General features: G+C 47.4%; 4 protein-coding genes and 1 pseudogene across 4 annotated transcripts; 1 reads left to right on the top strand and 4 right to left on the bottom strand.

Annotated features, from left to right (window-relative positions):
* Positions 1-45487: 45487 nt before the first annotated feature.
* Positions 45488-47156, bottom strand: LOC109758633 (serine carboxypeptidase-like 50; annotated as a pseudogene).
* Positions 47072-56814, bottom strand: LOC141040693 (uncharacterized). The gene is made up of 5 exons (XM_073506808.1): positions 56714-56814; positions 51476-51793; positions 51172-51391; positions 50914-51088; positions 47072-47190 (listed from the first exon to the last, which is right to left on the bottom strand). The coding sequence occupies exons 1-5, from the start codon at positions 56812-56814 to the stop codon at positions 47072-47074; spliced, it is 933 nt and encodes a 310-aa protein (XP_073362909.1).
* Positions 56815-57269: 455 nt separating this feature from the next.
* LOC109743201 (anthocyanidin 5,3-O-glucosyltransferase) lies at positions 57270-59242 on the bottom strand. The gene has a single exon (XM_020302277.4). The coding sequence runs from the start codon at positions 58902-58904 to the stop codon at positions 57444-57446; it is 1461 nt and encodes a 486-aa protein (XP_020157866.1). The 5' UTR covers positions 58905-59242; the 3' UTR covers positions 57270-57443.
* A 1260-nt stretch (positions 59243-60502) lies between these two features.
* LOC109743197 (pre-mRNA-splicing factor CWC22-like) lies at positions 60503-62984 on the top strand. The gene is made up of 2 exons (XM_020302272.1): positions 60503-60541; positions 62028-62984. Exons 1-2 carry the CDS (start codon positions 60503-60505, stop codon positions 62982-62984), a joined length of 996 nt encoding a protein of 331 aa, XP_020157861.1.
* Positions 62985-64994: 2010 nt separating this feature from the next.
* Positions 64995-66591, bottom strand: LOC141040692 (uncharacterized). Its single transcript, XM_073506807.1, has 2 exons — positions 65463-66591; positions 64995-65125 (listed from the first exon to the last, which is right to left on the bottom strand). Exons 1-2 carry the CDS (start codon positions 66589-66591, stop codon positions 64995-64997), a joined length of 1260 nt encoding a protein of 419 aa, XP_073362908.1.
* Between the last annotated feature and the right edge of the window lie 5163 nt (positions 66592-71754).

Here is a 71754-nt window from a genome sequence, read left to right as displayed (position 1 = left end):
AGAAGCCTGTATTTACAAGAAAGTGAGTGGGAGCTCTGTAGCATTTCTAATATTATATGTGGATGACATATTGCTGATTGGAAATGATATAGAATTTCTGAATAGCATAAAGGGATACTTGAATAAGAGTTTTTCAATGAAAGACCTCGGTGAAGCTGCGTATATATTGGGCATCAAGATCTATAGAGATAGATCAAGACGCTTAATTGGACTTTCACATAGCACATACCTTGACATAGTTTTGAAGAAGTTCAAAATGGATCAAGCAAAGAAAGGTTCTTGCCTGTGTTACAAGGTGTGAAGTTGAGTAAGACTCAATGCCCGACCACTACAGAAGATAGAGAGAAGATGAAAGATGTTCCCTATGCTTCAACCATAGGCTCTATCATGTATGCAATGCTGTGTACCGGACCTGATGTGTGCCTTGCTATAAGTTTAGCAGGGAGGTACCAAAGTAATCCAGGAGTGGATCACTGGACAACGGTCAAGAACATCCTGAAATACCTGAAAAGGACTAAGGATATGTTTCTCATTTATGGAGGTGACAAAGAGCTCATCGTAAATGGTTACGTTGATGCAAGCTTTGACACTGATCCGGACGATTCTAAATCGCAAACCGGATACGTGTTTACATTGAATGGTGGAGCTGTCAGTTGGTGCAGTTCTAAACAAAGCATCGTGGCGGGATCTACGTGTGAAGCGGAGTACATAGCTGCTTCAGAAGCAGCAAATGAAGGAGTCTGGATGAAGGAGTTCATATCCGATCTAGGTGTCATACCTAGTGCATCGAGTCCAATGAATATCTTTTGTGACAATACTGGTGCAATTGCCTTGGCGAAGGAATCCAGATTTCACAAGAGAACCAAGCACATCAAGAGACGCTTCAATTCCATCTGGGATTTAGTCCAGGTGGGAGACATAGAAATTTGCAAGATACATACGGATCTGAATGTTTCAGACCCGTTGACTAAGCCTCTTCCACGAGCAAAACATGATCAGCACCAAGGCTCCATGGGTGTTAGAATCATTACTGTGTAATCTAGATTATTGACTCTAGTGCAAGTGGGAGACTGAAGGAAATATGCCCTAGAGGCAATAATAAAGTTATTATTTATTTCCTTATATCATGATAAATGTTTATTATTCATGCTAGAATTGTAGTAATTGGAAACATAATACTTGTGTGAATACATAGACAAACAGAGTGTCACTAGTATGCCTCTACTTGACTAGCTCGTTGATCAAAGATGGTTATGTTTCCTAGCCATAGACATGAGTTGTCATTTGATTAACGGGATCACATCATTAGGAGAATGATGTGATTGACTTGACCCATTCCGTTAGCTTAGCACTCGATCGTTTAGTATGTTGCCATTGCTTTCTTCATGACTTATACATGTTCCTATGACTATGAGATTATGCAACTCCCGTTTACCGGAGGAACACTTTGTGTGCTACCAAACGTCACAATGTAACTGGGTGATTATAAGGGTGCTCTACAGGTGTCTCCGAAGGTACTTGTTGGGTTGGCGTATTTCGAGATTAGGATTTGTCACTCTGATTGTCGGAGAGGTATCTCTGGGCCCTCTCGGTAATGCACATCACTTAAGCCTTGCAAGCATTGCAACTAATGAGTTACTTGTGGGATGATGTATTACGGGACGAGTAAAGAGACTTGCCGGTAACGAGATTGAACTAGGTATTGAGATACCAACGATCGAATCTCAGGCAAGTAATATACCGATGACAAAGGGAACAACGTATGTTGTTATGCGGTCTGGCCGATAAACATCTTCGTAGAATATGTGGGAGCCAATATGAGCATCCATGTTCCGCTATTGGTTATTGACCGGAGACGTGTCTCGGTCATGTCTACATAGTTCTCGAACCCGTAGGGTCCGCACGCTTAACGTTTCGATGACAGTTATATTATGAGTTTATATGTTTGGATGTACTGAAGGTTGTTCGGAGTCCCGGATGTGATCACAGACATGACGAGGAGTCTCGAAATGGTCGAGAAATGAAGATTGATATATTGGAAGCCTATATTTGGATATCGGAAGTGTTCCGGGTGAAATCGGGATTTTACCGGAGTATCGAGGGGTTACCGGAACCCCCCGGGGGCTTAATGGGCCATAGTGGTCCTTTGTGGAGAAGAGGAGAGGCTGCCAGGGCAGGGCCGCGCGCCCCTCCCCCTAGTCCGAATAGGACAAGGAGAGGGGGGCGGCGCCCCCCCTTTCCTTCCTCTCTCCCTCCTCTTTCCCCTCCACTCCTAATCCAACTAGGAAAAGGGAGGGAGTCCTACTCCCGGTGGGTGTAGGACTCCACCTGGCACGCCCCTCCTGGCCGGCCGCACCTCCTGGCCGGCCGCACCTTCCCCCTTGCTCCTTTATATACGAGGGCAGGGGGCACCCTAGAGACACAACAATTGATCGTTTGATCTTTTAGCCGTGTGCGGTGCCCTCCTCCACCATAGTCCACCTCGATAATACTGTAGCGGTGCTTAGGCGAAGCCCTGCGTCGGTAGAACATCATCATCGTCACCACACCGTCATGCTGACGAAACTCTCCCTCAACACTCGGCTGGATCGGAGTTCGAGGGACGTCATCGGGCTGAACGTGTGCTGAACTCGGAGGTGACGTGCGTTCGGTGCTTGATCTGTCGGATCGTGAAGACGTACGACTACATCAACCGCGTTGTGCTAACGCTTCCGCTTTCGGTCTACGAGGGTACGTGGACAACACTCTCCCCTCTCGTTGCTATGCATCACCATGATCCTGCGTGTGCGTAGGAATTTTTTGAAATTACTGCGTTATCAACAGTGGCATCCGAGTCAGGTTTTATGCGTTGATGTTATATGCACGAGTAGAACACAAGTGAGTTGTGGGCGATATAAGTCATACTGCTTACCAGCATGTCATACTTTGGTTCGGCGGTATTGTTGGATGAAGCGGCCCGGACCGACATTACGCGTACGCTTACGCGAGACTGGTTCTACTGACGTGCTTTGCACACAGGTGGCTGGCGGGTGTCAGTTTCTCCAACTTTAGTTGAACTGACTGTGGCTACGCCCGGTCCTTGCGAAGGTTAAAACAGCACCAACTTGACAAACTATCGTTGTGGTTTTGATGCGTAGGTAAGAATGGTTCTTGCTAAGCCCGTAGCAGCCGCGTAAAATTTGCAACAACAAAGTAGAGGACGTCTCACTTGTTTTTGCAGGGCATGTTGTGATGTGATATGGTCAAGACATGATGCCAAATTTTATTGTATGAGATGATCATGTTTTGTAACCGAGTTATCGGCAACTGGCAGGAGCCATATGGTTGTCGCTTTATTGTATGCAATGCAATCGCCCTATAATGCTTTACTTTATCACTAAGCGGTAGCGATAGTCGTAGAAGCATAAGATTGGTGAGACGACGACGATGCTACGATGTAGATCAAGGTGTCGCGCCGGTGACGATGGTGATCATGACGGTGCTTCGGAGATGGAGATCACAAGCACAAGATGATGATGGCCATATCATATCACTTATATTGATTGCATGTGATGTTTATCTTTTATGCATCTTATCTTGTTTTGATTGACGGTAGCATTATAAGATGATCCCTCACCAAATTATCAAAGTATAAGTGTTCTCCCTGAGTATGTACCGTTGCAAAAGTTCTTTGTGCTGAGGAACCACGTGATGATCGGGTGTGATAGGCTCTACGTTCAAATACAACGGGTGCAAAACAGTTGCACACGCGGAATACTCAGGTTAAGCTTGACGAGCCTAGCATATAACAGATATGGCCTCGGAACACGGAGACCGAAAGGTCGAGCGTGAATCATATAGTAGATATGATCAACATAGTGATGTTCACCGTTGAAACTACTCCATCCCACGTGATGATCGGACATGGTTTAGTTGATATGGATCACGTGATCACTTAGAGGATTAGAGCGATGTCTATCTAAGTGGGAGTTCTTAAGTAATATGATTAATTGAACTTAAATTTATCATGAACTTAGTACCTGATAGTATCTTGCTTGTCTATGTTGATTGTAGATAGATGTCCCGTGCTGTTGTTCCGTATAATTTTAATGCGTTCCTTGAGAAAGCAAAGTTGAAAGATGATGGTAGCAATTGATGATGGTAGCAATTACACGGACTGGGTCCGTAACTTGAGGATTATCCTCATTGCTGCACAGAAGAATTACGTCCTGGAAGCACCGCTGGGTGCCAGGCCTGCTGCTGATGAAACTGACGACGTTAAGAACATCTGGCAAAGCAAAGCTGATGACTACTCGATAGTTCAATGTGCCATGCTTTACGGCTTAGAACCGGGACTTCAACGGCGTTTTGAACGTCATGGAGCATATGAGATGTTCTAGGAGTTGAAGTTAATATTTCAAGAAAATTCCCGGATTGAGAGATATGAAGTCTCCAATAAGTTCTACAGCTGCAAGATGGAGGAGAATAGTTCTGTCAGTGAGCATATACTCAAAATGTCTGGGTATAATAATCACTTGATTCAACTGGGAGTTAATCTTCCGGATGATAGCGTCATTGACAGAATTCTCCAATCACTGCCACCAAGCTACAAGAGCTTCGTGATGAACTATAACATGCAAGGGATGGATAAGACAATTCCCGAGCTCTTCGCAATGCTAAAGGCTGCGGTGGTAGAAATCAAAAAGGAGCATCAAGTGTTGATGGTCAATAAGACCACCAGTTTCAAGAAAAAGGGCAAAGGGAAGAAGAAGGGGAACTTCAAGAAGAACAACAAGCAAGTTGCTGTTCAGGAGAAGAAACCCAAGTCTGGACCTAAGCCTGAGACTGAGTGCTTCTACTGCAAGCAGACTGGTGACTGGAAGCGGAACTGCCCCAAGTATTTGGCAGATAAGAAGGATGGCAAGGTGAACAAAGGTATATGTGATATACATGTTATTGATGTGTACCTTACTAATGTTCGCAGTAGCACCTGGGTATTTGATACTGGTTCTGTTGCTAATATTTGCAACTCAAAACAGGGGCTACGGATTAAGCGAAGATTGGCTAAGGACGAGATGACGATGCGCGTGGGAACTGGTTCCAAAGTCGATGTGATCACGGTCGGCACGCTACCTCTACATCTACCTTCGGGATTAGTTTTAGACCTAAATAATTGTTATTTGGTGCCAGCGTTAAGCATGAGCATTATATCTGGATCTTGTTTGATGCGAGACGGTTATTTATTTAAATCAGAGAATAATGGTTGTTCCATTTATATGAGTAATATCTTTTATGGTCATGCACCCTTGAAGAGTGGTCTATTTTTGTTGAATCTCGATAGTAGTGATACCCATATTCATAATATTGAAGCCAAAAGATGCAGAGTTGATAATGATAGTGCAACCTATTTGTGGCACTGCCGTTTAGGTCATATCGGTGTAAAGCGCATGAAGAAACTCCATACTGATGGACTTTTGGAACCACTTGATTATGAATCCCTTGGTACTTGCGAACCGTGCCTCATGGGCAAGATGACTAAAACGCCGTTCTCCGGAACTATGGAGAGAGCAACAGATTTGTTGGAAATCATACATACAGATGTATGTGGTCCGATGAATATTGAGGCTCGTGGCGGATATCGTTATTTTCTCACCTTCACAGATGATTTGAGCAGATATGGGTATATCTACTTAATGAAACATAAGTCTGAAACATTTGAAAAGTTCAAAGATTTTCAGAGTGAAGTTGAAAATCATCGTAACAAGAAAATAAAGTTTCTACGATCTGATCGCGGAGGAGAATATTTGAGTTATGAGTTTGGTCTTCATTTGAAACAATGTGGAATAGTTTCGCAACTCACGCCACCCGGAACACCGCAGCGTAATGGTGTGTCCGAACGTCGTAATCGTACTCTACTAGATATGGTGCGATCTATGATGTCTCTTACTGATTTACCGCTATCGTTTTGGGGTTATGCTTTAGAGACGGCCACATTCACGTTAAATAGGGCACCATCAAAATCCGTTGAGACGACGCCTTATGAACTGTGGTTTGGCAAGAAACCAAAGTTGTCGTTCTTAAAGTTTGGGGCTGCGATGCTTATGTGAAAAAGCTTCAACCTGATAAGCTCGAACCCAAATCGGAGAAATGTGTCTTCATAGGATACCCAAAGGAGACTGTTGGGTACACCTTCTATCACAGATCCGAAGGCAAGACTTTTGTTGCTAAATTCGGAATCTTTCTGGAGAAGGAGTTTCTCTCGAAAGAAGTGAGTGGGAGGAAAGTAGAACTTGATGAGGTAACTATACCTGCTCCCTTATTGGAAAGTAGTTCATCGCAGAAACCGGTTTCTGCGACACCTACACCAATTAGTGAGGAAGTTAATGATGATGATCATGAAACTTCAGATCAAGTTATTACTGAACCTCGTAGGTCAACCAGAGTAAGATCCGCACCAGAGTGGTACGGTAATCCTGTTCTGGAAGTTATGTTACTAGACCATTACGAACCTACGAACTATGAAGAAGCAATGGTGAGCCCAGATTCCGCGAAATGGCTTGAGGCCATGAAATCTGAGATGGGATCCATGTATGAGAACAAAGTGTGGACTTTGGTTGACTTGCCCGATGATCGGCAAGCAATTGAGAATAAATGGATCTTCAAGAAGAAGACTGACGCTGATGGTAATGTTACTGTTTATAAAGCTAGACTTGTTGCAAAAGGTTTTCGACAAGTTCAAGGGATTGACTACGATGAGACCTTCTCACCCGTAGCGATGCTTAAGTCTGTCCGAATCATGTTAGCAATTGCCGCATTTTATGATTATGAAATTTGGCAAATGGATGTCAAAACTGCATTCCGGAATGGATTTCTGGAAGAAGAGTTGATATATGATGCAACCGGAAGGTTTTGTCGATCCAAAGGGAGCTAACAAAGTGTGCAAGCTCCAGCGATCTTTTTATGGACTGGTGCAAGCCTCTCAGAGTTGGAATAAACGCTTTGATAGTGTGATCAAAGCATTTGGTTTTGTATAGACTTTTGGAGAAGCCTGTATTTACAAGAAAGTGAGTGGGAGCTCTGTAGCATTTCTAATATTATATGTGGATGACATATTGCTGATTGGAAATGATATAGAATTTCTGAATAGCATAAAGGGATACTTGAATAAGAGTTTTTCAATGAAAGACCTCGGTGAAGCTGCGTATATATTGGGCATCAAGATCTATAGAGATAGATCAAGACGCTTAATTGGACTTTCACATAGCACATACCTTGACATAGTTTTGAAGAAGTTCAAAATGGATCAAGCAAAGAAAGGTTCTTGCCTGTGTTACAAGGTGTGAAGTTGAGTAAGACTCAATGCCCGACCACTGCAGAAGATAGAGAGAAGATGAAAGATGTTCCCTATGCTTCAACCATAGGCTCTATCATGTATGCAATGCTGTGTACCGGACCTGATGTGTGCCTTGCTATAAGTTTAGCAGGGAGGTACCAAAGTAATCCAGGAGTGGATCACTGGACAACGGTCAAGAACATCCTGAAATACCTGAAAAGGACTAAGGATATGTTTCTCATTTATGGAGGTGACAAAGAGCTCATCGTAAATGGTTACGTTGATGCAAGCTTTGACACTGATCCGGACGATTCTAAATCGCAAACCGGATACGTGTTTACATTGAATGGTGGAGCTGTCAGTTGGTGCAGTTCTAAACAAAGCATCGTGGCGGGATCTACGTGTGAAGCGGAGTACATAGCTGCTTCAGAAGCAGCAAATGAAGGAGTCTGGATGAAGGAGTTCATATCCGATCTAGGTGTCATACCTAGTGCATCGAGTCCAATGAATATATTTTGTGACAATACTGGTGCAATTGCCTTGGCGAAGGAATCCAGATTTCACAAGAGAACCAAGCACATCAAGAGACGCTTCAATTCCATCTGGGATTTAGTCCAGGTGGGAGACATAGAAATTTGCAAGATACATACGGATCTGAATGTTTCAGACCCGTTGACTAAGCCTCTTCCACGAGCAAAACATGATCAGCACCAAGGCTCCATGGGTGTTAGAATCATTACTGTAAAATCTAGATTATTGACTCTAGTGCAAGTGGGAGACTGAAGGAAATATGCCCTAGAGGCAATAATAAAGTTATTATTTATTTCCTTATATCATGATAAATGTTTATTATTCATGCTAGAATTGTAGTAACCGGAAACATAATACTTGTGTGAATACATAGACAAACAGAGTGTCACTAGTATGCCTCTACTTGACTAGCTCGTTGATCAAAGATGGTTATGTTTCCTAGCCATAGACATGAGTTGTCATTTGATTAACGGGATCACATCATTAGGAGAATGATGTGATTGACTTGACCCATTCCGTTAGCTTAGCACTCGATCGTTTAGTATGTTGCCATTGCTTTCTTCATGACTTATACATGTTCCTATGACTATGAGATTATGCAACTCCCGTTTACTGGAGGAACACTTTGTGTGCAACTAAACGTCACAACGTAACTGGGTGATTATAAAGGTGCTCTACAGGTGTCTCCGAAGGTATTTGTTGGGTTGGCGTATTTCGAGATTGGGATTTGTCACTCCGATTGTCGGAGAGGTATCTCTGGGCCCTCCTGGTAATGCACATCACTTAAGCCTTGCAAGCATTGCAACTAATGAGTTAGTTGTGGGATGATGTATTACGGAACGAGTAAAGAGACTTGCCGGTAACGAGATTGAACTAGGTATTGAGATACCGATGATCGAATCTCGGGCAAGTAACATACCGATGACAAAGGGAACAATGTATGTTGTTATGCGGTCTGACCGATAAAGATCTTCGTAGAATATGTGGGAGCCAATATGAGCATCCAGGTTCCTCTATTGGTTATTGACCGAGACGTGTCTCGGTCATGTCTACATAGTTCTCGAACCCGTAGGGTCCGCACGCTTAATGTTTCGATGACAGTTATATTATGATTTTATATGTTTTGATGTACCGAAGGTTGTTCGGAGTCCCGGATGTGATCACGGACATGACGAGGACTCTCGAAATGGTCGAGACATGAAGATTGATATATTGGAAGCCTATATTTGGATATGGAAGTGTTCCGGGTGAAATCGGGATTTTACCGGAGTACCGAGGGGTTACCGGAACCCCCCGGGGGCTTAATGGGCCATAGTGGGCCTTTGTGGAGAAGAGGAGAGGCGGCCAGGGCAGGGCCGCGCGCCCCTCCCCCTAGTCTGAATAGGACAAGGAGAGGGGGGCAGCGCCCCCCTTTCCTTCCTCTCTCCCTCCTCTTTCCCCTCCACTCCTAATCCAACTAGGAAAAGGGAGGGAGTCCTACTCCCGGTGGGTGTAGGACTCCACCTGGCACGCCCCTCCTGGCCGGCCCCGCACCTCCCCCCTTGCTCCTTTATATACGGGTGCAGGGGGGCACCCTAGAGACACAACAATTGATCGTTTGATCTTCTAGCCGTGTGCGGTGCCCCCCTCCACCATAGTCCACCTCGATAATACTGTAGCGGTGCTTAGGCGAAGCCCTGCGTCGGTAGAACATCATCATCGTCACCACACCGTCGTGCTGACGAAACACTCCCTCAACACTCGGCTGGATCGGAGTTCGAGGGACGTCATCGGGCTGAACGTGTGCTGAACTCGGAGGTGTCGTGCGTTCGGTACTTGATCGGTCGGATCGTGAAGACGTACGACTACATCAACCGCGTTGTGCTAACGCTTCCACTTTCGGTCTACGAGGGTACGTGGACAACACTCTCCCCTCTCGTTGCTATGCATCACCATGATCCTGCGTGTGCATAGGATATTTTTTGAAATTACTGCGTTCCCCAACAGGAGCTACCATCACCGAAGGTCGCAAATGTTAGAGACGAATCAATGAGGGAGAGTCTCCACCATATATGAGAGGACGAAGAATCCCGACTGTTGTCATGGGGGTAGCTTCTCCTTCGTTCCCGTGTGCTAGACAATTTGGTGTAATGCACTCGGGAACGAATGGAGGAGCTACCATCATCGACGGTCGAATATATACACCACGTGAGCTGAGATTTTCAAGAAAAGACTCGACAGACCGTTAGTCAACCCGTGATGAATAATAATGTTCTAATTTAGTTTTTGTAGTACATATATTTAATTGTACAAGTTTAATCTTTGAATTATGAACATAGGAAATGTCGTACTTGGACGACCAAAGTCTCCCGAGGGAGTGCTCCTGGTGCAACGACGACCGGGGTCTGTGCGGTAGGTGCCCTCAACTGGACGAAGATCGGCGCTTCAGCATTAAGCTCCAGGAGACCTTCGATGTTGAAACGGTATGCAACGACGACAAGTGTTTTTCGTAATTAAGCACGACTTCAACTATTTCAACGTGTAATTTTCATCTTTTACAATTCGACTAGCTTATCCCATGCCATGCAAGACGCTATGTCTTGGAGAGGATGGGTTTTGAAGACCATGAAAGTTTTGAAAGAAAGAAAATTCACGTAAGGACCCATCATGGTATGGATTTTGAAGTAAATCTGTACCATTCTCAGAGCGTAACCCATTTTGGTTGCCCAAATTGGGAAGCACTTTGCAAGATGTATGGTTTCTATGAGGATATGCTTGTCACCATGGATCTTGGTGATCCTGACATCGAGCAAGACAATATGGACATTTGGGTCCTTGTTTATACGCTTCCAATTCTACCGCTATGTGAGTTTCTCAAACATAGTTATTAGCTAATTTATATTGTTTATTTCAAAATAGTTGACGGCTTATTTCCATTGACAGCTTATTTTCATTCTTCAAACAATGTGCGGAAGATGGTAGACAAAACCCACTACACCGATGGCTCCGAATTAACTTACCAGGAGAAAAATCATCTGATCGCATTTTGTACTAACCTTGAGAATTACAATACCTATTATGATACTCCTCCAAATTATGGTCAATACGTGCCACTAGTGCGCGTGTTGAACCACGGTAACTTCTATGGAGATACCTTGGTAAGATGTTTTACTATTACGACATCCATGCATCTTTTGCATACTTCTAAAACTAGTACATGATTGCTAACTACGAAGTTATTACTATGTTTGTCAACAGAAAATCCCAATGGATTGTGTGCCTCATTTGATGTATCTGAAGGGTCGCCTTGATGTTTTGAACATACAGCCAGGTCATCCTACGAATCTCACCTGTCCATACCGGATTTCTAAAACCGGTGAACACATGCTAATGAAAGAATGGAAAAATGTATGGACAGTCGTAAGGAGGTTCTTGGAAGCAAAAGGAAGCGAAGCGCAAGAATTGGAGACAGGATGATCTCCATTCTCCATAATGGAGAGTCAGGGCCTATATTGTTTTATGCTATTTTACCTTAAAGAGGGTATTTAGGTCCTAACTAATACTGATGATCATGTGCTAAGAACAATTAAGTTGGGTTGGTTCGATGACTATGAGGATGATGATCGTATGACTTGTTATTAATAACGAGTAGAAGTTGTATGATGATGATTAGTAGGACTTGTTATTATGATGATGCATGATGCGAGCATGAAGAGTTTTTATATATCAGTGGGTGAAATGAACATGGATTGGATTGAAGTGAAGGCAACATGTGGTGCATGTCGAAAGTTGTACTAATCCAAACTTGATCAAGTTAGGATTAGTATTACTTTCGACATGCACCACATGTTGCCTTCACTTCAATCTAAGCCATGTTTAGGTATAGCAGTAGCGTTGGTAAACCAAGCACGGAGATAAGAGAGGACACTTCTCTCTATTAGCTAGCTAACACCCTAAATTAACCCCCCAAAACCCCCTAAACCACCCCTTAAAAAAACAAAAACCTCAGCTCCTGCCAGCTGCTGAAGCGTGGATGCCTTTTGGTCCCAGTTGGTGCTACTAACCGGGACCAAAGGCCCTCCTGCCTGGGCTCGCCGCAGCGGCCACGTGGGGGCCCATCTGTCCCGGTTGGTGTAAGAACCAGGACTAAAGGTATAGGGCTTTAGTACCGACCCTTTAGTCCCGGTTCCCCAACCGGGACAAATGGGCCTTACGAACCGGGACAAATGGCCCTTTTTCTACTAGTGGCGGCGGCTTCTTGATGATGGAATAAGATTCCTCCCATCTAGCTCCCGGCCCGATGATGTGTCTAACATCATCGGAGGGTGTGTGAAGATGTTCTCTGGCGGATGTCGTGGGATTCGGTCGGTGGATGTCATTGGTGGATCCGCTCGGATCCGGTCTTTGTTCTTCTTTGTTAACGTGTCTTCAGCACGACGACTTCCCTTCTGTCTAGTATAACAAGTTGTGTCCGACTCTGACAAGGGAGGGGCGATGACAGTGGCACGCCTTCGGCTCGCTTCAGTGCTTGTAGTCGTCGCTACGTGGTCTATGAATCTGGATGTAATTTTCACTATTTCAGGTGTTCATTGTACTGTCACGATTGAAGATGAATAGATCGATAGTTTCTCGCAAAAAAATAGTTGTCTTAATTATATATGGAATTTATTATAGAAAATTATAAATAAGTTTAACACATCAATTAAGCAATCACATGCCGGGCCTTAAACTGTAGCGCGTCACAATTATTTCCATGTCATCATACACTGGGATGTATTTCTCATAACATTGTTGGTTGCAAATGCTTTGGACATCGAGCTGATGAATGGTAAAATTAGTGGTTGGGGCGCCACCCTGTGGCGCCGCTTGAGAGGAACTTGTACGCACGTTTTCATTTAAAAAAATACATAGAGTCCTCGCTCCCGTCTAAAAAAAACATCTCAGAAAAAAAATCCTCACTTTCATCTAAAAAAGAAGTAAAAAGAATTACCACCGCAACCAACCAGCGAGTGCCACTTTGCATAACCCTTCATTTAAAAAATACCAGAGGTCCTCACCTTCATCTAAAAAGAAAAAATATATTTAAAAAATAATAGACACCTTTATCTAAAAAAATTCAAAAAAATTTATCACCGCGGCCAACCAGCTTGCTGAAGAAATATGCCCTAGAGGCAATAATAAAGTTATTATTTATTTCCTTATATCATGATAAATGTTTATTATTCATGCTAGAATTGTATTAACCGGAAACATGATACATGTGTGAATACATAGACAAACAGAATGTCACTAGTATGCCTCTACTTGACTAGCTCGTTAATCAAAGATGGTTATGTTTCCTAACCATGGACAAAGAGTTGTTATTTGATTAACGGGATCACATCATTAGGAGAATGATGTGATTGACTTGACCCATTCCGTTAGCTTAGCACTCGATCGTTTAGTATGTTGCTACTGCTTTCTTCATGACTTATACATGTTCCTATGACTATGAGATTATGCAACTCCCGTTTACCGGAGGAACACTTTGTGTGCTACCAAATGTCACAACGTACCTGGGTGATTATAAAGGTGCTCTACAGGTGCTTCCAAAGGTACTTGTTGGGTTGGCGTATTTCAAGATTAGGATTTGCCACTCCGATTGTCGGAGAGGTATCTCAGGGCCCACTCAGTAATGCACATCACTATAAGCCTTGCAAGCATTGTAACTAATGAGTTAGTTGCGGGATGATGTATTACGGAACGAGTAAACAGACTTGCCGGTAACGAGATTGAACTAGGTATTGAGATACCGACGATCGAATCTCGGGCAACTAACATACCGATGACAAAGGGAACAACGTATGTTGTTATGCGGTTTGACCGATAAAGATCTTCGTAGAATATGTGGGAGCCAATATGAGCATCCAGGTTCCGCTATTGGTTATTGACCGGAGACGTGTCTCGGTCATGTCTACATTGTTCTCGAACCCGTAGGGTCCGCACGCTTAAAGTTCGATGACGGTTATATTATGAGTTTATGTGTTTTGATGTACCGAAGGTAGTTCGGAGTCCCGGATGAGATCGGGGACATGACGAGGAGTCTCGAAATGGTCGAGACGTAAAGATCGATATATTGGACGACTATATTCAGACATTGGAAAGGTTCCGAGTGGTCCGGGTATTTTTCGGAGTACCAGGGAGTTACGGGAATACGGGGGAAGAAGTATATGGGCCTTGTTGGGCTTTAGGGGAGAGGGAGAGGCAGGCCGCACGCCCCCCATTGACTAGTCCAAATTGGACTAGGGGAGGGGCGGCGCCCCCTCGTTCCTTCTCTTCCCTCTTCCCTTTCCTTGACTCCTACTCCTACTACTTGGAAGGGGGAATCCTACTCCCGGTGGGAGTAGGACTCCTCCTAGGGCGCGCCAGAGAGAGGGCCGGCCCTCCCCCTCCTCCACTCCTTTATATACGGGGAAGGGGGCACCCCTTGGAGACACAACAATTGATCTCTTGATCTCTTAGCCGTGTGCGGTGCCCCCCTCCACCATAATCCACCTCGATTATATCGTAGCGGTGCTTAGGCGAAGCCCTGCGTCGGTAGAACATCATCATCGTCACCACGCCGTCGTGCTGACGGAACTCTCCCTCAAAGCTCGGCTGGATCGGAGGTCGAGGGACATCATCGAGTTGAACGTGTGCAGAACTCGGAGGTGCCGTGCGTTCGGTACTTGATCGGTCGGATCGTGAAGACGTACGACAACATCAACCGCGTTGTGCTAACGCTTCCGCTTTCGGTCTACGAGGGTACGTGGACACACTCTCCCCTCTCATTGCTATGCATCACCATGATCTTGCGTGTGCGTAGGAATTTTTTTGAAATTACTACGTTCCCCAACAGTGGCATCCGAGCATGGTTTTATGCGTTGATGTTATATGCACGAGTAGAACACAAGTGAGTTGTGGGCGATATAAGTCATACTGCTTACCGGCATGTCATACTTTGGTTCGGCGGTATTATTGGATGAAGCGGCCCAGACCGACATTACGCGTACGCTTACGCGAGACTGGTTCTTCCGACGTGCTTTGCACAGAGGTGGCTGGCGGGTGTCAGTTTCTCCAACTTTAGTTGAACCGAGTGTGGCTACGCCCGGTCCTTGAGAAGGTTAAAACAACACTAACTTGACAAACTATCGTTGTGGTTTTGATGCGTAGGTGAGAACGGTTCTTGCTAAGCCCGTAGCAGCCACGTAAAACTTGCAACAACAAAGTAGACGACGTCTAACTTGTTTTTGCAGGGCATGTTGTGATGTGATATGGTCAAGACGTGATGAGATATAAGTTGTTGTATGAGATGATCATGTTTTGTTGAAGTTATCGGCAACTGGCAAAAGCTTTATGGTTGTCTCTTTATTGCATAAGATGCAAGCGCCAAATAATTGCTTTACTTTATCGCTATGCGATAGCAATAGTTGCAAGAGCAATAGTTGGCGAGACGACCATGTGACGACACATTGATATAGATCAAGATGATGTAGATCATGGTGTCATGCCGGTGACGATGGAGATCATGACCATGCTTTGGAGATGGAGATCAAAGGCACAAGATGATGATGGCCATATCATGTCACATATTATGATTGCATGTGATGTTTATCTTTTATACATCTTATTTTGCTTAGTTTGGCGGTAGCTTTATAAGATGATCTCTCACTAAATTTCAAGGTATAAGTGTTCTCCCTGAGTATGCACCGTTGCGAATGTTCTTCGTGCTGAGACACCACGTGATGATCGGGTGTGATAGGCTCTACGTTCAAATACAACGGGTGCAAAACAGTTGCACATGCGGAATACTCAGGTTAAACTTGACGAGCCTAGCATATAATAGATATGGCCTCGGAACACTGAGACCGAAAGGTCGAGCGTGAATCATATAGTAGATATGATCAACATAAATGATTTTCACCATTGAAACTACTGCATCTCACGTGATGATCGGACATGGTTTAGTTGATATGGATCACGTGATCACTTAGAGGATTAGAGGGATGTCTATCTAAGTGGGAGTTCTTAAGTAATATGATTAATTGAACTTAAATTTATCATGAACTTAGTACCTGATAGTATCTTGCTTGTCTATGTTGATTGTAGATAGATGTCCCGTGTTGTTGTTCCGTTGAATTTTAATGCATTCCTTGAGAAAGCAAAGTTCAAAGATGATGGTAGCAATTGATGATGGTAGCAATTACACGGACTGGGTCCGTAACTTGAGGATTATCCTCATTGCTGCACAGAAGAATTACGTCCTGGAAGCACCGCTGGGTGCCAGGCCTGCTGCTAATGAAACTGACGACGTTAAGAACATCTGGCAAAACCACGACAGTCGGCGCCCACCGTGGGGCTATTGCACGATGGTTTCAAGTTCTTGGAGGGCAGCTTTGAAGGACTCAAGGGTTACGCTGTGGGCCGGATGACCAAGAGTCGTTGCGGCAAACTCTACATCGACGATGCAGGCTGGCTGCCCGAGGCCGGCTCAATCGAGTACGGGTACCGGGTCCCCTTTAGTGGCATACACGTTTTAATTGGCAAGATCGGCGAACCGGGCCCTGAGCCGGACATCTGCACCGACCACGTCGAAACGGCCCAGCGTGCGAGATCTGCCCGGGTCAAGCCTGTCATGAAGCGTGCCTTCGTGGGAGTTATCCATGGAGGTGAATCTGAGGATAGATCGGAATCTGGTGGTGAGACCGTCGTTTATTCCGGTGACGAGTCATCGACTGGAGAGACCGAGTCGTTATATCAATTACAAGATGGCCGGATTGGGGGCTGTTCCGATGGCGACAGTATTCCGGACCCCTTTGATCTGCCAAACCGGGTGGCGATCTTCATGGCCGACACGCAACCGGCGCTCCACTCTTCGACCGCAGCGGCGGTGATTTCCGGATCAGCAGCGGCGGCAGCGGCTGGGGCAGGAGGCCATGTGCGACCGCCAGCTCAGGTTCTATCTGATTTGTTTGATGTCTTGGCAACGCTGATGACGAAGGTTAACCCGACGGATCAGGATGCACACAATGCGGAAGTCGCGAAAGTGAAAGATCAGATCACCCAGGCAAAAGCCGACTTAGCAGCTGAGGATACCAGGATAGCCGCGGAGCGGGCCGCTTTGGATGCACAAGCTTACCGGATTATGCTGGATCAGAGTGCGTCGAACGAAGTCCTGAAGAGGAGGCACCGATCTCGCCTGCCGCTGGTTTATGAAGCTAGAAATCTCTTTAACACCCCAGGAGCAGGAACCAGCAATCCGCCGGTGGTAAACCGGGCAGAGGCACCCGAAGCAGGGGCGCCGGTTCAGCCACGTTTGGTGGATCCGCCTCGTCAGAACAACGTTGTGGTACCTCATGCCCCCACACCACCGGGTCATTACTCTAACCCAATGGACAACATTGTTTCTGCCGCTTCACGGCTGGCGGCAATCCCGATCGAAGGCGATTCTCCAGCAGCGGTCGAGACGCGTCGGGTTAAGGAGCTTCTTCAGACAGCCTTGATTCAACAGGAGGCTTATTCATATAGTCGTGATCGGGTTCATTCCATTCCCCGTCCAAGCCGGAGTTACAGCAGGCGTATGGATGAACCGGCAGTGTCAAGCAATGCGCGGAACCGTGATCCGCCCCGTGGCCATAACCCGGCGGGTGGTGCCGGTGATGCTCAGGATGTGGTGGACCGGGCTCGGGCACGCAGAGAGGCCGAGTTAGCGGCGCAGCATGAGGCCCGTCAGCTTACTCCGGTTCGTCCAACCACATCGGTGGAACCAGGAGTTACCAATAGTTCCTTCGGAGTGCCATGTCTTGTCCCAGCGTTGCGCAATGTGCGCCTGCCCAAGGATTTCAAGAGCCCGCGCAAGGTGCCGAATTACACCGCCGGTTTGTCCCCTGAAACATGGGTTGAAAGCTACGAGATGGCCATGGAGATCCTGGACGTGGATGATGCGGCATGTGCGAAGTACTTCACCATGATGCTAGAAGGAACGGCCCGCACTTGGCTAAAGAGTTTACCGGCTAATTCTATCAAGTCATGGGCTGAGTTGAGAGCCCGGTTTGTTCAGAATTTCAAGGATACATGCAAGCAGCCCATGTCAATTGTGGACTTAGCTGCCTGTGTCCAAGAGGAAGGAGAGTCAACAACCCATTGGGTGCGCCGGGTTTCGGAGATTTTGCATTATCAGACCGCATCAACGCTGACACCGCAGTTTTAACATTGGAAGGCAATTGCCGCTTTCAACCCTTGAAGTTGAAGTTGGGACGGCTCAAACGTCATTGTAATGACATGGGAACCCTCATGGCTGCACTGGTGAAGTATGCTGACTCTGATAGTACCAAGGATCCCGAGTCTGACGATGATAAGACAGGGAAGGGAAAGAAGAGCGGCACCGCCAAGGGGTAGCACCACAACCCGGCGGGTCATGGAAACGGCGGCAAGCGTAAAGCATACCATAGTTTAGACTTTGTGGCTAACATTAATACGCACGACAAGGGCCAGCGGCGTAAGGGTAAACCGCCCCGGCGGAATGGAATGCCGAATCCTAATCCGGACCGTTTGTCGTATCTATTGAACCAGCCCTGTCCAAAGCATGGGACGAAGGAGGAACCATCTAAACACCTCTGGAAAGATTGTTATATCATGCAAGAGTTCAAAAATTCTGATTCTTTCTGATATGATCATGGATCAGGAGGCGGTTCGGGCTCTGGCTCTCATGGGCCGGGTTATGGCGGAGGAAATTCCGGTTCGGGACTCCATGGCAATCAGGGTGGACATAACAATCAAAGTAATCAAGGTAACCAAGGTGGCTATAATCATCAGGGCAATCAGCAGCAGCAGCAGTCGGGTTAGCAGAGCAACCCGAAGCAGTTGAATAGCGGACAGTATCATGTCTTCACCACTAGCTTGGACAAGCGCGATCAGAAGCTTCATAAAAGGATGGTGAATGCCGTTGAACCGGCGGTGCCCCGTTATTTGCGCTGGTCCGAGCAGCCCATTGTGTGGAGTAGAGACGATCATCCACCCCGGGTTGACAATCCGGGTCATCTGGCTCTGGTGGTGGCACCTCAGGTGGGAGGTTATAAGTTCACTAAGGTACTCATGGATGGAGGGAGTAGTATCAATATCCTTTATTATGAAACTTTCCGTCGCATGGGGCTAACAGATAAAAATCTTAAACCATCCAATACGGTGTTCCATGGTGTGGTGCCTGGTAAGTCGGCATATCCTGTTGGTAAGATAGCTCTGGAGGTGGCTTTTGGAGATGAGCATGACTCGAGATCAGAAACCTTGACCTTTGAAGTGGTGAAAATCAGAAGCCCGTATCATGCCCTATTTGGACGGCCAGCTTATGCTAAGTTTATGGCACGGCCTTGTTATGTCTATCTACATCTCAAGATGCCGGGTCACAAGGGAACTATAACCGTGCATGGAAGCCACAAGATTGCTCTGGAGTGTGAGGAAGGTGATGCGGCTTATGCTGAGTCGGTTTGTGCAACAAAGGAGTTGAAGTTTTACAAAGACAATGTTGATCCAGCAGATATGACTTCATTGAAGAAACCAACTACGGAGCATGATTCGGCCCTGAAGTTTAAATCGGCTGATGAGACAAAACTTGTTGACTTCGTGCCTGGCGATTCGTCCAAGCAGTTTAGCATCAGCGCTAACTTGGATCCGAAATAGGAAAGCGCGCTCATCGAGTTCATCCGTGAGAATCGGGACATCTTTGCATGGAAGCCTTCTGACATGCCTGGTGTACCGAGAGAACTCGCTGAGCACACTCTCAATGTTGATCCTAAGTATAAACCCGTCAAGCAGTTTCTCCGTCGGTTCAATGAAGAAAGACGCAAAGCTATTGGAGAAGAAGTAGCCAGGCTCTTGGCGGCTGGATTTATCGTTGAAGTATTCCATCCTGAGTGGTTGGCTAATCTGGTGCTGGTCCTCAAGAAGAATGGCACTTGGCATGTGTGTGTGGACTACACAGATATCAACAAAGCTTGTCCAGCAGATCCTTTTGCCCTCCCCCGTATTGATCAGATTATTGATGCTACGGCGGGTTGTGAGCGGTTAAGTTTTTTGGATGCATATTCTAGTCATCAGATCAAAATGGCAGTTAAGGACCAGGAGAAGACGGCCTTCATAACTCCCTTTGGAGCCTTCTGCTATGTGTCCATGCCCTTTGGGCTCAAGAGTGCACAGACTACTTATCAACGGTGTGTGCAGAATTGTCTTCATAGACAGATCGGCCGCAATGTTCACGCCTATGTGGATGATATTGTGGTGAAATCAAAAGAAAAAGGAGACATTGATTGATGACTTGAAGGAAACCTTTGATAACCTGCGGGTTTATAAAATGATGCTTAATCCGGCCAAGTGCGTCTTTGGTGTACCTGTAGGCAAGCCTTGGGTTTTTTGGTGTCTAACAGGGGCATTGAAGCTAATCCGGAAAAAATCAAAGCCATCACCTCCTTGGCTAAACCGAAGTGTATCAATGATGTTCAACGCCTGGCAGGCTGGATTGCCGCGTTGAGCCGTTTCGTCAGTCGCCTCGGCGAGAAGGCCACCTTTGTATCAGATGCTGAAGAAAACGGATAACTTCGTCTGGAGTGACGCCTCTAATGAAGCATTTGAGGACTTAAAGCGGCAGCTAGCTAATCCGCCGGTTCTCGCTGCTCCGGTTGACAAAGAGCCATTGTTGCTATATGTGGCAGCTAACGCTCGGGCTGTTAGTGTGGCTATTGTAGTGGAGCGCAAGGAGGCAGGAAAGGAATATCCGGTTTAGCGGCCGGTTTACTATATTAGTGAAGTACTCATTGAATCCAAGCAGAGGTACCCGCATTGGCAAAAATTGGTGTATGGGGTTTTCATGGCAAGACGGAAGCTTAAGCAGTATTTCCAAGGTCATCCCATCACGGTGGTCAGCTCTGCTCCTTTGGGGGATATAATCCAGAATAGCGAAGCAACTGGTCGGATTGCTAAGTGGGCTATCGAGCTCGGGCCTCACGGTTTGAAATACATACCCCGAACGGCGATCAAATCTCAGGCACTTGTGGATTTCATCAATGATTGGACAGAATTACAAGCACCAGAAGAGAAGCCGGATCACACTTATTGGACTATTCATTTTGATGGGTCCAGGTAATTGGAGGGCTCAGGGGCTGGAGTTGTGTTAACTTCCCCGCGATGTGATAAGTTTTGTTATGTTCTCCGTTTAATGTTCCCTTGCACTAATAATGCAGCTGAATATGAGGCCTTACTCCATGGTCTTCGGATGGCTAAGGAGATGAATCTCAGCCGAGTTAAATGCTTCGATGACTCGGATCTGGTGTCTCAACAAGTGTCTGGCACTTGGGATTCCAAGGACCCACTAATGGCAGCATATCGTCGTGAGGTGGATATTGTTGCAGATCACTTCAAAGGTTATCAGGTGGATCATGTGGACCGGCGGAAGAATGAAGCAGCAGACGCTTTAAGCCGCCTGGGCTCCCAACGTAAACCGGTTCCACCTAATGTCTTCCTGGATGTTTTGCATAATCCGTCCGTCAAGCTCCCTGGTGAAGAGGATTTGGCTGTTCCTGATCCGGAGGCTCAGTTGGTGGCGGCTTTACATGTTATCCCGGATTGGACGGTTCCGTATCTGGCGTATATAAACCGGGGCGAGTTACCAGAGGATGAAACTTTGGCCACGCAGATAACCCGGCGTTCCAAGTCCATGACTATTATCAATGGAGAGTTGCATCATTGCAGTGTGACAAAGGCGTTTCAACGCTGTGTATCTCCTGATGAAGGCCGTGAAATTTTGCGTGAGATTCACGAAGGAGATTGTGGACACCACGCCGATTCAAAATCTTTGGTGGCCAAGGCGTTTCGTCACGGTTTCTATTGGTTGACAGCTCATCCTGATGCCGAGGACCTGGTTAAAAGATGTGATGGCTGTCAGAAATTCTCACGGCGTGCTCATGTACCAGCTCAAGAATTGAGGATGATTCCAATCACCTGGCCGTTTGCAACATGGGGGCTGGATATGGTTGGGCCTTTCAAGAGGTCCAAGGATAAGAAGACCCACCTTTTGGTGGCGGTTGATAAGTTCACGAAGTGGGTGGAGGCAGAGCCAGTTAGTAAGTGGGATGCAGCCACGGCAGTTCAATTCATCAAAAAGGTGATCTTCCGATTTGGCTTTCCACACAGCATTATAAAAGACAATGCTACCAATCTGTCAAAAGGTGCCATGAAGGAGTTCTGTCAACATGAGCACATCCGGCTTGACGTGTCATCAGTGGCTCACCCACAGTCCAATGGTCAAGCGGAGAGGGCCAATCAAGAGATCTTGAGAGGCATCAAACCCCGGCTTATGGTTCCTTTGCAACGGACACCGGGTTGTTGGGTTGAGGAGTTACCTTCAGTGTTATGGAGCATCAATACCACACCCAACAGATCGACAGGCTACACGTCGTTCTTCATGGTTTATGGAGCGGAAGCGGTTCTTCCTAGTGACATCCGTCATGACTCGCCTCGTGTAGTGGCATATGTTGAAGCGGATAACGAGAATGCATGGCAGGAAGCTCTTGACCTGTTAGATGAGGAGCGTGACATGGCGGCAGCCCGTTCGGCGATTTATCAGCAAGATCTGTGTCGTTATCATAGCCGTCGGGTTAGAACCAGAACCTTTCAAGAAGGAGATTTGGTGCTTCGACTCATCCAGGATCAGACGGATATGCACAAGCTATCCCCCCCTTGGGAAGGGCCTTTTGTGGTCAGCAAGGATTTGCACAATGGGTCATACTACCTAATCGATGTTCGAGAGCGCAAAGACTCACGTAAATCAGAGGAGGAGACCAACCGGCCATGGAATATTGCTCATCTTCGGCCCTACTATACTTGAGCTAGAGGCTCTGCTTATGTACATATTATGACATTGTATATATTATGATCAATATAATAAACCGGAACCTCAGCTAAAGCGGGGTATCTGTTGTTTTCTTACATCACGTGTGGTTACATGGAGCTTACAAAGCGGCGTCCGGTTTACCCCTTGATTTAGCTTCTTAAAGCTTGATATCAGATCACTTGGGGGCTTGGTCGTATCCGAACCATAGCTACACCTCTTGATCGGCGCAATGCCATAGCATCACTTGGGGGCTTGGTCGTATCTGAACCATAGCCACGCCTCTTGATCGGCGCAATGCCACAGGATCACTTGGGAGCATGGTCGAACCCGAACCATGGCTACGCCTCTTGATCGGCGTAAAGTCACAGAATCACTTGGGGGCTTGGTCGAACCCGAACCATAGCAATGCCTTTTGATCGGCGTAATGCCACAGCATCACTTGGGGGCTTGGTCGAACCCGAACCATAGCAACACCTCTTGATCAAATTTGGGGCCTGGCAGCCCATGAAAAGCCTCGACTACAACGGTTTTATTTGCCTTTTGCTAAGTTTCTTTTTCTTTTGCTAAGATTTGTGATGTTTTCAAACCAGTGTTTATCAACCCGGTTGGGCTGTCAACTACAAGTTGTCAGTACATGACCAAGTTATAATCCGGAGACTATCAGCCCGGTCTGGTTTTGACTCATAGTCACCAGTATGGAATAAGCCGGTGTTTATCACAACCCGGAACGGTTTTGTTGTAAACCGGCATTATATAACAGGAGATATTTTTACTCTGGATTAAGGTTATTACCTTCATTACAAGGTTGGTCAGCCAACACTATGCCTAAAGGTCGCAGGTATCATATATTTCCATACTTGGTTATCTTTTACAACCTTGATTATAAAACTTGGTCATATATATAGTTGGGCATCAAGACCCGCCCGGTGGTAAACCGCCAGGGCTCTTTAAGCTTTTTATCTGCATGAACAATTGGAATTAATAGCTATGGATTATGAACATCATATCTCAAAGCATGGCGGATTAACACGCATCAGTTGCAGATACATATGCACGAAGGCATAACAGACCAAGTGTTTTAACTAGCCTATTACAAGGCGTTTCAGTACCCAAAGGAATAATTGTTTCTCAATAAACATTGCAGTATGGAAGGTTAAACCGGCCCCCGGGTTATGATCACTCAGCAGCTTGACCTGACGGCTGCGGGTCATCTTGCACCGGTTCTTCTTCTTCGTCCCTACCCAGCGGCTGGAAGTCAACAGTTGTCCAGTCGATCCCAGTTAAAGCTTGGAACACAGCTTCGTCGCTTATAAGGGTGGACGATTCAATATCAGGGGCATAAGTGTGCTTATGGATTGGAGGGATCAGGCTTTGAGTTTCAGGAGCTGGTGTAGCAACCCGCTTGTTATTGATATCATAACTCGCCTAATAATGTGAAAGATCAGCTTCTTCAGCAAGTTGACAAGCCAGTGGACGTACTTCCCGGTTTATGGCGCGGAGATCTTCAGTGCAAAATTCTGATCCGTCTTCTTTCAAGCTTGGGTAGCCTTTAGCCACGTCCGTCGGATCAAGATCAGGCACCCATGCTTTTGCCCGGGTTAGCGCGGTCAGAGCGCCAGCCCTTGCAGCATACCTCTTCAGCTCTTCTATCCGGGCAGGCAGCATAGATAGCCTGTCTAAGGTATCCTTGATCAACGTCGGGGGTGGCTTATTGTGCGAAGCGGTGCAGATAATCCGTTGTGCGCCGGTATACAGTTGCTCTATCAGCGTGTAGGCAGCTTTCAACTTCTTCTGCACATCAGAGCCCAGATGGCTAATGCGGGTTCCTATCATTACAAACATCAGTAAACCGGCAACGCATGAGAGGATATGTTGAAAGCATAAAGGAAGGATGTTTACCAAACACAGCAGCGGTCATAGCATGCACTTGCCGCTTTACACCAGTCAGCTCGTCAACCACCGGTTTAAGAGCAGCTTCTGCGTTTTCAGCCCTTTTTGTCAAAGCGGCTTTTTCAGTCTCCCAATCCGCCCGCTCTTTGTTGAAGCCCTCTTTCAGTTTCTCCATAGCGCCTAGAGCGCGGTTCAACTCTTCCTTCGCTTTGGAGGCTTCAGCTTGCTGGGTTTTGATGTTCTCTTGCAGATCAGCGGTTTGGCGTTCCTTCTTGCTCAGCTCCGCCTGTAAGGAGACAGATACATAATGAGTTGACAGTACATATTTGAAGTACCAAGCACATAACAAGTTATGCCCTTAGTACTTGGGGGCTAATGCATATTTGCTTTTACTCAGAAATTTTTACAAGTCCCAAGCACAATACAAGTATTAAGCTTGGAACTTGGGGGCTAATGTGTGTTTGCTCAAAAAGCTGTTGATATGGGAACTCTTCTACAGTCCCGGTTCATCTTTATAAAGTTAAACCGGCCCTTGGGGACTATACCGGCGAAAGAACAGTATGGCAAATTTTAAGGAACCAGTTCATCTTAACGAGGTAATCCGGTCTCTGGAGGCAGAATATGCAAAGATAAGTTGTGACAAAAGTCCTGGTTTAGATCGGTATCATAAACCTTCACTTGGGGGCTACTAGGAATTGATAAACTACAATTGGACAAAAGAGAAAAATGGTAGTTACCTCATATCGCTCCTTCATCAAGTTTACCAAACTAGCTTCATAGTCACGGCTGGTATACAGAAGGTTCAAGAAGCCAGAGTGAATATCTTGAACATTGAGGTTGGCGAAGCTTGATAAATAGGCATTCCATTTGCCTTTGCCGATAGCAGAGAGATCATCCTTGGAAGTATGCTTTGACAAAGCTACAGGGTTGCCTGGAGTGGAGTGGCCAGTGCCAGTAATCATAACGTCATCATCTTGTTCATCATCAGCTCTTGCCGGAGTTGGCGGTTTATCAGTGTCCTTCGCTGGACTGACCGGTTTGTCACCAGTTCGGACAGGGCTGGTTGGCCGGTCTGCATGACTTGTAGTATCAACTTGCACTTGTTCAGCAAGGAAATCATGGTCGTGAAGCGGTGGATCGTGAAGCATGGTGTCAGCATCGGTTTCTTCCAGATCTGGAGTTGTTTCCGGTTCAGCAGCTACATTTTCATCAGCCGGTTTGTTCAACCGAGCTTTCTTGCTGGGTCTTGGCTTGGCGCTGCGAAAAGATAAGACATAAGGATCAGTACAGTATGAAAAGATAACATATCAAGAATAAAGACATGTGCATAACTCACCCAGGAACTGTTTTGAGGGGTGGAAGCTGTGTGGCCGAAGACTCGCCAGAGGATGAGTGAGAAGTACCCTGATAATTTGAATCAGACGGGTTAAGAGGCTGGCGAAAACAACCTGCTTTTGGGCATGAAGTATCAATGGGATAAGAGACCTCTGATCGGCGTTTCTGAACCGGACTGTTCGGTAAATCGGTGGAGGTAACTACCTGGCCGCTGTGCCGGGTTGTACGGCAAGCTTCGTGCTGCTGCGCCTTCAAAAGAAAGTTTGGATCCAAATAAGCAAGAGGGTGAGAAAATTTTACTTTCCGGTTTGCTTGACGGATTTTTGATGTTGGCAGAGGATCTGAATCAGAGGAAAGAATAGTTACCTCTACGTCCTCGGCGTGACTGCCTTCAGCGTCGTCCTGATAATAATCATTGTCAATGAGATGTACGAAAAATGAACCAAGAGAGTCAAGTTCTACCTCTGATTCCGGATTACGCACATTGTCATCAGCTAGTAGATCGGAGGATGCAGTGGTCCTTCTCTTGGCAGGTTTCTTGACAACCTTGGTCTTTGGACGAACTGGCTTGACCGGTTTGTCTTGCGGTTTTGCCGGTTTATCTTGTGATGGTTTCTTGTTCCAGAACGGATCATCACCCTGTCAGAAAATAATCACACTCTCAGAGAATATTTGGACAGAAGCAAATTCAGATACAAAGGATTGTATGATTCTTACAGCTGGTGGTTTGTTGAAGGTGCAGAAAGGGAGTAGTCCGATTTGGGCACAGACGGCCTCCGGTTCGTTCAGTATTCTCTTTACAGCCTCAGTGACTTCTTCGTCTGTAAGCTGAATATCAATGTGCCGCTGAGCATCCTTCAGACTACCCGTGTACTCGCACATCAAACCGGGGCGCTGGCTTAAGGGCAGAATGCTCCAGCTTATCCAGCAACGAGCAAGATCAACTCCTGTCAAACCGTTCGCCATGAAGGCTCTAAGCTTTGATAGTTGGGGAGCATAGTTGGCCCGTTCTCTTGCTGTCAATCTCTGAGGAAACGGGTGTGTGTTGCTCAGGCGTTCAGGGCGGTAACCCGGCATGGGGTTTTCATCAGATGGAGAGGTATCCATGCAGTAAAACCAAGTTTGGTTCCACTCTTTGGGGTGACTGTGGAGTCTGGGATGGGGGAAGGTGACTTCTTTCCTCTTCTGAACCGCCATTCCACCCAGTTCCGTATTGGGTCCATCTAAGAACTCGGTGCGACGGTTTAAGTGAAAGAAATCCCTAAACAGTTCGACTGTAGGTTCCTCTTGCAGATAAGCTTCACAGAATACTTGGAAATGGCAGATGTTGGTAAAAGAGTTGGGACCGATGTCTTGAGGGCGCAGCTGAAAATTGGCTAGCACATCTCGGAAATTTTTTGTACCGGGAGGGCTAAAACCTCGTCCAAGATGGTCAGCAAACACGACTACTTCTCCATCCTTGGGTGTAGGAGGATTTTCCGGGCCAGGGACCCTCTAGTGGATGACATCTTTCTTGGCTAAGGCGTCCGTTTTAACAAGGTTGTTTAATTGCTCCTCGGTTACTCGAGAGGGAGCCCAATTGCACTCATAAACTTGTTTAGCCATGACAAGGAAAATCTGAAACATGAGTATTACCGGTTTATGATTTACAGTGGACAACTATACAGCGGTATGAGGATACTAGCATATTGGTAAACCGGAGTCTGGCAATGGAACGGTGTAATGCATTGGCAGTTCAACAGGGGACTAATGGTATCTACCGGGTCATCATTTTTTCTGTGAGGTTAAACCGGCCAATCTGGTATTCAAAGGGTGTAAAAGAAGGAAGAAACAAGTTTCACATCTTGCTATGGTAATTTCAGATCTACCGCGCGTAGGAAAAACAAAATATATTCTGACCTAAATTCCAGTGTACTGAAGGTTCACCAAGATGAGATGAGTTGGATATCAAACAGGTGCTGAAACTGCTAAAGCACGAGATCTATGTGGTTTAAACTACTACCGCACGAGACCTATGTGGTTTTTGGATCTAACCCATGGATATAAATAAGGGAAAAGAAGGGCGGCGACGAACACCGATGAACGACAGAAACCCTAAGTGCATATCTATAGTAAGAGAAAGAGGAGACTTACGGATGCTGTTGAGCGGCGGCGGCGGCGCGCGGAGGAGCTCTGGTACGTTCAGGTCGATGCAGCGGCCAAGGTTGGTGCAGCAGTCGAAGGTTGACGGCGGCGGCTGAGGTCGAAGGTTCGGGCGTCGCGAGGATGAAGATGAAGGGAAGAGGCACGAGGGGGAAACTCGAAAGACCCCCTGGCCCTATTTATAAGGAGATAAAACAACAGATGCGAAAATCAAGGAGCCTAATTTTTTGATATAAGGTGATGTTGTCGCCTCGATTGTCGGAGGCTCGTTAATGACAGGTGACGTCACGGCGGTTTACCAAGATCCTAGAAGATGATGTCATGGCGGTTTACAAGACTGTGTGAAGATGTTCAAAGAGAAATTTTCTCAAGTATTGAGGATTGACATGAACCAGTTCAAATCAATCTGGGGCCTAATGTTGGGGATATTACCACTGGGCGTAAACCGGCCAGGAGAGGCCGGGTTAACTTCATAAGTAGTTCATCTGTATCTGAAGCCCATGAAGACAGACGGTGACGCTTCATGAAGGCCCAGGCCCAAAGCCGGTTTAAGGCATGTAGAAACAAACCGGCATTGAGATGTAAACTTGTGTTGTAAGATATGCGTAGCAGAGACCGAGCCGGACACGATTATGAGCCGGCCTCGGAGTCTGTAAACCGATGGGCGTCAACCCATGTATATAAGGGGACGACCCGGCGGCGGTTCAGGGACAACAGAGAACAACTCGAGACTCAGGCAAAGCGGATTCGCTCCCTGGTCATCGAAACCCCATCAATTCCATCACAACTAGACGTAGGCTTTTACCTTCATCGAAGGGGGCCGAACTAGTATAAAACTCTCTTGCGTCCCTTGTCCGCTTTACCCCTTCAAGCTAACCCATAGCGATGGCTCCACGACTAAGTCCTTTCTCTAGGACATCTGCCGTGACAAAATCACGACACGTACGCTTACGCGAGACTGGTTCTTCCGACGTGCTTTGCACAGAGGTGGCTGGCGGGTGTCAGTTTCTCCAACTTTAGTTGAACCGAGTGTGGCTACGCTCGGTCCTTGAGAAGGTTAAAACAGCACTAACTTGACAAACTATCGTTCTGGTTTTGATGCGTAGTTGAGAACGGTTCTTGCTAAGCCCATAGCAGCCACGTAAAACTTGCAACAACAAAGTAGAGGATGTCTAACTCGTTTTTGCAGGGCATGTTGTGATGTGATATGGTCAAGACGTGATGAGATATAAGTTGTTGTATGAGATGATCATGTTTTGTTGAAGTTATCGGCAACTGGCAAAAGCTTTATGGTTGTCTCTTTATTGCATAAGATGCAAGCGCCAAATAATTGCTTTACTTTATCGCTATGCGATAGCAATAGTTGCAAGAGCAATAGTTGGCGAGACGACCATGTGACGACACATTGATATAGATCAAGATGATGTAGATCATGGTGTCATGCCGGTGACGATGGAGATCATGACCATGCTTTGGAGATGGAGATCAAAGGCACAAGATGATGATGGCCATATCATGTCACATATTATGATTGCATGTGATGTTTATCTTTTATACATCTTATTTTGCTTAGTTCGGCAGTAGCTTTATAAGATGATCTCTCACTAAATTTCAAGGTATAAGTGTTCTCCCTGAGTATGCACCGTTGCGAAAGTTCTTCGTGCTGAGACACCACGTGATGATCGGGTGTGATAGGCTCTATGTTCAAATACAGCGGCTGCAAAACAGTTGCACACGCGGAATACTCAGGTTAAACTTGACGAGCCTAGCATATAACAGATATGGCCTCGGAACACTGAGACCGAAAGGTCGAGCGTGAATCATATAGTAGATATGATCAACATAAATGATGTTCACCATTGAAACTACTGCATCTCACGTGATGATCAGACATGGTTTAGTTGATATGGATCACGTGATCACTTAGAGGATTAGAGGGATGTCTATCTAAGTGGGAGTTCTTAAGTAATATGATTAATTGAACTTTAATTTATCATGAACTTAGTCCTGGTAGCATTAGCATATCTATCTTGTAGATCAATAGCTCGCGATGTTGCTCCCCGTTTAAATTTTTATATGTTCCTAGAGAAAACTAAGTTGAAAGATATTAGTAACAATGATGCGGATTGGATCCGTGATCTGAGGTTTATCCTCATTGCTGCATAGAAGAATTATGTCCTTGATGCACTGCTAGGTGACAGACCTATTGCAGGAGCAGACGCAGACGTTATGAACGTTTGGCTAGCTCAATATGATGACTACTTGATAGTTTAGTGCACCATGCTTAACGGCTTAGAATCGGGACTTCAAAGATGTTTTGAACATCATGGACCATATGAGATGTTCCAGGAGTTGAATTTAATATTTCAAGCAAATACCCGAGTTGAGAGATATGAAGTATCCAACAAGTTCTATAGCTAAAAGATGGAGGAGAATAGCTCAAGCAGTGAGCATGTGCTCAGATTGTCTGGGTACTACAATCGCTTGAATCAAGTGGGAGTTAATCTTCCAGATAAGATAGTGATTGAAAAAATTCTCTAGTCACCATCACCAAGTTAGTAGAACTTCATGATGAACTATAGTATGCAATGGATAACGTAAACGATTCCCGAGCTTTTCATGATGATGAAATCAGAAATCAAGAAAGAGCATCAAGTGTTGATGATTAACAAGACCACTAGTTTCAAGAAAAGGGCAAAGGGAAAGAAAGGGAACTTCATGTAGAATGGCAAGCAAGTTGCTGCTCAAGTGAAGAAGCCCGAGTCTGGACCTAAGCCTGAGACTAAGTGCTTCTACTGCAAAGGGACTGGTCACTGGAAGCGGAACTGCCCCAAATAATTGGCGGATAAGAAGGATGGCAAAGTGAACAAAAGTATATTTGATATACATGTTATTGATGTGTACTTTACTAGTGTTTATAGCAACCCCTTAGTATTTGATACTGTTTTAGTTGCTAAGAGTAGTAACTTATAACAGGAGTTGCAAAATTTATAGAGACTAGTTAAGGATGAAGTGACGATGTGTGTTGGAAGTAGTTCCAAGATTGATGTGATCATCATCGCACAATCCATATAACTTTCGGGATTAGTGTCGAACCTAAATAAGTGTTATTTGGTGTTTGCGTTGAGCATGAATATGATTGGAACATGTTTATTGCAAAACGGTTATTCATGTAAGTTGGAGAATAATTGTTGTTCTGTTTACATGAATAAAACTTCTATGGTCATACACCCAATGAAAATGGTTTGTTGGATCTCGATCGTGGTGATACACATTTTCATAATATTGAAGCCAAAAGATGCAAAGTTAATAATGATAGTGCAACTTATTTGTGGCACTGCCGTTTAGGTCATATTGGTGTAAAGCGCATGAAGAAACTCCATGCTGATGGACTTTTGGAATCACTTGATTATGAATCACTTGATGCTTGCGAACCATGCCTCATGGGCAAGATGACTAAGACTCCGTTCTCCGGAACAATGGAATGAGCAACTGACTTATTGGACATAATACATACTGATGTATGCGGTCTGATGAGTGTTAAGGCTCACGGCAAGTATCGTTATTTTCTGACCTTCACAGATGATTTGAGCAGATATGGGTATATCTACTTGATGAAACACAAGTCTGAAACATTTGAAAAGTTCAAAGAATTTCAGAGTGAAGTGGAGAATCATCGTAACAAGAAAATAAAAGTTTCTACGATATGATCGCAGAGGTAAAATATTTGAGTTACGAGTTTGGCCTTCAGTTAAAACAATGTGAAATAGTTTCACTACTCACGCCACCTGGAACACCACAGTGTAATGGTGTGTCCGAACGTCATAATCGTACTTTATTAGATATGGTGCGATCTATGATGTCTCTTACCGATCTACCACTATCGTTTTGGGGTTATGCATTAGAGACAGCTGCATTAACGTTAAATAGGGCACCATCTAAATCCGTTGAGACGACACCGTATGAACTATGGTTTGGCAAGAAACCTAAGCTGTCGTTTCTTAAACTTTGAGGTTGCAATGCTTATGTGAAAAAGTTTCAACCTGATAAGCTCAAACCCAAATCGGAGAAGTGCGTCTTCATAGGATACCCAAAAGAAAATGTTGGGTACACCTTCTATCACAGATCCGAAGGAAAGGTATTCGTTGCTGAGAATAGATCCTTTCTAGAGAAGGAGTTTCTCTCAAAAGAAGTGAGTGGGAGGAAAGTAGAACTTGATGAGGTAACTGTACCTGCTCCCTTATTGGAAAGTAGTTCATCACAGAAACCGGTTCCTGTGACACCTACACCAATTAGTGAGGAAGCTAATGATGATGATCATGAAACTTCAGATCAAGTTACTACCGAACCTCGTAGGTCAACCAGAGTAAGATCCGCACCAGAGTGGTACGGTGATCCTGTTCTGGAGGTCATGTTACTTGACCATGACGAACCTACGAACTATCAAGAAGCGATGGTGAGCCCATATTACACAAAATGGCTTGAGGCCATGAAATCTGAGATGAGATCCATGTATGAGAACAAACTATGGACTTTGATTGACTTGCCCAATGATCGGCAAGCCATTGAGATTAAATGGATCTTCAAGAGGAAGACGGACGCTGATAGTAGTGTTACTATCTACAAAGCTAGAATTGTCGCAAAAGGTTTTCGACAAGTTTAAGGTGTTGACTACGATGAGAGTTTCTCACTCGTATCTATGCTTAAGTCTGTCCGAATCATGTTAGCAATTGCCGCATTTTATGAAATCTGGCAAATGGATAAACTAAACTGCATTCCTTAATGGATTTATTAAAGAAGAGTTGTATATGATGCAACCAGAAGTTTTTGTCAATCCTAAAGGTGCTAACAAAATATGCAAGCTCCAGCAATCCATCTATGGACTGGTGCAAGCATCTCGGAGTTGGAATATACGCTTTGATAAGTTGATCAAAGGATATAGTTTTATCCAGACTTGCGATGAAGCCTGTATTTACAAGAAAGTGAGTGGGAGCACTACAACATTTTTGATAAGTATATTTGAATGACATATTGTTGATCGGAAATAATGTAGAATTGTTCTGCAAAGCATAAAGGAGTGTTTGAAAGGAGTTTTTCAAAGAAAGACCTCGGTGAAGCTGCTTACATATTGAGCATCAAGATCTATAGAGATAGATCAAGACGCTTGATAAGTTTTTTAATGAGTACATACCTTGACAAGATTTTGAAGTAGTTCAAAATAGAACAGTCAAAGAAAGAGTTCTTGCCTGTGTTACAAGGTGTGAAATTGAGTCAGACTCAAAGCCCGACCACGGCAGAAGATAGAAAGAGAATGAAAGTCATTCCCTATGCCTTGGCCATAGGTTCTATAAAGTATGCCATGCTGTGTACCAGATCTATTGTATACTCTACACTGATTTTGGCAAGGGAGTACAATAGTGATCTAGGAGTAGATCACTGCACAGCGGTCAAAATTATCCTTAGTGGAATAAGGATATGTTTCTCGATTATGGAGGTGACAAAAAGGTTCGTCGTAAAGGGTTACGTCGATGCAAATTTTGACACTGATCCAGATGACTCTAAGTCTCAATCTGGATACATATTGAAAGTGGGAGCAATTACCTAGAGTAGCTCCGTGCAGAGCATTGTTGACATAGAAATTTGCAAAATACATACGGATCTGAATGTGGCAGACCCGTTGACTAAACTTCTCTCACAAGCAAAACATGATCACACCTTAGTACTCTTTGGGTGTTAATCACATAGCGATGTGAACTAGATTATTGACTCTAGTAAACCCTTTGGGTGTTGGTCACATGACGATGTGAACTATGGGTGTTGATCACATGGTGATGTGAACTATTGGTATTAAATCACATGGTGATGTGAACTAGATTATTGACTCTAGTGCAAGTGGGAGACTGAAGGAAATATGCCCTAGAGGCAATAATAAAGTTATTATTTATTTCCTTATATCATGATAAATGTTTATTATTCATGCTAGAATTGTATTAACCGGAAACATGATACATGTGTGAATACATAGACAAACAAAATGTCACTAGTATGCCTCTACTTGACTAGCTTGTTAATCAAAGATGGTTATGTTTCCTAACCATGGACAAAGAGTTGTTATTTGATTAATAGGATCACATCATTAGGAGAATGATGTGATTGACTTGACCCATTCCGTTAGCTTAGCACTCGATCGTTTAGTATGTTGCTACTGCTTTCTTCATGACTTATACATGTTCCTATGACTATGAGATTATGCAACTCCCGTTTACCGGAGGAACACTTTGTGTGCTACCAAACGTCACAAGGTAACTGGGTGATTATAAAGGTGCTCTACAGGTGCTTCCAAAGGTACTTGTTGGGTTGGCGTATTTCGAGATTAGGATTTGTCACTCCGATTGTCGGAGAGGTATCTCTGGGCCCACTCAGTAATGCACGTCACTCCATTGACTAGTCCGAATTGGACTAGGGGGAGGGGCGGCGCCCCCTCCTTCCTTCTCTTCCCTCTTCCCTTTCCTTGACTCCTACTCCTACTACTTGGAAGGGGGGGAATCCTACTCCCGGTGGGAGTAGGACTCCTCCTAGGGCGCGCCATAGAGAGGGCCGGCCCTCCCCCTCCTCCACTCCTTTATATACGGGGAAGGGGGCACCCCTTGGAGACACAACAATTGATCTCTTGATCTCTTAGCCGTGTGTGGTGCCCCCCTCCACCATAATCCACCTCGATTACATCGTAGCGGTGCTTAGGCGAAGCCCTGCGTCGGTAGAACATCATCATCGTCACCACGCCGTCGTGCTGACGGAACTCTCCCTCAAAGCTCGGCTGGATCGGAGTTCGAGGGACGTCATCGAGTTGAATGTGTGCAGAACTCGGAGGTGTCGTGCGTTCGGTACTTAATCGGTCGGATCGTGAAGACGTACGACTACATCAACCGCGTTGTGCTAATGCTTCCGCTTTCAGTCTACGAGGGTACGTAGACACACTCTCCCCTCTCGTTGCTATGCATCACCATGATCTTGCGTGTGCGTAGGAAATTTTTTGAAATTACTACGTTCCCCAACACTTGTGGCACGTGGCATAGTTGTTTGGCCGCCCTTCACATGTAGCTTAATGGGTTTAATGGGATATGAACTCAGTTGTGCAACAGTGTGTTGAAATATATTGCCCGCCCCTTCCATCAATTTGAAGTTTTGGATGATTGGCTGGTGCATGAATTCGATATGACATCTGAGCGAAGAGTTCTCGACTTCAAGACCCTGCCAGCACAATATTGAAAAAAGATTCTACGGCCTACATCATCAATCCCACGTTAAGAACTAAATAGGACTAGACATGAGGGAAGTGTTGAAATATATTGGCCACCCCTGCATCAGTTCAGACTTTTGGATGAGTTGCTTTTTGCATGAATTGAATACAGTGTTCTTATCTGCTAATTATAACATCATGGCCGGTAAAACGGTAGTGAGGAGGCATCTCTCTAACACGAGGATATCAAATATATATATATATATATTTTTTTTTTGGAGGGAGGACTATTGACTCCAACACCGAGTTGGTTACACGCAAGCCACACAGCGACAACCCATCTGTACAATGATGTGTATGTAACTCTCACGTACATGCATCTGAAAACATCTGATCTCATCTGAAGCACCTCCGATCCAATCCTCGCGTGGTGTTGACTAGTGAGAGCGTGTGCTCGAGGCCAACCCTCGTGCCTGCGCTGAGCTCGGTGATTAATGGCGCACTGGCCACGACACCGTTGCTGATCCAAGACCAGTGATATCGTCGACGCCTAGATGTTTCATGAGCCCTGCCAATTCAACATGAGTGCTGCGACAAGGCCCTCTGGCTTCTTGGTGGGACGGCCGGCAACCCAAAGGAGACGGATCCTATCGCACTGACTGTTGCGTCCAGGAAGGTGTTTGAGCGGAAGTGCGCCACGGGGACGTGGAAAGCCACGTTGCCTCTTTCCACTATGCGGTACATTAGCGAGCATGGGATGGCGTCAACAATGGCCATGGATGCACATGAGTGGAAATCTACCCTGAGGCTTACAATGTAAATAAGCATGGCAAATCGGAACCCCAACCCTTCTATATTATGGTATACTCCAATATCTCATCCTCTGTATATTTATATCCTCTTCTTAGTACTCAATGTTAATGGGATTTAGTGGGTTAAACATAGACAAACACTTGGTATTTATACCACTAGGATAACTCATACTCCTATATAGAGTAGTCATACGACTCAGGTGAACCTAACTAACTTTGACATGCAAAAAGACATTCATGTATAGCTATGCATGTAACAGTCATGCATACAACTTCTATGCTCAACCGATTTGCAGAAAAGCGCATTTGCATGCACGAGAGTTCCAAAATGAAAGAAGCAACCTGATGATACTTTGTTGAAGATATAAATTATACTATGCTCTTACTAGAGGAACAACACATCATGCGCTTCAGCCGTTGCTCCCTTTCTCTCAGTGTTCAACAAATGAATATGGAGGTGAGCAATAACGACTCAAGAGCACTGCTCTAAGTGGTAAAAAGTTCTCCCTTAACAGGGCATCATGTGGTTTATGAGACCATTGGTAAAAATATGTTATGCCAAATAAAATCTTCCTGGTGGCCCATAACACCCTTTCTCATACAGATTATGACAGGAACACACGGTTTATGACCACTTGTTTCATGGTGATTATGAAAAGAACATTTTAATATGTTCGTAACGATGAAGCTACTTTTTGTTGTGTGTGCGTGTGTGTGGGGGGAGGGGGGGGGGGGGGGGGGGAGGGGAGTGGGGTGGCTTGCAACAACCGTTCAATGAATATAGATCTCATTATCGTCGTATTCTTCGCCATCATTGTTTTGGTTTGCCTTAGGATCTAATCCTGGCCCTCATCTCTTCCATGCATCTTTCTTCTCACTATTCCTAGTGTGCCATGTATTTTTTTCCCTCACTTCGTTGACATTCACCAACTATGATTCAACACATTCACATTCATACAGCCATAACTAGGATTTGTACACAGATATGTAGGTGCGCATAGAAAAGTATATATGGTGATATGTGCACTATAAAACACTCAAATAATGTACACTTATGTTACGAAATATTGAAATATCTTATTTTACGGTGCAATACTCTCATATGTTTTACAAACTTTATGTGTCGGATTGTTCTAACATGTTATACGTAGCCATGACCCCTCAATTCATTTTTATTGTGTATGTGTGCACAACTTCATATGCTCATCAACACTAGGAATAGCTGACAATGATTTGTAGATGGGATTCAAGGATAAATATGACATCTGGAACACCATAAAGCTCTTCCATCTACTCCCAAATTGCATCACACTCTTGGGCATTGACACTGAGCCTCGTGATGAGAAGACATATAGATCTTCCTCAAGTACCAGTAGGAAGACAATCTGCTTGTCAAAGAACTCCCGGAATAAAATTGCCATACAATCAACAAAGTGGATGGCATATCAGAAATGCCTGGGTCAGGTTTGCCACGAGGCAATGCACAGTGTGAAATATATGATCTTACATATCTATAAAATCTGGAAAAATACATGTATCCACTTCAAATTCTGAATATGCATCTTCTGGGACACATGATTGCATGTCACAATTCACTACATATTTATCAAGGGATAATAATCAGGAGATATTATAAGTAAATGCTTCAGCCAGAAAAACCATAATACTAAAGTAACTATCCTCTATGCAACACATTTTATTCTTCTTCATCAACTAACATCATCCATTAAATCTTTGTCATACTGCGGATAAAAAAAATTGAGAATCCATCAGGCCCTCGGAGCCTTGTCAGGGTTCATTATTCAAAGAGCAGCTCTAACCTCACCTGCCTATTGGTGAATGGGTCAAATGTGGAGAAGCACTTAGTATTTATAGTACTAGGATAAAATTATAGCTATATACGCATGAGATGTCATATAACTATGATGACCGCACCAAAGTTTGTCATGCAGAAGGACGGTCGTATATCTAGAACAATCATATATAGTTAACATACATGAGGTAAATTCCAAAATCAAAGAAGAGCATGTTAATATTGTGTTGAAGATAGAAATTAACAGACTTGTACTAGAGTAACATCTCATCATGCATTCGAACTGATGCTCCCACTCTCATGTTTAGCAAATGAACATGACAGGAGAAACTACCTGAGGACACAATCCCACTCTAGTTATATGATGGCTATAACAGGCGAACCAAAAAAAACTTATAGGCCCAGACGCCAGCACACAATGGTCCGTGATATAACACTATTGCGCACTTAGTTAACAACTTAACATACACATGCCTATGTGAAAAAATAAAAATCAATACCTTGGTCATGGTTTAATATACACATGTTTCTTGATAATCATGCGCTTGCCTCTTTTCCGCCAAATAATATAAGCCAGGAATAGTCACCCAGCTAGATCATGTATGAAGCTATTTTTTGCTTGTATTTCACCCTAGTCATGCGCTTCATCTCCTGGGGTTATACAAACCACTATGGGGAAGGCATCAAGTATGTTAATATTCTTGGTTAATAAAGGTCTCATGTGGGGAAGGCATCAAGTGTCCTACCAGCATTACAGTGAACTATTTATATTGTGCTTCCAAATAATATTAACCTTTGCCATGTAGGAAAAAAATATAGCTTGGAAATTCATGTAAGTTATATGCTCAACCAATTGGCTGAACCAGTAGCATGCTGAAGATACAAACTGATTGATATACAATTTTCATGCAATGTATATGTGAGATTATTCCAATTTCAACAATGTAAGACACTTTGAATGGCAGTTAGTTTTCGTGCCATTGTGGCACTTGAACCACACTTTGATCCTCGTGAGTATCTTGATGTGACATTTTTGTAACTACACTAGAATGGAGGAAATAGATCAGAGTAAGTTTTGCTAAAATGTAGTATGGTTGAATCTGAAGCAAGACTGCCAGATCAAAGCCATCCAATCTCTGCCCATGATCAGAACGGCCCTTTAAAGCCGATGGTATGTGGATCACTAGTGCGAATCCCAAGGGTGCCAAATCGTGTCCAATTTTTGTGCAATGGAATATAGGTCGCGTTGATTGCATTTGTGCTAAGCATCCTCACCATCCAGTGCCATGTCGTACAAAATTCGGACTTGATTTCATCGTACCTGAAGTTATTTTGTTTTTGACGACCAGGTATGTCAACGAACACAGGGTGGAGCAAGAATTGTCTTATGCCCGGGTCCATTTTTTCCAACGCCTGAGGTAGGAGGACTACTAACTTGGCAACGTCAAAACTATTTGAGAAGATTAGAATTTCTGCCACACCCCAGACCACGACTCTTGTATTTTTTTTTAACGAAAAGCAATAAGCATTGCATTTCATTCATGAAGAAGACATTCCAAAGCTCAAGAAGAGCACACATCCAGCTCCACTTCTCCAAGGAGAAGGTGAAATAGGCACAACAAGAACAACACACACACCAACAACTCTAACTCAACACCAGAGAGATCTCGGCTCAAACAAATGGAATCAGTTCTCGGCATCCATCGTCATCTAACCAAACAAGGCAGCGCCTGAGGGTTGGTCATCTGGTCTTCATCCAAGAACACCCCTCAAAGAGAGGGATGGGTGTTACATGGGAACGGGATGATACATGGAGGATCACACCTTGCTAACCCAGCTTCAGATGAGCACCTCAGACCAAACCTCCATTGGATCGAGTCCAAATCCCGTCGGCCGAGCTACACCAACGAAGACCACCATCTAGCATTGGCCCCTCCGATCGATATGAAACTCCTAGAACAATGTCCCAAGAGGAATGACCCTTGTTTCCTAGGGCCAGTCTCCGCCACTGAATTACCATATCGGCCATGATTTAGTCAATGGTAGGCCCCTGTGTAGGGTAACGCAGCAGAAAACAAAAAAATTCCGACCTACGCACCAGCCCAGGACCACTATGGAGACTGCATACATGGTTTGATCTTTTTCGTTACCGACTCATAGCGCAGCGGAAGTAGAGTCGATGACGAACGGCGGTGCAGATCCCCGCAGCTAGGATTTACAACCTCCCAACTGCGAGGATGTATACCCTCATCCGCCCCACGGACAGCCCTCCGGGAGGCGGTCGGACAATCCCTCGGACGGTGTGGCAGACAGCCCTTCGGGAGGACCCTCAAAACTGGGACGGTCACTCGGACAGCCCTTCGGGAGGATTCACAGAACTCGGACCGTCACTTGGACAGCCCTTCGGGAGGCACTCTCAAAACAGCCACTCGGGAAAAAGGATCGAAACTACGACCTCTCTACGGGGTTGCACACATACGGTGTCATCTATCCGGCAGGGCTTCGCCGTCCAGAACTAGTTCCTGCCGGAACCCAGACAGCCTTACGGCTCTACGAAACTCTTTTCGTGGGAGGGAGAGAAGAAGCCAGATAATGCATGGCATGTGTATGAGAGCAAGGGATGATCCTTTAGGCAGCCCCCTCCACCCCTATTTATAGGCCAAGCCCAAGGGTGGCTTCTCCAAGAAGCCAAAGGGGGAAATACCAAAAAGGCCCTCAAGGTGGCTTCTCCAAGAAGCCAAGCAAAAAGCACTTTCACTATTCATGACGACATTTTTCAGCGTCCGTCGAACTGAAAATATTTATGTGGGCTCAGAACATTTCCAGTACCCACTAAAAATAATTTTCAACGCGTTCCGAAACAATTTCGGTTTAGTGATTTTCATCTGCGAAAAGGAAACAAGAATGCGTTTTCACTGTTCATGAAGACAATTTTTCGCGTCCATTAAATCCGAAAATATTTTTATGGGTCTTAGAATAATTCCAGTACCCACTAAAATGATTCTGGATTCGTTCTGAAACAATTTCAGATTAGTGAATTTCATCTGCGAAAAACAACCAAAGTGGTACCGGCAGCTCTGAAACATTTTCGGTTTTTATTTCTGAAAATTCCAAAAAGTTTCCAGAATTATTCTGGCACCCTCCAAAAATTATCAGGCATGTGCCGAAACCATTTTGACTTAATGGCATACCCCGAAACAACTTTTTCGGTTTCACCAAAACTCATCCGGTGACCTCTCTTTTCAGAACTTTTCTGATGTCTCCGAAAAACTTTTTTCGAAAACTTTCTCTCAGACTCCCTATCTAGTATTCAGCAGATAGATGACCCTTAAGTGTGTGACCCTATAGGTTCGGTGAAGTATAGACATGACCCTGAACCTCTTCCGATCAATGATCAACATCGGAGCCGTGGACACCCATATTGACCCCTATACCCACACGAATGAATATTCGAGTGAACCTCCAGTTGCCATGAGCTATTCCTGTTGCTTCGCGATATGTCACAAACACCCGAGGTGAGATTTATTGCATTCCTGTGGATCAACAATTTGTCCACCATGCAAGTTACCTTGTTATCGGTTTTGTTCTCTTTTCTCGTTTCCTTGTTCCGGCATCCCAGTGATCAAATCACAATGTGTCTGGCCAGACGATGATGGATACCGCTACACCGAGAGGGCCCGAGTATATCTCTCCATCGTCGGAGGAGCAAATCCCAATCTTGAGCTATCTCGTTACTTGCCATACTTTTCCGTGAACCCGTAAGCCGCCGTAATAGCCACCCAGCTACGGATGACATTTAACAAACCCCAAAGTTCACGAAGCAAGTATGAAGGAACTCGATACTCTCATGGTCTAAGGAATTATGCAAACATTAACTTCTCTATGTTATTAACGATTAACTTGTGACGAATGTATCTCATAGCATAACATCAAATTGGGTCGATTCAACGCAAGTGTTCTACTAATAATTGTGCCCTCAAAATTGTCGGCATAGTCATGCCCATGATCAGGAAAACAGGATCATCATGCAATACTTGAGCCAGTCATAGAGGCTTGACTAGGAATACATTTTACCGTTTATTATCCCACATGTGCACATGAGTTTCCCACCAAGCCTTGTTTTATTTGCAGACTCGAGAATCATTGCAGTTATAGCATGGAACATAAACCTAATTATGAATAGAGAGATAATCAATAACATTTATTATTGCCTCTAGGGCATATCTCCTACACCCTGAACTTGTCCCACTCGAGGGGCAATGAATGTACGGGAGTAGAACAAGAGCAGACAAAGAAACAGTATTTTGTTATGCTCCAATATCGCATGATCTATATAATTTTTGAAGTAATATATGTATCCAGCTCATAATTAATTCTCAGCAAGGCAATGTGGAGCTTGTGGACGGGTTAAATGGGAATAGGAGTTTATAGTATGCATACTTCTATGATACCTATTAGAGCTATATATAGGTAGGACAAGTTAAATCGGACGGTCATATAACTTTGGTGAACCCAACTATGTCATGCAGAAGGGCAACCACATAGCTTGGACAGACATGTAACTTATATGCTCAACTAATTGGCAGACATGAACCTGCAGCATGTAGAAGATACAACTGCTATGCTATATAATTGGCATTTACTGTATATGAGAATTTACAACCCTATGTTGGCTGATAAAGCTCTTGAGAGTGGCTATTTGAATACAATTTAGCTAAGTCCCAGTCGACTTCTTCATTATGTCTCAATCGATACTATATTATTTTGATCTTGCATGGACATTCGTTTATTTTTTCTTTTCAGGTTTTCCTTTTTTCTTCTTATATAATATATCACTTGACTGAGACTTGGTTAGTTCCTCTAACTGTTGGGGAACGTAGCAGGCAATTTCAAAAAATTTCCTACGATCACGCAAGATCTATCTAGGAGATGCATAGCAACGAGACGGGGAGAGTGTGTCCACGTACCGTCGTAGACCGAAAGCGGAAGTGTTAGGTTAACGCGGTTGATGTAGTTGAACGTCTTCACGATCCAACCGATTCAAGTACCGAACGTACGACATCTCCGTGTTCAGAACACATTCAGATCGATGACGTCCCTCGAGCTCTTGATCCAGTAGAGGGTCGAGGGAGAGTTATGACAGCACGACGACGTGGTGACGGTGATGGTGATGTGATCCGCGCAGGGCTTCGCCTAAGCACTACAACGCTATGACCGAGGAGTAAACAGTGGACGGGGGCACCGCACACGGCTAAGAGAACTATTGGTGTGTCTTTGGGGTGCCCCCTGGCCACGTATATAAAGGAGGGGTGGAGAGAGGCCGACGGCGAGGAGGGGCTCGCCATGGGGGGAGTCCTACTTGGACTCCTAGTCCAAGTAGGATTCGGCCCCCCTTTTCCTTTCTTCCACCAGAGGGAATAGGAAGGAGAGGGAGATGGAAAGGAAAAGGGGGGCGCCGCCCCCTCCCCCTAGTCCAATTCGGCCTGCCATGGGAGGGCGCGCGGCCACCCCTTGCGGCCCTTCTCTCTTCTCCACTAAAGCCCACTAAGGCCCATTATTCCCCCGGGGGGTTCCAGTAACCCATTGGTACTCCGGAAAAATATCCGAATCACTCAGAACCATTCCGATGTCCGAATATAACCTTTCAATATATGAATCTTTACCTCTTGACCATTTCGAGACTCCTCATCATGTCTGTGATCTCATCCGGGACTCTAAACAAACATCGGTCATCAAAACACATAACTCATAATACAAATCATCATCGAACGTTAAGCGTGCGGACCCTACGGGGTCGAGAACTATGTAGACATGACCGAGACACATCTCCGGTCAATAACCAATAGTGGAACCTGGATGCTCATATTGACTCCTACATATTCTACGAAGATCTTTATCGATCAAACCGCATAACAACATACGTCATTCCCTTTGTCATCGGTATGTTACTTGCCCGAGATTCGATCGTCAGTATCATCATACCTAGTTCAATCTCATTACCGGCAAGTCTCTTTACTCGTTCCATAATGCATCATCCCGTAACTAACTCATTAGTCACATTGCTTGCAAGGCTTATAGTGATGTGCATTACCGAGAGGGCCTAGAGATACCTTTCCGATACACGGAGTGACAAATCCTAATCTTGATCTATGCCAACTCAACAAACACCTTCGGAGACACCTGTAGAGCATCTTTATAATCACCCAGTTACGTTGTGACGTTTGATAGCACACAAGGTGTCTCCGGTATTCGGGAATTGCATAATCTCATAGTCAGAGGAATATGTATAATCATGAAGAAAGCAATAGCAATAAAACTAAACGATCATTATGCTAAGCTAACGGATGGGTCTTGTCCATCACATCCCGTTCATCAAATGACAACACATGTCTGTGGTCAGGAAACTTAACCATCTTTGATCAACGAGCTAGTCAAGTAGAGGCATACTAGGGACACTCTGTTTGTCTATGTATTCACACATGTACTAAGTTTCCGGTTAATACAATTCTAGCATAAATAATAAACATTTATCATGATATAAGGAAATATAAATAACAACTTTATTATTGACTCTAGGGCATATTTCCTTCAGTGACCTCCGGACGATCCCAAACGATCACGACCATCCCAGTTTTATCTACCCCTCTGACCTCTGGATGATCCCTAACGATCACGACCGTCCCAATTTTATCTATCTGGAGTGAGGCAATCATCTTGGTTGGGAAATCTATGTTGCTAGGAATGCTAAATCTTTTAGAAATATTGATGAGCATGTTTTTGTTTATTTGTTAAGAGTGTTATCAGTGGGTTAACTCTTTGGGAATGGCGGTTTAAAGAACCCGATTGCAAGGTACACGTTGCTTCGTGGCGTGATTACCTACTCTTATGTTTAATAATACCTCTTTAACTTTAGCACTTTGAGGTATATGAACTTTGCTTTAACTTTTCATGCCAATGCAGCCACAGTTTCGGATTCGCTGCCTTTGCGTGGCTAAGTCCAGTGCTAAAGTAGCCTGACATAGACACTGAGAAGCGCCCGATAAAAAACTGATGGTCTAGATCGATGTAATGTAGCATGAGCAATGTTCGTCGATGCATCAATTCACTGTTTTGCTCCTGTAGATGTTGCTCCATAGCGGCACTGTAGCATCGATCTAGAGTGTTGATCCAAGATCCTACGGCTCACACGTGGCAAAGGCTGAGGCATTGTAGTGTCGCTAGCTTAGCCACATGAAGACATCAAATCTGGATCAGACTAGATCGGATTCGGATTCACTGCCTTTATACTTGGCTAAATCCAGTGCTACAGCAGCTACGATGTGGTGTAGTAATTCTTGAGGAAAATAAAAAGTGATAGTAATTTGAACTAAAACCACGGCACTTGTTTTTGAACGGAGGGAGTACTTATTATTCCGACTGCTTTTTGTTTCCTTTTAGATATGTTTTTCAAGATCTACTTTGGTTTTTTTTAATTATATACGGCAAAGCCTATGCCTCTGCTACACATCGACCTTACGAGATCAGACTCTGTTGGTTTGGAATTTTCCTTTTGGAACTAGTACTAGTTCTAGTTACTAGCTCTGTTATTATGGGTGCGAGAAGCCCAATGGCGATAAATTTGATCACTCTGCTGGATACACAACGAAAATCATCACTGAATCTACTACGAACAGAACTCATTATCGAACAACTGTTGGAGAGCAAGTGACCGGTTCGTCAACCTGCTGCGTCAGGACGCAGCGATCTGGCCACCGGCCGGCATCAGCCCGAGTAAAACGCCACCGCCGAACACCCCTGTCTCTGTGACCCACCCCTCGATCATCTCCTGCGCCGCGCGCCCGTTGTCGGCCGGCACCATGTGCCCAGCGCCGTACACCACGGCGTGCGTCAGCGCCCCCGACCGCTGCACGTACCCGGCGAGCTCCGTCTCCTCGCCGCCGCCGCCGGTCCGCCAGACGACGCGCTCGGCCTTCTGGAACGCGCGCAGCCCGCCCCACCTGAGCTCCTTCATCCACGCCTCCTGCGACACCACGCCGATCCAGGGGTCGCGGATGCCCTGGTACAGCAGCACGCGCGTCCGCCGCCGGAGCAGCGCCTCCACCTCCGGCTTGACGCTCTTCATCATGTCGTCGTGCATCGCCTCCCTCACCGCGCCTCGCGGCTGCACTGCTCCCACGCCACGTCCCGGCGCGCGCCCAGCGCCGCCTTCACCTCCGCCCGGTTCACGAACCGCGCCACGGCTGCCGTCGCGTAGGGCCGCTGCCTGCCCAAGTCGTAGAGCGTGGCGAGCCCGGTGGCGTTCTGCAGCCACGAGCGCACGCGGCCCCGCGCGTCCGACGCCTCCCGCCACCGCGCCAACTCCGTCAGCACCACCGCCTCCGCTTGCAGCGCCTCCAGATCCCGTCGCTGCCGCGCGTTGATGAGCCCGGTGAAGTAGGCTGAGTCTGCGTGCGTGGGCAGCTGCGCGACGGGGTGCGTGAGCTCGTTGCCGATGGCGGCGCCGCGGAGGTTGACCCTCCGCCGCGCCGGCAGGCCCGGGTTCTCGGCGAGGATGAGCGCCCCGGCGGCCGGGACGTACTTCCCGGCGTAGCTCTCGCCGGAGAGGAAGAAGGGGCGCGCGCGGAAGGTGGGCGGGCTGGCGTCGAAGAACGACTGGAGCGCGGCGAGGACGTGCGCGGCGACGGCGGCCTTGTCCCGCGGGATGGTGGCGGGGGACGGCGCCGCGCTCAAGCCGGTGCCGAGCGGGCTGTCGAGGAAGAGGAGCCCGAAGCGGCGGTTCCAGGCGAAGGGGTTGCGGGAGAGCGAGGCGGCGTCGGGGGCGACGAGGTAGGGGCCGAGCTCGAAGAAGTTGCCGACAAGGCCCGAGCAGCCGGGCCCGCCCTGCAGCCAGAGGAGCAGCGGCGTGTCGGCCGGCGCGGTGAGCGGGTGGCTGGCCTCGTAGAAGGCGTAGAACAGGGACGCGTTGCTGGACGGGTCCAGCGGCAGGTAGCCGGAGCTGGTCGGCAGGGCCTCCTTCGGGAACTCGACCGCTGCCCCGGAGGCTGCCGCGAGCGTGACCGAGACGGTGGCCGCACGGAGGACAGTGGCGAGGAGCAGAAGCGGCGGAGCCATCGATGGATCAGATCCGAAGAGGATGATGTGCGCGCGTGCTGGTGCTCACTGCAGAAGCCTTGTTGACTCCGGAGAGGTGACAGGCCTCGTCCATTATTGACAACGACTCTGTTATCACCTCTGTTCCTAAACATTAGACATTTTAAATATTTTATTAATATAAAGAGTAAAACAAATAAATAAACAAGGAAAAATGTTTCTAAACTAATTTATTGATCTAAACGCATTTATATTAGTTTACAGAGAAAGTATTTATATACATCCAATTCAAAAAAAAACATCTTACCATTTGAAATGAAGTAATACTAACTAATCTTTTTATGTTGGCAACTTAAAATGTGGATCCCAACCCTTGCCGGTTGGAGGGCTCCGTTTTTAGATGCGTTTTTGAGTTTTATTAGAATCTGCGTTCTGCTCAGGAAGGCGAGACGGCGGCGCCTCCCTAAAGATGGAATAAGGTTCTTCCCGCTTAGCCCCGTTCCAGTGGTGCATCTAGTATCGTCGGTGGGCATGTGAAGGTGTGTTTTCGATAGATCTGTCTTTGATGGATTTGCTCGGATCTGTTCTCGTTCGTGTACGTTCGTGTGTCTTTACGTTAGATCCTTCTGATCTACGCTACTCTTCATCGGTGGCGGTAGTTGTTCTGGTGCGCTGGTCTTATGTGGCCTTAACACGACGACTTTCCAACTGTCTACTACAACAATTTTTTTTGTCCGGCTCCGATGAGGAAATTATTTAAGGATTTCTTTGAAATTCTTTCCATAGGATTTCTAGCATCACTACAGGAAACAGCTACTTTGCCGTCTGCCATGGCGGACGGCAAAGGCTCGAAAGGCGGACGGCAAAGACCTTTGCCGTCAGCCGCGGACGGCAAAAGGCTCCGGCAAAGAAGGCTACGGTAAACAGCTGCTTTGCCGTCTGCTTCCTGGCGGCGGACGGCAAAGGCTCTTTGCCGTCTGCGGCGGACGGCAAAGAGGGCGGACGGCAATATTTGCGCTGTCAGTCCGTTAAGTGGCTAACGGCAGACCTTTGCCGTCCGCCGCAGACGGCAAAGAGCCTTTGGTCTTTGCCGTCCGCCTTATGATGTCATCTACACGTCACTAGATGGCAGGTTCTTTGCCGTCTGCCACTGATGGCAAACTGACCAGGTTCTTTGCCGTCTGCCACTGTAGGCAAACTGACCAGGTTCTTTGCCGTCTGCCACGGACGGCAAAGTCTTTGCCGTCTGCCACTGTAGGCAAACTGACCAAATGGGTCAGCTCCCAGGAAGCACAGTTGGCTGCCACGTGGCTTCTTTGCCGTCGGTGGCAGACGGCAAAGAGCCTGCATATTGTCTGTTTTTTCTGTTTTTTATTAAATCCCACAATTTGCAGCACATATCACATATATAAGTTTCATATCCAGCACATATCCAACACATATCTAGCACATAAGTTTCATATCACATATCACATCAGTTTCATCCATACACATTGTTCATACATAAGGAAGTTCCATCCATACACATTGTTCCATCCATATATATATTACAATGCAAAGTGTCATGAAGATAGCAAGCTAGATACAATGCAAAGTTTCATCAAAGGAAAAGCAAGCACTCCATCATAGCAAGCTAGCTTCCATCAAGTGAATGAAATCTGCAAAATGGTAAATAAGAAAGTTAGAAATAGGTGACTAGAACAAGAAGAAGACTAGAACAAGAAGTATATGTCATTTATGAGCTAACTTAGGTGAAATGGATCATATATGAGCTAACTAAGTTGAAATGGGTTGTTTATGAGCTAACTTAGTTGAAATGGATCATTTATGAGCTAACTTAGTTGAAATGGGTCGTTTATGAGCTAACTAAGGTGAAGGGCATCGTTTTTGAGCTAAGTAAGGTGAAATGGGTCATTTTGGAGCTAACCTAGTTGAAATGGATCGTTTTTGAGCTAACTTAGTTGAAATGGATCGTTTTTGAGGTAACTAAGGTGAAATGGATCGTTTTTTAGCTCACTTAGGTCAAATGGATCGTTTTTGAGCTAACTTAGTTGAAATGGATCGTTTTTGAGCTAACTTTGTTGAAATGGATCATTTTGAGCTAATTTAGTTGAAATGGATCGTTTTTGAGCTAACTTAGGTGAAATGGATCATTTATGAGCTAATTTAGTTGAAATGGATCTTTTTGAGCTAACTTAGGTGAAATGGGTCATTTATGAGCTAACCTAGGTGAAATGGGTCGTTTATGAGCTAACCTAGGTGAAATGGGTCGTTTATGAGCTAACCTAGGTGAAATGGGTCGTTTATGAGTTAACCTAGGTGAAATGGGTCGTTTATGAGCTAATTATGCAATTTTTGACATAAGTAAGCTAAGTACATATCGTTTTAGAGCTAACTTAGGTAAAATGGATGGTTTATGAGGTCAGTAAGCTTATTAAGTCATTTTGGAGGAAAAGAAGCTAACTCTAGGTCATTATGGTAAGCATATTGGAGGAAATAAAGCTAAGTCTAGGTATTTATGCATTTGTTAAGCAAAACACTAGAGAAACTTACCGTGATCAGGGAGGTGTAGGAGCGGGCTGGCTAGTGCCGGTAGCTGGAGAAGGATCATGCGATGCGTTTCTGGAGTTAAGCTGCACCAAAGATCATTTCCAATGTCTCGTTAGCATTATGACACTCAAATGTTAAGACTAGCAAGTAATGTCCATTCAAATTAAACTCACCGTGGTCCCAGGAGCAATCACTGGCATCGGCGGAGCGGTCTGACCGGTCTTCTCGCACACAGACTGCACATTTGGTTTTGACGACTCAGTCATACTAGTTAGTAATGAGACAAACACTACATGAATGTTTTGGCTAATCTGCAGAAGAAACTTACCACAAGGAGCTCGTACATGGCCCTTGCCTGCATGTCATTCCGTGCCCTCTCCTCCTCCATCATCTTTGTCGTCCTCTCCTCCAACTCCCGCTGCCTCTCCGCCGCCTCCGCCAGAAGTTTCTCCGTTCTATCTCTCTCACTCTGTATAGCAGCCTGCAACACCACTCACATGACCATTTGTAATCATTGATGGAAGCGCACACAATGTAATGGAGAAAGATAGCTGAGTACGTATCACTAACCTTGATGGCGAGTTGCACTGGCCGTTCACGAGGCCTTATCTCAGGAGCGGAGCTCGACTGGCGCGCCTTGATCTCCGGGAGAGTGCTAGGACAACGGATAAGTCCATCTCCAATGGCTATGGAGCCATGGGACCTCCCGCCACCAGATATCATCACCAGCTCTGGATCAATGGGACCCTGGCTCGGGTTAAAGTCCTCCCCTTTCCTCGCCTTCCCCTCATCTCTATATCTCATGACCTTGTTGTGGGAGGAGATGTTGGTGAAGTTGTTTGCATCATCGAGGTCAGACTGAGAGAAAGCCTTGACTTTCTTGTAAGAGCCAGTGTGGGCCATGGCATACAGGTCGTACACCTCTGGCACCTTATCCGCCTTATTGTGGCGTGCCTGAAAGAGAGAAACAATGAAAATTAGTAACTAAAGGGCTCAAGCTAGCATGATGAATGAATTGCATGAATCATGAAGCAAACCACATACCCAGTTGCGCCCGAACTGATATAAGTTGGAGCTGCCTTGATGGTGTGGCACACCTTCCATTTGGGCACGTTTGTCCTTGGCCTGGTTGTGGAGGGCTAGCCATTCTTGTGAGCACCACTCATCGACCAACACCTCCCAACAATCCATCCGATCCGCACACCATCTCGGAGGCGCCTAAGTTAGCAAATAGAAACTTGAGCGCTACGGCTAAGAATTACTAAATGAAGGAACTTAAGTAGAAGGCCTTAAGAATTACCTTCATGTACTGCTCCTTACTCAGGAACTTATTGCGGCACGCCGGCTTGGTCTTCTTCATACCACGCAAGGCGTAGTAGTCTCGAACAGCCTGCACCCGAGCCTCGTGCCGTAAGTTCTGGAGTAGGCGCTTGCAGACGTTCTCGATAACATTTGCGCACTCCTCCTCGTATCCCTCCTCACACCTGTAGAATGTCTGCAATCAAATGAGACAATATTGATTAGTACAATTAATAACTAGCTAGTTGAAGATTTTGAAATGTGTAAAGGAGAAATTACCCAGAACGTCCTGATCACCATGTCTGCCCTCGTGTCGCACACGACACCGTCGATAATGACATCCGGCGGGGCCGGGGCAGCCACGTAGTGCTCCCAGCTCAACCCAAGCTCTGGAAGCCGACCCTCACCAGGCAACGTGACAAACCCCGGGAAGTTTTGCAGGCAAAGAACTCCAAGGACGGAGTTGGGCCGGCGGACACTATGATGGTGGTCCCAACCCCTGCAGCATGACAAGGCCAACGCATTAGTTATTTGAAGAAACGTGAATGCAGAAGGTACAAAAATATTAAATGCACTTACGTACCTCTCCCCATCAGGGAAGATCAACCACCTCTGCTCGCGGGTCGCCGGCACGGACGGGAGCCGTGTAGCACCACGCTGGTAGACGGTGCCACCCTCCTCCTCAAGATCAGTCGGCTCCCCGCCATCATCAGCATGGCCACTCGGCTCCTCGGGCTGATCCGGCCAGGTACCCCATCCGGACGTGTGCTCCTCCGGGGTCTCGTGGGCCGAACTCTCGTGGGCCGAAGGCCAGTCGACCCGAGGCTCGTGGGCCCAAGACCCGTGGACCGGAGGCTCGTGGACCGGAGTCCGTGTAGCCTCCTCCTCGGACGAGTCCACCCTAGCAGTCACGTGCTCGGGTGAAACAGCTGGGGGTGGCGGCGAGGAAGGCTCCCTAGCAGTCACCCTACCTCCTCTCCCGCGACCACGTGCCCCACCTCCTCTCTTCCTACCTCGTCCCCTGCTGGGCACCGCGGTGGACGAAGAAGGGCCCGGCGGTGTGGACATACTGTCCAGCAACGCTCGGCGAAGAGGTACGTCTGGAATCGAAGACCTCAGACCACGCGCCGAGGAAGAAGGGGCCTTGGCGCGCTCCCGACCAGCGCCCACCATCTTTCAACACCTGCCATGACAAACAGTAAACGAAATTAGTACAACATAAAAAAAAGACCGACATGAATAATAATATGTGTATCACTTAAGTGTATCATCATCAAGTACAACATTAAAAAATTTAATACCTGACACTACTAATAATCTCGATCAGTATCATCAATAAATGCATAATCATCATCATCACTATAATCAATGACGGGCTCATAGGGTTCAGTGGCATCAACATGTGCAAGGCCACCTTGACGTAATCGGTCAAGCAATGACAGGTCATCCGCAGCAGTAACCTCTTCTTGTTCCGGCTCTTCTTGTTCCTCCTCTGGGGTGATGTCGGATTCACTGTCACTGTCTACTTCAATGTTTTGGGGTGAAGTATAGCGGTTCTTGAAACGCTTTTTGGAAAGACGTGTCTCTTGGAAGAATTCTCCTTCATATGTGTCTGGGTTAATGTGAGGTTCATAATCCTCTTCCTTTGGGGGAGATAGTCTAGCACGTGGCGGCACTTCATAAACGACATCCCAACCTTTCAGATTTGGATTAGTTTGGCAGGCCCACGGTAGATAGAATACTTGGGTCGCCTGTTGAGCCGTAATATAGACATCAGGAACATCTAAATGGGTGCTTTGGTTGATTTCAACTAGCCCTATATGTTCATGAGTTCTTCTAGTCTCCTTCGGCTGAAACCAATAACATTTGAAGACTACGACATTCGGTGGGTTTTCACCATAGAATAGAAGTTCATAAATTGCTTCAACTCTCCCATAATACTCGGTACCTCCTTCGCCGATAGTAGATACACAACAATTTGTAGACTTTCGGTCGGCCATAGATAGCTCTTTGCCATAGGTACGAAAGCGATACCCGTTGATGTCGTATTTGTCAAATGAACGGACCTTATAGTCAAAACCATTAGCGACTTGTCTCAATTCGGCGTCCATAGACTCTGAATTAGCCTACAAGTTTAATATGTCCACACCGTATAATCGGGCGTAAAACCACTCTTCTGCAGGTGTTTGCCCATTTCAGCCTCTGTCCTCTTTTCCCAATTGCCGCACCGTAAACAGGGGCACCAGGTTTTCCTCTGGCCATTTGCAAATGCGGCTCGCACAAACCCCTTGGTTTTTGTGAACCATTCAGTGCTCCATTTGTTCTGACCAGTGTGACCGGTGTACATCCACGCACGATCACTCATCTTGACTTTCAGAGCTACTAGACACACAACAAATATATATATATAATTCACCATGTATGTATTCATCAGTTGATCTACTTTGTCAATTTTATTACGTCCATGCAACCTACACTCTAATAGGTAATGATAGGTCCTAATCCCACCCGAGTATGTTTAGATTGGGTTCATTTTCCCATGCTATGCCCCGGATCATACGCAAAATTTCGGCAGCACCTCCCCGCTGTTCTCCTGATACACGTCTCTGCAATAAACAGAGAGGATGTGTACCCGGAGAACAACAGGGGAGGCACTGACGAAATTTATGCGTCGGATCCGGAGCAAAGCATATGGGAAAACGAACCCAATCTAAACATACTCGGGCTGTCCATGGATAGCGTTGGACAATTCGAAAGAATCAAGGTTATAAATATGCAAATGCATGCATATTTATAACTATGACGCTTTCGAACGGGAGACACATATTGGTTACGCATACTGATGATTCAAGACACATATATATCTAGCTATCAAGTTTCATCGGAATAGATCAAATAATTAATGGGGGAGGAGGACATGTCATTTGTGCTCACCCACGAACGAAGGGGCAGAACTCGTCAAACGCACGGCGAGGTCGTCGAACACCAAACCTCGCAGCGATGAAACAACTGCACATTTAAAACTACCCGATCAACACAATTATATATGATGTTTTTCATAACAAAATCGAAAGATATATGACCTAACTAATAATTCACAAATATATGACCCCGTCGGCTTCTGGAAGGCCAAAGAACACCTTTTCAGGGTCGGGGTCTCCGGGTCGGGGTGTCGGGTCGGGGTGCCGGGTCGGGGTCGGGGTGCCGTGTCGGTGTCGGGGTCAGGCTCGGGGTCGGGGTGTCGGGGTCGGGGTCGAGGTCGGGGTCGGGGTCTCGGGGTCGGGGTGTCGGGGTGTCGGGGGTGTCGTGTCGGGGGTCGGGGTGTCGTGTCGGTCTCGGGGTGCCGTGTCGGGGTCGGGGTGTCGTGTCGGTCTCGGGGTGCCGTGTCGGGGTCGGGGTCTCGGGGTCGGGGTGTCGGGTCGGGGTGCCGGGTCGGGGTCGGGGTGCCGTGTCGGTGTCGGGGTCGGGGTGTCGGGTCAGGCTCGGGGTCGGGGTGTCGGGGTCGGGGTCGGGGTCGGGGTCTCGGGGTCGGGGTGTCGGGGGTCGGGGTGTCGTGTCGGTGTCGGGGGTCGGGGTGCCGGGTCGGGGTCGGGGTGCCGTGTCGGTGTCGGGGTCGGGGTGTCGGGTCAGGCTCGGGGTCGGGGTGTCGGGGTCGGGGTCGGGGTCGGGTTCTCGGGGTCGGGGTGTCGTGTCGGGGGTCGGGGTGTCGTGTAGGTGTCGGGGTGCCGTGTCGGTGTCGGGGTGCCGTGTCGGTGTCGGGGTGCCGTGTCGGGGTCGGGGTGCTGTTTCGGGGTCGGGGCTTCGGGGTGTTTCCTCCTCCTCCTCCTCTTCTTCTTCTTCTTCTTCTTCTTCTTCTTCTTCTTCTTCTTCTTCTTCTGCTTCTTTCTCCTCCTCCTCCTCCTCCTCCTCCTCCTCCTCTTCTTCTTCTTCTTCTTCTTCTTCTTCTTCTTCTTCTTCTTCTTCTTCTTCTTCTTCTCCTTCTCCTCCTCCTCCTCCTCCTCCTCCTCCTCCTCTTCTTCTTCTTCTTCTTCTTCTTCTTTCTGCTCCTCCTCCTCCTCCTCCTCTTCTTCTTCTTCTTCTTCTTCTTCTTCTTCTTCTCCTTCTCCTTCTCCTCCTCCTCCTCCTCCTCCTCCTCCTCCTCTTCTTCTTCTTCTTCTTCTTCTTCTTCCCCCATCTACTTAACCTAAACCTAAACTAACCTAAACTAAAAACCTAAACTAATTAAAACTAAACTATTTAAACTAATTAAACCTAAACTTAAACAGAAAAAAAACAAAAAAACAGACAAAAAAAGGGAGGAGGGGCTCACTGTGGGGGAGGGCCGGGGCGGGGCCGGCGACGGAGGGCCGGGGCGGGGCCGGCGACGGAGGGCCGGGGCGGGGCGGCGGGGGCCCGGCCGGCGGGGGGCCGGGGCGGGGCGGTGGAGGAGGCGGGGCGGCGGGGGCCCGGCCGGCGGGTGGCCGGGGCGGCGGGGGGGATGGGGGGCGGGGGGCCGGGGCGGGGCAGTGGAGGAGGCGGCGGGGGGCCGTGGCGGCGGTGGGGCGCGGGGCGGCGGGGGGCCGGGGCGGGGGGGGGGGGCGACGGGGCGGTGGGGCGGCGGGGCGGCGGGGGCGACGGGGCGGCGGCGCGCGGCGGGCGGCGGCGGCGGCGGCGGGGTGGGAGGAGAAGGGCGAGGCGAGGACGAAGTGAGTAACGGGCGGGGGGTACCTGCCGTTAGGCAAGTGCCCTCTTTGCCGTCCGCCAGCCTTTGCCGTCCGCCTTTCTGCCTCTTTGCCGTCCGCTAGCGGACGGCAAAGAGGTGGGCCGTTAGGATTTTTTCAAACGAGCGGGGGGTGGGGGCCACCACACTCTTTGCCGTCCGCCAGCGGACGGCAAAGATTCTTTGCCGTCCGCTGGCAGACGGCAAAGACCTGGCAGATGGCAAAGAGCTTCTTTGCCGTCAGCCTTTTCTTTGCCGTCTGTTTATGTGTAGCTGATGGCAAAGAGCTTCTTTGCCGTCAGCTAGCAGACGGCAAAGATCTGGCAGATGGCAAATTAGCTGATTCCAGTAGTGCATCCAGTCAAACCACTATGAAAAAGTCCTTTGTGTTTTCCTATGATGCAATCAAACAACCCAAAATCGTGTAGGATTGAGATGAGTATGACATTTCAATCCTATTTTTTTATTCATGCATTTCTAGAATCCTGTGAATCAAAGAGACCCATAGTGTTTCCTGACTCTGTCTTTTTGGAATACATCCTAGAGCTCATGCAGATGTTAGGGCATCTCAATGTCGATCACAATTTTTTTTCTAGATGTTTGGACCGGACGTTCGGACACTTTTAGCCATATAACGCAAGTCACCAAATGTATGTGGACTGGTTCGAATGTCCAAAATCCCACAAACCGTCCCCAAACTAGGGGGAGGGGGATTGTGGAGTTAAGACGTTACTAAATCAGCCTCAGGCCCCCACCATAAACCTATTTCCCCCTCTTCCTTCCTTCTCTCTCCTCTCTCCATTGGACAAAGGGCAGACGTGTCTTGAATATGCTTGGATAGTCGACGCCCGCCCGACTATCTGCGGACACGTTCAAATGTGTTCAAGGGAATTTTTTTATGACCATTTGGTGATTGTGTTCGAGTTGCCATTAGGCTCATCACTAGATGGATTGCGCTACTTCTCTCCACCTCCTGTTTGTCCTTCTTGCTCAATGGAACCACCGGCCAGGAGATCTCCCCCCTCCCGTTGTGGATTGCAGCTAGGCAATACCTTATCGCCGTTGTTGTTTGTCCCCGCTATCGACCCCCCCTGGTATAGGCTACTATCTGCTGCAGTATACCATGACATCATTGCTCCTCTACGACCAGGGAGCTTAAGTCGCGCATCATTTTGTGTGCTGGTGATCTTCGCGAACCTAGTCAAGGAGGCGATTGACACCATTCTCCCATGCTCTTAATCAGAAGTCATGCTTTTAACATACATAATATGTGCATATTACATGGTTAATCATTTGCGCTAGTGGGCTAGTGCCATGTAAAAAAAAAATGCAGCCATGCAATGCATGTTTCTCCAGACCTAAAACAAATACCTCTCATGCAATATTTACATTGCTGGTTAAACTTTAAGAAAATGATGAAGAGTGGTGTTCACCCTTTAGTTTTAACCGGTGTAGTTAGTTGTTTATCATTCATGAATGAGATTATATTCATTGCATCGTACTCTATTTGATAGTGGCAGCATAGCTTATTTAAAGCTCAACATATCCTAGTTAGACACAAAGATTGGCTCACCAAGGTAGACGAAAACACCGCTAGCTAAAACTTAACAGGATTGCTAAATAGCGAAATCTCAGTTGATACTATATTCATGAGATCTTACGTGAAGATCAGTGTAAGTTTTTATAAAATATTTCTTTATATGTTTTGTCAGTTGACTGAGACTTCGTTAAGTCTTTGTCGACTGAGATGTAACCACACCCAAAACTTAATAAGAACTACAAATAGCAGATTTAATTTCACATGTGTTCTTGCTTCTCTATGGCCCTACCATATCCATGGCCATGAGTCACGCTATCTCGTGGAACCCGCGTCATCTTCAATGTTGCCAAGCATCCAGACCTGCACCAGTCGAGTCAACGTCAAATTCGACTCCCCACCCTCGCGTAGTGCCTCCCTGGCCCTTCCCATAGCCGCCGTCGTCCGCTCCCGAAGCACCCTCCCGCCGTCGGAGTCCATCAACCACCTCACCTTTGCCGCCACTTCATCGGCGTCCACCACCTCCGTGTCATATCCATCCACGGCCACGGCCAGACCCAGCTCCTCTTCCAGGAACACTCTGTTCATCCGCTGCTCCGCGTACAGCGGCCAGGCCAGCATGGGCACGCCGGCCATGACCGCCTCGAGCACGGAGTTCCACCCGCAGTGGGTCACGAAACCGCCCACGGCGCCGTGCGCCAGCACGTCGCGCTGCGGCGCCCATGACTTGACGACGAGGCCTGTGGCCTTGGTCCGGTCCAGGAAGCCCTCCGGAAGGAGCGCGTCGAGGTCCGGCTCCGGCGGCTCCTCGAACCTCTTCGCCGGGTCATTGTTGGGCGGGCTCCGCACGACCCACAGGAACCTCTTGCCGCTTGCCTCCAGGCCGATGGCTACCTGTCTGATCTGCTCTGCGTTGAACACGCCGAGGCTGCCGAAGCAGAGGAACACCACGCTGGCCGTCGGCTGCGCGTCCAGCCACGCCAGGCACTCGTGGCCGCGCTTCACGCCCACCTCCTCCGACTTTATCAGCGGCCCGATGCAGTAGACTGAGGGCGTAGGTAGGCCGGGGGGCGTGCAGAGCCCGGCGGCGATGGCGTCCACGGCGCGTGGCTCGAGCGAGCGGAAGGTGTTGACGATGATTCCCTGGGAGCGGCAGAGGTCGGGGGACACTCTCAGCGACCATATGTATGCCGGGTCGTCACGGTCCATGAGCGGCTTGGGGAAGTGAGTCGCCGGCAGCGCGGGGATGCCCGGCACGTGCACGAGCTCTTCCCCCATCTCCCGAAAGCTGGCCGCGCTCCGAGCATGCAGGACCGGCAAATACAGGGAAAAAGCCAGGACCTCCGCGGGAGACGTGAAGAAACAGTACCCTGGGACGCCGAGCTCCGCGGCGACGTCGAGCGCGATGCTGCAGAAGAAGTCGACGACGAGGACGGCCGGGGAGGCGCCGGCGAGAAAGCCGCGGAGGTGCGGGATGGAGAGGCCGGCGACCTCGTAGGTGACCGCCTCGGGGTGGTCCGAGTCGAGCGGCGGGACGTCGACCTGCGGGAGGCAGTGGAAGGAGACGGAGGGATTGGCCGCGGTGACGCCGGCCAGGAACGGCCCCCTGGCGCCGGTGTCGACGAACGGCAGGCTCACGATGACGATGGTGATGGCGAGGCCGCGAGCCGCGAGCACCTTGCCGAGCTCGATCATGGAGACCAGGTGGCCCATCCCGGGCGACGGGTACAGCACCACCTGCTTCCGGGGCGTCCAGGTGGCTGCGGCACCGTGCATCGCGCCGACGACGAGCGGTGTGGTGCCTGCTCTGCTCTGGAGAATGGTGTATGCTCTGCTCTCGACTGCGGTGCCTTCTCAGATTTGTAGTGTGGATGGAGATGATGAACGACGGAACGAGAACGGAGCAGTTTATAGACGCCACGCAACGCTACCTGTGGCCACAAATTGAGCTGTGCCTCTCGGTTTCTCTCCGTCTCAATTTTCCCACTGGCTAGGAGCCACAGCACTGCAGTTGTGGACCAACACCATACAGTTGTGGACCGGACGCCATCATGTGAGCAGGAGCAAGTTAATTGCAAAAAACATCGACACTTCAGGCAAGGTTTACAGGAACCACACATTTACGGAATTGTACCAAAAGCACTAATTTTTTTCATAATTTTTTGCAAAAAACACTAGTTGGCGGCTTTGGACGTTTTGATGACGATTATGACAGGCGAGTCCTGCTTTTGCTGACGTGGCGTAACTGTTCGCAGATGACGCCGTTAGACCGGGGATTTTACACCAACACCCTTCTCCGAAAAATGAAAAAGCAATCAGCCCCTCATCTTCGTCTCTTCTCTCCGGCCAGCAGCAGCAGCGGCCATGGGCATGGCTTGCCCTTAGCCGCCGGAGCAGCTGCTGCTTTCGCCGGCGAGCGGCGGAGGGCACGACGTGGAGCTGGCGACGAGCAGCCCGGCACGGGCATCCTCCGCCGCGAGGCGCAGAGGACCGACAAGCAGCTGCCGCGCGATGCTCTCCTCCTCGATGCCGCCGTCCAGGTTCCTCTCCTCCACCGTGGCGCGAGGCATCTACAGATGCGACTTCTGCTCTGGTCCTCGTCCACCGCCGCCGCGTCGCTCTTGGAGTCCTCGCCGCCGGAGACACGCTCGTCCAGATTGGGCTTGGCATGCAGGTCGTCCACGGCCGCCGCGGTGACGGCGCTGCCATGCTCTTGCTCGGCGCCGCCATCCTCCTGGGAGACAGCATCCTCCTTGCCCAGCGTGCCGTCCTCGGCCTCGCGCTCGCGCGGCGGCGACGGCGGCGCCTTCTCCCCCGTCGTCCGGCCCGGCGATGGACGCGGACGAGGTCGACGTGAGGAAGTAGGCCCCGGTGACGCAGAGCGCCACGAGCACCCCCGTGGTGGCACGGGCACGGAGGAGGGAGGCCTGGGAGAGAGGGACATCATCTGGAGGGCATGGAGACGACGGCGGCCGGCGGAGGGAGGCGGACCACGGGTGTTTTTTTAGAAGAAGTGCGGAGTTTTTGGTAAAAAATATCACTAAGGACGTCCAGCGTTGAACAATTACGCCACGTCAGCAAAAGCGGGACCCCCATGTCATAAACGTACTTAAAATGGTCTAAACGAGCAACTAGTGTTTTCTGCAAAAAATTATGAAAAAATTAGTGCTTTTTGGCACAATTCCGTAAATGTGTGGTTCCTGCAAACCTTGCCTGAAGTGTCGATGTTTTTTGCAATTCGCTCGAGCAGGAGCAGGAGCAAAGCAGTGGCCGCCATCATCTTCTCGCCCTTGAGCTCGTCAGAAAAATCATGGCGGCAAGCTCCGCCGAAGACCAGTGAGCTTCCGTACTCGCCGGCGCTGCCCTTTGCCGGGATGGCTGACCCTCAGGCTCCCTTCGTCTACACAGAAGGTGTTTGTTGAAATACAAAAACAAAGAGGGGCAGAGAGAAGAGGTTGATACTGATGTGCGGGCCTCACCTGTCATAACGGTCAACTTAGCAGTCAAAATAAATGGAGTTGACATTCCCGCCAGACGGGTTGATCCTGCCTGTCATAAACATGGTTAAATCCTCTAAACCGGCCAACCATTTTCGTTTAGGGACGAATTACGAAAAAAGTGATAGTTTTCGGTCAAAATTTTGAAAGTGGTAGTTTAGTGGGACGCAAACCTAATTGTGGTTGCTTTTTTGTCAAACACTCCATGGACCGAGATGTGTACATCCTTAATGTCTCGACAATTTTTTTTCTTTTTTCTTGTTCTTATTATTTTGTTGTGTGCGTCCTTCATATCTCGATTAGTTCTTGACGTTATGTTGGTATCATAGCTGGATATAATTGATATTAACATATGGCAGACGCTATGCGTCAACCGGCTGATCCGTGGGAGGGGTCACCCGCCTGGCTAGCCATCCAATTGATTCATGAGGCTGCTTCATCAGCCATATGATTCACCGGATCAGCCCGCTCGGTTTTGTATTCTCTTGGCTCTTGCGCAACGACGCACCATTTTCATACGAGTGTGGTTAGATCTTAGTCGATTGAGACTTGACATGTCTCAGTTGTTAAGTCTCAGTGAAATGACAAAATATATATATAAAAAGAAAAAAGTGTAAACGAAACATTTAGCGTCCGGCTTCTGTGACAATAGGACGCGGCTCTTGTAGCATCCGATGTCTCGGTTGCATGGTTGCACTTCTGGTTTACAGTAGCAACATCGCGTAGGTATGCAAAACAAAACCCTATTTCGTCACAAAGGAAACATCGGAAAAAATTGCAGCACAGCCATCACTCGGCACTGAGAAAAAAAAACACAACATAAAGCAAAACACTGTAGCAGACACCATCACAATATGCTGCCCATGTTTCACAGCAAAGCACACATGAGCTTCCAACGTGGCAAAATAACAACCAAGCAAAGCAACATATGAGAGACTGAACAAGATTTCTCGATGCTGGCCGGTAAGCAGCAATGGCAAGGCACAGGCGGCTGTAGGGACCGACGCGAGGCTAAAACAACAGCGACAAGCGTGGAAGCATCAACGTCACAACAGTGTTGAAGCAAAGGGCCAATTGTACTCAACTTTGCTAGTGGGCAGCACTCTCCATCACGGAATGCACGACTGCTAATCGAAAGATATAGCGAGCGGCTGACGCAAACATAGAAATCAGTCCGGTTTTTTGACATTTTTCTCTTTATTGAAAAACAAAGGTAAGCAACCTGAATCAGTAGGCAATCAATTGTTGTAGCTGACTTTGACAATCAACTAAACACGCCTAACTTATGATGAGTACAATTGTAGTCCTACTCTTATGAGTTATGTCTGTGTCCCGCTGAATTGAATGAGACGAGATATGTTGCACTACCACATAACACGACTTTGGAGATGGTCTCTTAAAGCAACTACAGTGCATCCTCGTCGACGGCGACGTGGACCGGCGCATCGGGTTCTTGATCGAGGGCCTCTTTGCGGTCCGGAGAACTCAGTTCCGAGGGCACCCGCCCGTCCGTCCGGAGCTTGACCTCGTCGAGCAGGACGACCAGTTCACGCATCAGATCGAAATCCCCCTCGAGGACAGCCATGCTGATCAGCTCGACCCCGAGACCCATCTCGATGTGTTCAAGCCAAGCGCCACCTTCGTGCAGGACGAGGCAGCCTACGAGGACCTCAAACGAAGCATGCTAGGAGATGATGGCGAGGTCATTGAAGAAGACGAGCCCAACGACGACGACGACGATGACAGTGAGGATATGGAGGTGATCAAGGACGAGACGGAGATCAATCTGATCAACCTCCGGAGAACGATATACCTGACGATCATGTCGAGCGCCGGCGCTGAGGAGGCCGGGCACAAGCTCCTGTCCATCATGAGGCCGGGCCAGGAGGCGGAGCTCTGCGGCATGCTCGTGGAGTGCTGCAAGCAGGAGAGGGCGTCGTCCAACACACGGTTCTACGGCCACCTCGGGCAGCGGCTATGCGGGATCAGCCGAGCGTACCAGGCAGGCTTCGAGGCGTGCTTCGCGCGGTGCTACGCGGCGGCGCACCGCATGGGCACCGACGAGCTGCGGGCGGCCGACGCCGTCCCATGGCGCAGCGTGCTGGGCGGGGTCAGGATCGCGGAGGAGGACACCACCTCGTCGTCGCGCATCTTCATGAAGGTAATGTTCCAGGAGATGGCGGAACAGCTCGGGGTACGGCTGCTCGGCCGGAGGATGAACGACGACGACGAGCCGGAGGTCCGTGACGCCCTGTTCCCCCGGGACTCTGCCGAGAACACGCGCTTCGCGGTCAATTTTTTCACGGCGGTTGGGCTTGGCGGCGTCACTGAACCTGCGAGGAAGATCTTATCACTGTAATTGTAAGTGTTGTTATAGGAATCTCTTTGCTCAACATTTTACAAGGTTGACAGTCAGAAGCATGTGGTTTGTGATCAACTTCATAGACTCGTATTGTGTTTTGTGACTTTTGTCTACACCATCCTGAGCATTCCTTCTGGCTAATTTGTTTTTGTTATCCTTGTTCCAATGATTCTTACAAATGTCCATAAATTGGTAAGAGTTGAAACATTGCTTTGTTACTTTAGAATTCATTGTCACTGTTTGCGGAACACGATTTAAGAGTGCGCAAATTTGGTTCAGAAAAAAAAACGAACTTCTGACGTTTCCATTGACTTTGCAGTCTGAAGGAGTGTCTTTACCACAAATTCTCATTGAGGGTTAGCATACAGGATAGTTACAAGTAGATAACATCAACAATGACTTCTTTTCCATGGCTTTCAAACTGTTTACGTCTACACTTAATTTCTTATGTTGGGTTTGAGGCGAAAAACCTTAAAACTAGACGCTACATAGGTTATTTTATTAATTCTTCTCTGAACGACGTACTTATCTCGTCCAAGTTTTCAAGTCATATAGTGCCCTGAGAGGTGATAGTTGTGTTTAAACATGATGTTCTTGTTTTTTTTAGAAAGACCAACCACTCTGGAAAAAAAATCCACAATTTCATCCACGCTGGTCCCCATCCTTCTCCATCCTCGACATCACACAATACAGAGGTTCTTCCACCTAAATTTAGTCCTGGCTGTTCCATTGTAAGGCGGATTATGTTAACCAGTTAGCTTGGACTAAATCTCTACATCTTTGATACCAACATATAGAAAAAAGAACACTCTTGATTTGTTAACAAGTTTTGGTGGTGGTACAAGATGTTCGTCAAAACTTGATCAACATGTATGATCAACCACTAGTTGAAGAACCAATCAGTTGACACCACCAATGACCCGTATTGATCTTTTACATCTCCAAATTCTGAAACAAAAGCACAAGGACCAGTAGAGGCGTTCATGCACATAAAAAATCAAACCATCTATATTTTGGTGTACTCCAATATCTCATACTCTACTAAATGTGGATGAATATGTGTATCCACCTAATTATCAACATCAACCGGAATAGAAATGTACTAGCTGTGTAGAAGCGCTTAGTATTTATACAACCAGGGTAACTATTATAGATAGAACAGTCATACGACTTTGTTGAACCTAGTAACTCTATCATGTGAAACACGTTCATGCTTCCAGAAGCAGTCATATAAAATTTATCCTCATGTGCAAGCAAATGCATTCTCTGCATGAGAGAAATAATTCCAATCAAGAGAAGAACCCAGCCAATATTGTACTGAAGGTAGAAATGAGCATGATCATACTATATTGGATTTGGAGGACAATATGCTATACTTGATTAGCAAGGTTCGCGAATCTGCAGAGCAAGCGCAGTATTAGTCATGACACATGAATAATATCAGGCAGCATGCGTCATATGAATGACAATGCTGCAAGCAAATACACACCTTTGAAGTGAAGGGAATTACAGTAATCATCTGTCCTTTCTCACATGCCTGAAATGTTTCAAAAGATTGTCGGGCAGAATTGCTTAGTATACCAATTGGCAGAATCACTTGCATGCGAATATAGGTAATGTAAGCTTTAGAAATAAATGAGATCCAGAAAAACTCAGGCATGGCCGCACGACCTGTAGAATCAAGGGAGAGAACTCAGAAATTTAACTCAATAAAGTATTGATCTGGGCATTATTAGACAACAACCAAGAAGAGTAAAATAAGGCAGAAAGAGCCAATAAGACACAATCAAACATTGAGAAGTTCCATATTGTACATAGCATAGGTGGCAGACAAACAGTACAATATTTAGTCAGCAAATAGCATAGGTGCATAGCACTAGCAACATTATATTGGTTTTTGAATATGGATCATAGTACAACACCACATAATTAATAAATACTATTTAGTAGCTACATAGCGTCCTCATCCTCAGTTGCTTCATCATCAGTTACTTCAGCCTCAATTGCTTAATCCTCATCCTCAGTAACTTCATCCCCAATTGCTTCATCCTCATCCTGAGTTACTTCAGCCTCAATCGCTTCGTCCTCCATCTTGGCAAATTCTGCCAACTCTGGTTCATTAAGAGACAAGTTAGTACCTTGAAGAACACAAACACCAGATAGAGATTCAAAAGAACCTCCACCCACATAGCACATAAGTAATTTCCACCCACATAGCACATAAGTAATTCCCCCTTCTAATATGCTTCTAATCTTCTTGACAGAAACACCTCAGATACGCAACATTAGATTTCTACTAGCACCCAAAGTTTGCTTGAACACACAATCTATATATATCATTAACTGAAACATCAAATACAACTCTTGATCTGATTAAACATTAAATATTCTTTTCTTGTTCCACTAACTGACACATTATTACTTAAAAAAAGAATTGTTTCAAAATGACAAAAGGAGATACAAGTATAGATATACCTTCTGGACCATAGAAACTCATGTACGGAAACAAAGCACAGAATTTTTCACTCTTCCATATCTTTCTCCACCGTAGTGTCTTGAGCTTCATCTGGTAGATGCCAAGGTCCGTGGCCACGAAAATGACATCACTGCCCTCCACAGATCCAACCAACCTAATAACTCTTTTCTCAGGATTTTGAATTGGGAGAAGTTCCTTGAGATGGATGACTCTAGCTCGAGTCCATGCCGCAACTCCGTCGGACCCCATCTGCCTTGACCATAGGTAGAGGGTTAACCCATCCACGTGTGCAAACCCCAAGCTGCCATCCTCCGTCGCCATGAGGAGGATAGAGTCGTCGGCAGTGATAGACCACGAACATGGCGCATCGATCAGTGACAGGCGATTTGAGACGACGTTGTACTTGAGAACTCCTACAGGATGATCATCGTCCTCATACGCGAGCATGAAGTGAAGCGCGTCTCCGGCGAGGACAGGGGGCATTGGCTCGATGCGTGCATGAAACGGGAGATCGAGACCAGAGCATGTCTCGATGCGTCTTCGAGTGGTGTCCTCGAAAACGCTCGCGTACGCAACGGTGTCGAACAGGTAGACGAAGACCACCAGGAAGGGGTCGCCCCAATAACACGAGCGATGGCCGCAGCCGATCCTGGCGCAGGGCACCGCTGCGGCACGGCTGCTGGCCTCGGTGTAGTCTCTGGACGCGTTCAGGCTCGTCCAGTCCGCCGTGATGGGGTCCCAGACAATGAGCTGCCCGGGCCCCCGATCCCTCTCCCCGAAGAGCAAGCGGCCATGGCGGCAGTCCCACGCCGCGTAGTCCTCCCACTCCCACTCCCTCCACTCGTCGTCGTCGGGTATGCGCGCGGCGAACTTCGTGGTGGGGACGAAGTGTGGGTATGGCACCGGTTCCTCCCCCCTTGGGCCGCCGTCCTTAGGCCAGGTATAGAAGAAGCCCAGCGTGGTGGCCGGGCGGGCTCCGTGGAGCTCGCTGTAGCGGCCGCGGAAGCGAGCGCCGGTGAGGAGTCCGAGCCAGAGCTTGCTGGCGAGGGAGGCCCGCACAAGGCACTCGGACTCGTCCGGCGGCAGGCGGAGGAAGATCTCCTCCAGAAGCTCGTCCGGCAGCGGCATGGTCGGCGGAGGCGGCAAGGGTTTCGATCTGGATCGTGCATGAACCCAGGTCGGTCGGCATCAACGTACGCGCGCAGCACATTGGAATGGAATTGAAAGATATTCCTATTTCTTTTACATGCATGCAGTATCTTACCCGGCCGTGCTTTCTTTTGTTTCTCCCTTGCGTGTCGTGAGGCAAATGCATGGAAGATGTTATCCCTTTCTGCGTGGTTGCCGCCCGTAATCTTCTTTATCGCTCGATCGCCTAACAAAATGGATGATTTCAGGCGCGTATCTGATCTTATACTGTAAATAAAAGGAAACATCGAATATAAAAAATACTTGTCCTTATTGAAAGGCCGATGCTAGGGGTGCCCTCTTCCGCTCTTCGGAGGCAGATTCGGATGGCTGGTCAATCGGGTCGGCCCTAGGGGTGCCCTTGTCACTTGCTCATCGATGACTCGATTTGAGTCCGTCGTGGGCTCCGATGTCCTGTTGGGTCCTTCGGAGCTCGTTAGCTGTTCTGTAGTGCTATGTATCCATGTCGATTTTATTTTCTGTTTTTTATTGCCTTTTGGTTGTAATGCATGGTTGGTGCTTTATATATAAAGCGGGGCGAAAACCTTTTTTGATAGAAGGACTAATTCTCTGGTTTTTATTTTTGTTGCCCAAACCAAACTGATCTGCCCAAGCTGCCTTTGATTTTAGTCCAGATTATGTGCAGCTTTCATCTTAGTAGTCCTGGTGTGGTACGTATTTGCCCTTTTCCTAAGCTTCGTTCACGTTGATCGCTTAGATAATCACAAATGCAGTATCATGAACAGCTACTGCTCCATCCTTAATAGCAGTAACATTTGCATGGCCTTAACTATGGCTTGTGCATGGAAATAAGTGTGCATACAAAAGTATATATGGTGATATGCATACTCTAAAAAAAAACTCAAATAAAGTACACTTGTGTTACCAAATATTGGTATATCTTTTGTCATAACGGTGCAATAATATGTTTTCCATCATATTATATGTGTCGGCGTGTTTTAACACGTTATACATATGACCTGGACCACTCAATTCGTTTTTATTGTATGTTTGCACAACTGAACATGCTTGCGGACGCTCGGTAATAGGCGATGATTATTTGTACATGCTAAAACGACAGTTGGAGCAAGACGAAATGCTTCCATCTGCTCCGAGATTTCAACACTCCTGGAGTCTTGGGCATTGACACTGAGCCTCGTTGAGATCTTCATCATGTGTATCAGTCAGAACATTGTCTTAATAAAACTGCCACACAAGCAACAAACTGCAGAGCTAATGCATAGTGTGAAAAGAAGATCTTCATGCAGCCACGGTAGGCAACCAGAACCTCGAAGCTTCTACCTTTTGGTATACTCCAATGTCTCATACTTTATGTCTCTATAACGGTGGGTTTGCCAATGGGTTAAATGTGGAGAGGCGCTTAGTATTTGTAGTACTAGGATAAATATTATAGCCATATATGCACGTCAATCATATGACTATCAACTTAACAAACTTTCTCATGCAGATGGACAGTCATATAGCTAGAACAGTCATATAACATCTATGCTCAACTGATTGGCAGACGAGCACATTACATATGCATGAGATAAAATCCAAAATCAAAGGACACCATGTTGATATTGTGTTGAAGATAGAAATTAATATACTTGTACCATAGTACCACTCATGCACTTGAATGATGCTCCCATCTCATGTTCAGCGAGTGAACAACGACCCAAGGGAACTGCTATCCCACATTAGTAGCTGATGGCGGGTCAAAACTATTATTTGGGTGATTTACTAGACCCTATTACACATTGGTTAGTGATATATCACCAATATGCCCTTGCTTTACTGTACGCCCATGCATTTGTACTAAAAATGTCTGTACGTACTAGATGTACTAGATCATGATTTAAGTTGGACTTATTTTTAAATCATGTACTTATCCCATTCCGCCCAAATAACATGTACCAAGAGAAATAACCTAGCTAGATCATGTACTACATATGCACCTGTGCTTGTATTTCACCAAAATCATGGCACTTCGTCTACTCAGGTTATGCGAGGCACCATAGGACAGACCTCAAATCGCTGTTTTTCTTCTCGAATGGTGTCGGTGTACAAAAGTAAGGGTCCCTTTTTGTACCCCTTTACTTGTGCGCGGGCAGTCGCAGCCCCACGCCCCTGGCCACGCTTGGCGGGGCGGAGGAAGCAAGGACACAAGACGACGAGAGCAACGCCAAGCCAGAAACACGAAGAGCAGAAGGGCGAGGAGAACTTCCCCGGCAAGGCCCTTGCTGGGGCGGCCTCCACAGCCCCGGCAAGAGCCTTGCCGGGGCAACTTGCCCAATACCAGCAGAGCTGCCACCCTTGAGCCTAAGAGTTCCGATGCCATCACCCACATTGGAACCAAGGCTCGGGAGGCGCCTCCATGGTGGCATGCAGATCTTTGTGAAGACCAGAAGCATACAAGACTAGATGAGAATCAGAAGACAAATATCCTCGGCAAGATCCTTGCGGAGGATACCCACGAGACCCCTGGCAAGACCCTTGCCGGGGACGACCACGATGCCCCGGCAAGACCCTTGCCGGGGCCCCGGCAAGACTCTTGCCGAAGACAACCGCGGGGCCGTAGCCCGGCCCGCACCTACCAAAACTTCACCGCCGTTTCCACACAGCTGCCAGCCCACCAACTAGGCGAGCACCTGCGTGGCGACGTGCGGCCTCCAGGCCAACTCAGCAAGCACTTGCGTGGTGACATGCAGATCTTCGTGAAGACTCTGCCACTGCACCAACTCAGCAGCCAGCCAGCCAGCGTGGCACTACACGCCTCGTCAGTTTGGACGCGCGTCGAAGCCAGGCGAGGCGGCGATAGCTGGGACGAGCTTCCTTGCCGTCCCCGATAAAGCAAGAAGGACACGTAGGCAGCACATTAAATGCGTTTGTCCTACGGTGCCACGAGATAGACTCGACTACTGTACAACCTTTCCACCTCCTGTGTGCCACTGTGGCGACCCCTTTGACTATAAAAAGAGGTCCGCGGCGTACTGAGAGAGGATTCAGACTTTTTGGACCCTGCACACTTGTAGCTAGTCCAAGAACACCAGATAAACATAAACCAGCAGGAGTAGGGTATTATGCATCACTTGCGGCCCGAACCTGGACAATCCCCCTGCGTTGATCTTCTAATCCCGCTCTTTCCACAGCCCCGCGCCCGCCAACCGTAGCAAAAGGGATTCCTCGTGATCCCGTAGGTGTCGTTTCCTCCGACATCTTTGGCGCGCCAGGTAGGGGGCGCAAGCCGTGGAAATCTGGTTTTGGAGCCGACGCGTCGACTTTTTCATGGGAATGGCTCGAAGGGAGAGGGTGACGTCGATCAACCGCCCTCTGGTGCCGTCCATAGCTTCGACGGCCATCCGCGTGGCCCCGAAAAGCTAAGTCATGCAAAATTTTGGCTAATTTCATTTATATAAGTCTGTCTTCCTCGAAAGATCTCATTCCTTGTATGGGAAACCTGCACGCAATGGGACCCTTCCGCTATTGGCAACGCCCCTGTCTCTGTCTCGAGTCCGCTCGATAGTTCATGCTGCCGCGCTGAGAACGGCAAGGTGGCCTACTCGCTACCAGCAGCGCTCTTGTCCTGTTCCGCGTCCGCTCGTTAGTTCAAGCGACCGCGCTAGGAGCGGCAAGGTGGCTTGCCCGGCAGCAAGCCCCCCCCCCCCCCCCCCCCCCCGCGGCAGGCTGCTAAGGATCAGTCCTCAAAGCACCCCGGCATAGGTTTACGCGCCGGCAGCCTTATCTCACCAATCGTAGGGTGCAAACATACAAGGAAAGATCTAACAGGAAGATAGCATGCTCGATATTGAAGTACTGCAAAGTACTATTACATCAAATAATCGTTGCGGTTCTAAGTTAAGATAAAATTGTCTTGGTTTTGAACTCGCAACGGAGACGAGAAACGGGGTGCCTAGTCCCGGCGCTGGCCCTCCACCCTCTCACACTACTGGAATTAGCTTATTTGCCATCTGCCAGTTCTTTGCCGTCTGCTAGCTGACGGCAAAGAAGGTCTTTGCCGTCCGCTTACAAAAAACGGACGACAAAGAACTGGCTGATGGCAAAGAAGGATTTTGCCATCAGCCAGTTCTTTGCCGTCCGCTGGCTGACGGCAAAGATTCTTTGCCTTCAGCTGGCTGACGGCAAAGATTCTTTGCCTTCAGCTGGCTGACGGCAAAGAGAGAGGTGGCCCCACTTATGAGCTGATTAGATAAAACTTAACGGCTCCCCTCTTTGCTGTCCGCTAGCGGACGGCAAAGAGAGAAAAATAGCGGACGGCAAAGCACGGCGGACGGCAAAGACCTAACTTCACTAACCTAACTAACGGCCGAGCCCCCCCACCCCTTCCTCTCTGTTTCTCTCCCTCTCTCCTCCCGACAACCAGATCGACCCCCCGCCGCCCCCCGCTGCCCGGTGCCCCCCCACCCGCCGCCGCCACCGCCACCGCCACCCGCCGCAGCCTGCCCCGTCGCCCCACCACCCCGCCGCCCCCACCCGCCGACGCCCCGTCGCCCCACCATCCCACCGCCCCGGCACCCCGCCGCCCGACCATCCCACTGCCCCTGCGCCCCGCCGCCCCCACCACCCGCCCACCACCCCAGCGCCATCACGGCCCCATCGGCCCCGCCTCCCTGCTGGCTCCCCCTGAGCTCCACCGCCCCGGAGCTCCACCGCCCCGGAGCCCTGCCACCCCCGTCGCCACCGCCACCCCCCGAGCTCCGGTGAGTTATTTTTTTCTTCTGTTTTTTCTGTTTTTTTGCTGTTTAATTGTTTGTGTTAGATTTAGGTCTACATATGTGTTAGTGTTAGTGTTAGATTTAGTGCTAGATATGTGTTAGTGTTAGATTTAGTGCATGGGTTTTAGATAACTAGTTATATTATTAAAAGAAGTAGAAAAAAAGATGAAAAAAGAAGAAGAAGAAAAGAAGAATATGTAGAAGGGGAAGAAGAAGAGAAGGAAAGAAGAAGAAGAAGAAGAAAGGAAAGAAGAAGAAGGATAGAAGGAAACACCCCGACCCCCTGACCCCGACACGACACCCCGGCACCTCGAGCCCCTGACCCCCTGACCCCGACACCACACCCCGACACCCCGACCCCCTGACC

The sequence above is a fragment of the Aegilops tauschii genome, chromosome 2 (genome assembly GCF_002575655.3).
Source record: "Aegilops tauschii subsp. strangulata cultivar AL8/78 chromosome 2, Aet v6.0, whole genome shotgun sequence".
Classification (NCBI taxonomy): Eukaryota; Viridiplantae; Streptophyta; class Magnoliopsida; order Poales; family Poaceae; genus Aegilops; species Aegilops tauschii.
The sequence above is the reverse complement of the archived record's forward strand: the minus strand, read 5'-3'. Positions and strand labels throughout refer to the sequence as shown.

Bases quoted from the DNA above. Each gene is read 5' to 3' on its own strand.
- LOC109743201 (XM_020302277.4), bottom strand. From the start codon at position 58,904: ATGCACGGTGCCGCAGCCACCTGGACGCCCCGGAAGCAGGTGGTGCTG.
- LOC109743197 (XM_020302272.1), top strand. From the start codon at position 60,503: ATGGCTGACCCTCAGGCTCCCTTCGTCTACACAGAAGGT. The intron at 60,542-62,027 runs GTTTGTTGAAAT...GGTCTCTTAAAG, and splicing joins CCTTCGTCTACACAGAAGGT to CAACTACAGTGCATCCTCGT.
- LOC141040693 (XM_073506808.1), bottom strand. From the start codon at position 56,814: ATGGTGTCAATCGCCTCCTTGACTAGGTTCGCGAAGATCACCAGCACA. The intron at 51,794-56,713 runs GTATACTGCAGC...CGTGACTGCTAG, and splicing joins AGAGGAGCAATGATGTCATG to GGTGGACTCGTCCGAGGAGG. The intron at 51,392-51,475 runs GTACGTAAGTGC...GTCATGCTGCAG, and splicing joins ATCTTCCCTGATGGGGAGAG to GGGTTGGGACCACCATCATA.
- LOC141040692 (XM_073506807.1), bottom strand. From the start codon at position 66,591: ATGCCGCTGCCGGACGAGCTTCTGGAGGAGATCTTCCTCCGCCTGCCG. The intron at 65,126-65,462 runs GTATATCTATAC...GTGTTCTTCAAG, and splicing joins GAGTTTCTATGGTCCAGAAG to GTACTAACTTGTCTCTTAAT.